Here is a 71,791-nt window from a genome sequence, read left to right as displayed (position 1 = left end):
AGTTACAGGTAATCCTTGGGCCTGGCCAAGCTCCGGCATCCATGCCTCCGTTCTGCTGTGCTTTCGCCCTGGCCTATTATCCTTGTTGAATATCTTGTCTTTCCACTTTATTCTTTTTCATTGCCCCATTGTCTGGGCTCATGGCGCTGTCCCAGGGCGCACAATGGCTCTATTCACCGGGACCGTTGGCTCGGCAAAAAGAAAAACAACGTAAAATGAAATAAAAGTGGATGAATAACCTTGAATAGAATCTTTAAAAGTGCCTGGGAACTGGCAGGATTACATTCGTTGCCTGCAGGTGAGAGCATGGATATCAAAAGGGGCAAAACAGGGAAGGAAGGAGATGCAACGCAATTTTGCAAAGGGCGCAACCGATTGCAAGTAACGTAATGGAGCAGCATGCGACCTGGATGCCTGCCCTGCGGTGGTTCCTGGCCAAGCTTTGCAAGGTTGCTCTTGCGATGTGCAATGGGAGATGCACTGCTGCCATCCCCTGGGCAAGCCACGGATTGGCCTTTTTTGGGCCACGGTTTGGATAATAGAAGCCTAGAGTTGAAACAGACCCACAAGGGCCATCCAGTACGTCACCCCTTCTGACATAAAGGAAGACACAATCAAAGCACTCCAGGCAGAGGTGAGGGACTCCGTTTTGGCATCATAGATAAACGGCAAAAAGCTTGGAGAAAGCCGTGTCTGATGTGGTCACTAGTCTCTAAAGCAGTGTTTCTCAACCTGGGGGTCGGGACCCCTGTGGGGGTCATGAGGGGGTGTGATTCAAAGCACTGGGTGACCACGGTGCATCGACATTAGATGGACACATTAGTCTGCTCCATCTTCAATGTGGCATGCTTTCGAATATTGAATGAACAAAATCTGGCTACCAGTATTAAAAAACTCAAACAGCAAAACAACAGAGAGTAAACAATCACGCACATCAAATCACCTCTCAAAGAAAGATTCCCCCAGGCACTTCCAAGCCATTAAATGCTAATCAAGGTGGTCAGTTGAAACATTCACACCTAGCTCCAGCAGACAAAAGTCATTGGTCCCACCCTGGTCTTTCCACAGATATATAAACCCATTTTCCTAGTTCCAACAGACTGCCCTATCTCTGAGGATGCTTGCCATAGATGCAGGCGAAATGTCAGGAGAAAATGCCTCTAGAACATGGCCATATAGCCCGAAAAAACCTACAACAACCCAAACCTCACAACCTCTGAGAATGCCTGCCATAGATATGGGCGAAACATCTGAACATGGTCATGCAGCTTGGGAAAACTCACAGCAACCCAAAAGGGATTGTGTTTGGAATTTTTCAATAGCATATATGAACAGAAACTCATTTTTGCTTTAAGAAAAGCTCCTTTTAAGCAGAGGATGGATGGCCTTCTGCTGGGAGTGTTTTGATTATATATATTATATTATATTTTTGATTATATTATGGCTGAGGGTTGGACTGGATGGCCCTTGGGGGTCTGTGGAAAGACCAGGGTGGAACAAGGAACACCTAGCTCCAGTAGACAAGAGTCCTTTGCCCCACCCAGTCATTCCACAGATATATAAACCCATTGTCCTAATTCCAACAGACCTCACTACCTCTGAGGATGCTTGCCATAGATGCAGGCAAAACGTCAGGAGAAAATGCCTCTAGAACATGGCCATATAGCCCGGAAAACCTACAACAACCTATTGAAACATGCTTCTGGCATCACCTCTTTTGCTTCTCTTTTCCAGGCCAAATTCTGCCTCTCATAAGGATTTATAGTTTCATCTAGACCAATGTTTCTCAACTTGGGGGTTGGGACCCCTGTGGGGGTTGTGAGGGGGTGTCAGAGGGGTCGCCAAAGACCACCAGAAAACACACTATTTTCTGTTGGTCATGGGGGTTCTGTGTGGGAAGTTTCTATTCTGTCGTTGGTGGGGTTCAGAATTTCTTTGATTGTAGATGAACTACAAATTCCAGCAACTACAACTCCCAAATGTCAAGGTTTATTTTCCCCAAGTTCCACCAGTGTTCACATTTCAGCACATTGAGTATTTGGGCCAAGTTTGGTCCAGATCCATCATTGTTTAAATCCACAGTGCTCTCTGGATGTAGGTGAACTACAACTCCAAAACTCAAGGTCAATGCCCACCAAACCCTCAGTCAGTGTTGAATTTCAGTGTCAATGTTGGCTTTTGTGGAGAGGTGGCTGCCAAAGTAGCATCCTTATACCCAGTTCATGAAAGGGATATAACCATTCCAAAAAATCTCCCCGTGGTCTGATGCATCAGAAAACACAAAACCTCCTGAAAGAACAAGCCAAGCCAACTTTTAATAGTTTAACAGAAAGAATTAAGTAAGGCAATGTTGCCCTCATATCATAACAAGAAAATGAGATACTGGCCTATGTACATCTCTGCGTTATTTAAGCAAGAACTCACATTTGTGTGTACAATACAGCTTTAGAAGGAAGGAGACAACTCGATTATTTAGAGATTTGACGGATGTCAACGAGCAAATAAATGGAAGGATGCTGCAATGGTAGATGCTAACACTATTATATTTGCTCCTTCCAGAATGTGGACAATATCTGTATCTAATGTATTATATATAAATATAACTGGAACTTTGGAATTAAACATCTTAGGACTGGACTAAATATAATATCTTCCTTTTTTTTACCCATTTCTTGTCTAGATTGATTTGCAGACCTGACGAAACTGGTTCAGATATAACATTTCTTGCTTCATAAGCCATGGTTTATTAAAAGCGTAAAATGGCTTAGGACCGATATGTAAACAATTCCCATGTTTCTTGCTCTTCCTTCCTCCTTTGGGCCCAAGGTTTGGTGTGGAAATCCTTTGGGATTGAAACCACAATTCGCTTTTGCAATCTGAAGTAAGAAGTCCAGTTTGGTTTGCCATCTTGGTACTTAAATACTAAGCAAAAATTGGGAAATCCATCTTAAACAAACCAGGTTTTCTATGCAAGGTGCAAGGGATAGAAGGAAACCCTATTTGTCTCCGTTTCCAATAATTAGACACAACAGGAAGAGATGTAGGAGTGGCCAGATGGATGTTGCTGCCCCACTTCCAAGGGCACTCTCTTGCCACTGCAAACTGGGCAAAATGTGACCTTTTTGACCCAGCATTAGCTAGTCTTGTCCAGGCCAATGGGAACTGCAGTCCAATGCCTTAAATGTGCCGAAGCCGTCATAAACAATGGCGAATGAAAGCAGGAATGTTGTACTTGAACTCAGGACATTTCTGTGTTGCATTGGGTGTTTGTGTTTCAATAGTTTCGTTGGAGAGGCGGCTCTTCTTGTAGCGGTCACCTCATTGCACGGTGTTCAATGACCGCACGCTGAAAATGACGGCTAAGATAATCAGAGCTAAACACATTAAGACGATGTATAAACTCTCTCCGAGGACAACTCTTAATTTCAAAATTAGCCATCCTTCTTCGCTGACGCGCCCTTTGATCTTCATGAAACACCAACAACAGAGGGTGATGAGGGTGACGATAAATATGCCTGCAGAAGACAGAGAGAAAGAAGGAAGGAAAGAAAGAAAGATGATGAGCAAAACAAGCCGGGGCGAAATCCCTTGTCGCTGGGTGCGTTCAAGCCATTTCCTGCCTATGCTACCCTATCCACACTGTCATATAATGCAGTTTGAAACTGCACAACAAAGAGTATTGGATCTACATTGTAGAATGAATGCAGTTTGGCACTACTTTAACTCAATGGTTATTTATTTATTTGTCGTGTCAGGGCAACCAGTCAAATTATATTACATTTCTAACAGAACAAAGCAAACAAACAAACAAAATACAAAATGTGTGAGTTTGGTAGTTGATTAAATGTCCTTTGACCAGTATCTGGCCACTTGGAGTGCCTCTGGTGTTGCCGCAAGAAGGTCCTCCATTGTGCATGTGGCATGGCACAGGTTGCATTGCAGCAGGTGGTCAGTGGTTTGCTCTTCTCCACATTCGCATATCGAGGATTCCACTTTGTGGCCCCACTTCTTGAGGTTGGCTCTGCATCTCGTGGTGCCAGAGCCCAGTCTGTTCAGCGCCTTCCAAGTCACCCAGTCCTCTGTGTGCCCAGGGGGGAGACTCCCATTTGGGGTCAGCCATTGGTTGAGGTTCTGGGTTTGAGCCTGCCACTTTTGGACTCTCGCTTGCTGGGTTGTTCCAGCGAGTGTCTCTGTAGATCTTAGAAAACTATTTCTAGATTTAAGTCGTTCATGTGCTGGCTGATACCCAAACAAGGGATGAGCTGGAGATGTCACTGACTTGGTCCTTTCACTATTGGCTGCTACTTCCCGGCGGATGTCAGGTGGTGCAATACCGGCTAAGCAGTGTAATTTCTCCAGTGGTGTAGGGCGCAGGCACCCCGTGATAATGCGGCATGTCTCATTAAGAGCCACATCCACTGTTTTAGTGTGGTGAGATGCGTTCCACCCTGGGCATGCATACTCAGCAGCAGAGTAGCACAGCGCAAGGGCAAATGTCTTCACTGTGTCTGGTTGTGATCCCCAGGTTGTGCCAGTCAGCTTTCGTATGATATTGTTTCTAGCACCCACTTTTGGCTCGATGTTCAGGCAGTGCTTCTTGTAGGTCAGAGCATGGTCCAGAGTGACTCCCAGGTATTTGGGTGTGCTGCAATGCTCCAGTGGGATTCCTTCCCAGGTGATCCTCAGGGCTCAGGATGCTTCTCTGTTCTTGAGATGAAAGGCACATGTCTGTGTTTTAGATGGGTTGGGGATCAGCTGGTTTTCCCTGTAATAGGCAGTAAGAGCACCTAGAGCTTTGGAAAGCTTCTGTTCTGTTCTAGAACAGAAACTCAATGGTGTAGTACAGTGTTTCTCAACCTGGGGGTCGGGACCCCTGAGGGGGGTCGCAAGGGGGTGTCAGAGGGGTCGCCAAAGACTATCAGAAAACAGTATTTTCTGTTGGTCATGGGGGTTCTGTGCAGGAAGTTCGGCTCAATTCTACCGTTAGCAGGGTTCAGAATGTTCTTTGATTGTAGGTGAACTATAAATCCCAGCAACTACAAATCCCAAATGACAAATCTATTTCCCCCAAATTCCACCAGTGTTCTCATTTGGGCATATTATTATTCGTGCCAAGTTTGGTCCAGATCTACCATTGTTTGACTCCACAGTGCTCTCTGGATGTAGGTGAACTACAACTCCAAAACTCAAGGTCAATGCCCACCAAACCCTTCCAGTATTTTCTCTTGGTCGTGGGAATTCTCTGTGCCAAGACTGGTTCAATTCCATTGTTGGTGGAGTTCAGAATGCTCTTTGATTGTAGCTGAACTATAAATCCCAGCAACTACAACTCCCAAATGACAAATCTATTTTCCCCAAATTCCACCAGTGTTCACATTTGGGCATATTATTATTCATGCCAAGTTTGGTCCAGATCTATCATTGTTTGACTCCACAGTGCTCTCTGGATGTGGGTGAACTACAACTCCCAAACTCAAGGTCAATGCCCACCAAACCCTTCCAGTATTTTCTCTTGGTCCTGGGAATTCTCTGTGCCAAGACTGGTTCAATTCCATTGTTGGTGGAGTTCAGAATGCTCTTTGATTGTAGCTGAACTATAAATCCCAGCAACTACAACTCCCAAATGACAAAATCGCTTCCTCCCCCCCTAACCCCACCAGTATTAAAATTTGGGCATATTAGATATCTGTGCCAAAAATGGTCCAGTGATTGAAAATACATCCTGCATATCGGATATTTATATGACGATTCATAACAGTAGCAAAACTGCAGTTATGAAGCAGCAAGTAAAATAATTTTATGGTTGGGGGTCAGCACAACATGAGGAACTGTATTAAGGGGTCACGGCATTCAGAAGGTTGAGAAACACTGGGGTAGAATCATGGAAGTTGTAGCTTGGTGAAACAATCTCCCTCTTTGGAAGAGAAAGTGAAAAACTTCATAAAACTACAATTTTTGTGATTCCATAGCACTGAGCCATAGCTGTTAAAGTAGTATCAAACTGCATTCGTTCTACAGTGTGTTGTTGTTGTTTATTCGTTCAGTCGCTTGGTGACCTCCTGGATCAGCCCACGCCAAAACTCCCTGTCACCCGTCACCACCCCCAGCTCGTTCAGAGTGAAGCCAGTCAATGTATTGTCGAAGTCTTTCATGTTTGGAATTACTGGGTTGTTGTAGGTTTTTTCGGGCTATATAGCCATGTTCTAGAGGCATTCTCTCCTGACGTTTTGCCTGCATCTATGGCAAGCATCCTCAGAGGTAGTGAGGTTTGTTGGAACTAGGAAAATGGGTTTATATATCTGAGGTTCAACCAGAGAAGTCAGCCATAGCAGAGCACCTGATGAACCAACCTGGACACAGCATATTATTTGAGAAGACAGAAATGCTGGACCACTCTCACAACCACCATGTCAGACTACACAGAGAAGCCATTGAAATCCACAAGCATGTGGACAATTTCAACAGAAAGGAGGAAACCATGAAAATGAACAAAATCTGGCTACCAGTATTAAAAAACTCTAAAATTACAACAGCAAAACAGCAGAGAGGAAACAATCAGGAACATCTAATCCCCTCTCAACAAAAGATTGCCCCAGGAACCAACAAGCCACACCAAACAACTGCCAGGCCATCAAATGCTAATCAAGGTGTTCAGTTGACACATTCACACCTAGCTCCAGCAGACAAGAGTCCTTTGTCCCACCCTGGTCATTCCACAGATATATAAACCCCTTTTCCTATTTCCAACAGACCTCACTACCTCTGAGGATGCTTGCCATAGATGCAGGCGAAACGTCAGGAGAAATGCCTCTAGAAAATGATCATATAGCCTGAAAAAACCTACAACAATCAAGCAAGTAACTTCAAGGATGCCATGCATCCCCCTTGCCCTTGGTCGACCCCTCTTCCTTTTTCCTTCCATTTTTCCCAGCATCATTGTCTTCTCCAAGGTCTCCTGTCTCCTCATGATGTGGCCAAAGGACTTCATCTTGGCCTCTACTATTCTTCCCTCCAATGAGCAGTCGGGCTTTCTTTCCTGGAGGATGGACTGGTTGGATCTTCTCGCAGTCCAAGGCTCTCTCAGAACTTTCCTCCAACACCACAGCTCAAAAGCATCGATCTTCCTTGGCTCAGCCTTCCCTAAGGTCCAGCTCTCACATCCGTAGGTGACTACAGGGAATACCATGGCTTTGACTAGGCGGATCTTTGTTGCAAGTCTGATGTCTCTACTCTTCACTATTTTATCGAGACTGGTCATTGTTCTCCTCTCAATCTTCTGATTTCCTGGCTGCAGTCTGCATCTGCAGTAATCTTTGAACCTAGAAATACAAAGCCTGTCACGGCCTCCACATTTTCTCCGTCTCTTTCCCAGTTATTAATCAGTCTGGTTGCCATAATCCTGTTTTTTGTTTTTTTTAATGTTTAGCTGCAACCCAGCCTTTGCGCTTTCTTCTTTCACCTTGGTTAGAAGGCTCCTCAGCTCCTCCTCAATTTTGGCCACCAAAGTGGTATCATCTGCATATCTGGTTGCTTCTGGAGCAACTTGGGGGACACAACTAGACACAGTGAAGACATCTGCTCTTGCTCTATGCTACTTTGCTGCTGAGTATGCATGCCCAGTGTGGAACACATCTCACCACACTAAAACAGTGGATGTGGCTCTTAATGAAACATACCGCATTATTACAGGGTGTCTGCGCCCTACACCACTGGAGAAATCACACTGCTTAGCCGGTATTGCACCGCCTGACATCTGCCGGGAAGTAGCAGCCAATAGTGAAAGGACCAAGGCAGAGACATCTCCAGCTCATCCCTTGTTTGGGTATCAGCCAGCACGTCAATGACTTAAATCAAGAAATAGTTTTCTAAGATCTACAGAGACACACACTGGAACACCTCAGCAAGCGAAAGTCCAAAAGTGGCAGGCTCAAACCCAGCACCTCAACCAATGGCTGATACCAAATGAGAGACTCCCCCCTGGGCACACAGAAAACGGGGCGACTTGGAAGGCGCTGAACAGACTGTGCTCTGGCACCACGAGATGCAGTGCCAACCTCCAGAAATGGGGTCACAAAGTGGAATCCATGACATGAGAGTGTGGAGGAGAGCAAACCACTGACCAACTGCTGCAATGCAGTCTGAGCCCTGCCACATGCACAATGGAGGACTTTCTTATAGTAACACCAGAGGCACTCCAAGGGGCCAGATACTGCTCAAAGGACATTTAATCAACTACCAAGCTTGCAAACTTTGTTTTTATATCTGTTTGTTTTGTTTTGTTAGAAATGTAATACAATGGTCTAGTTGCGCCTGACACGATAAATAAATAATCTGCATATCTAAGGTTGTTAGTGTTTCTTCCAGCAATTTTCACCCCAGCATTGCATTCCTCAAGCCCCACACGTTGCATAATGTGTTCTGCATAGAAGTTGAATAGGTTGGGGGAGAGTATACAATCCTGCCGTACACCTTTCCCAATCTTGAACCAGTCTGTTGTTCCGTTGTCAGTTCTGACTGTTGCTACTTGGTCCTTATACATATTCTTCAGGAGACAGACAAGGTGATTTGGTCTCCCCATCCCACCAAGAACTTGCCACAATTTATTCTGATCCACACAGTCAAATTCTACAGTGTAGATGCAACCAAAGTTGGAACTCTGAGTTTTGCAAGACCTGAGTACGATAGTTGATTACCAAGGCTCTTGGAAGTCTCTCTTGTTGTTTGTCAGCTGGATGACAAACAATAACTACAACAACTAAGTTTTGTAAACTTTGGTGTTCCCTTGCATCTGCTGATACCTGCCACTTGACAGCTAGGATCCACATTTCATCCATAAGTTGGCTTTTTGCTTCTGAAATGATGGTATTCACAACAACAACAACAACAACAACAACAACAACAACAGATTGTGATGGTGTACACTTAGTTTTCACACCAATGAAATTACTTGGTTGTTGTAGATTTTTTCAAGCTATATGGCCATGGTCTAGAGGCATTCTCTCCTGACGTTTCGCCTGTATCTATGGCAAGCATCCTCAGAGGTAGTGAGGTCTGTTGGAAGTAGGAAAATGAGTTTATATATCTGTGGAATGACCAGGGTGGGGCAAAGGACTCTTGTCTGCTGTATAATTACAAGCATGTGGACAATTTCAACAGAAAGGAGGAAACCATGAAAATGAACAAAATCTGGCTACCAATATTAAAATACTCTAAAATTACAACAGCACAACAACAGAGAGGAAACGAACAATGACATCTAATCACCTCTCAACAAAGGTTTGCTCCAGGCACTGTCAGGCCATTATATGCTAATCAAGGTGGTCCGTTGAAACATTCACACCTAGCTCCAGCAGACAAGAGTCCTTTGTCCCACCCTAGTCATTCCACAGATATATAAACCCTTTTTCCTAGTTCCAACAGACCTCACTACCTCTGAGGATGCTTGCCATAGATGCAGGCGAAACGTCAGGAGAGAATGCCTCTAGAACATGGCCATATAGCCCGAAAAAATCTACAACAACTCAGTGATTCCGGCCATGAAAGCCTTCGACAATACAATGAAATTACTGTTTGAACCTGCCCTGTGTAAGCTCCTGCCGCACAGAAAAGCAAAGAAGACATTTACCTGAAAAAATGTGGAGGAAGCAGGTGATGGACATTTGGTGCTCCCCGAAGCGCTTTATTTTCACAAAATCCATGAGGAACGCCATAAAGCCGAAAAACAGGCCCAGGATGCAGAGGGTGATCATCACAGGCACCACGCTGTCTTCCTCGTCATCCTCAAAGAAATACAGTTTTGCTGTTGAAATAGGGGGGAGAAAAGATAAAGAGTTATCAGGGGGCCACCACTGAGAAGGCCCTGTCCCTCGTCCCTGCCAATCACGCTTACGATGCAGGCGGGATCGAGACAATCTTAGGCTCCGAGATGGTTCATAAGGAGAGATGGTTCATAAGGAGAGAACCATTTAGGGCGTTATAGGCTAAAGCCAGAACTTTGAATTGTGCCCAGTAGCAAATTGGCAGCCAGTAGAGCTGACGCAACAGAGGAGTAGGATGTTCCCTGAGTGCCACCCCCGTTAGCAACCTGGCTGCCACTCGTTGGACCATTTGAAGCTCCCGAACAGTCTTCAAAGGCAACCCCACGTAGAGAGCGTTGCAGTAGTCTATACGGGATGTAACCAGAGCGTGGACCACCATGGCCAAGTCAGATTTCCCAGGGTACGGGTGCAATTAGTGCACAAGTTTTAACCATGCAAATGCTCCTCTGGTCATCGTCGAAACCTGGGAAGTCTATCAAAAAAGAGATGAGCTTAGTTTAGCACAGGTATGGGCAAACTTGGGTCATCCCGGTATTTTGGACTTCAACTCCCACAATTCCTAACAGCCTATTGGCTGTTAGGAATTGTGGGAGTTGGAGTCCAAAATACCGGGAGGACCCAAGTTTGCCCATGCCTAGTCTAGCGTGATGTAATTTTGAGAAACCCATGTTGAAGTTTTGCAAGCACGTCATCATATTTCATTGTCCAAGTCAGTGGTTCTCAACTTTCCTAATGCCACGACCCCTTAATGAAGTTCCTCATGTTGTGATGACCCTCAACCATAAAATTATTTTCGTTGATACTTCACAACTGTCGTTTTGCTATTGTTATGAATCATAACATAAATATCTGATATGCAGGATGTATTTGCATTCACTGGAACAAATTGGGCACAAATACCTGATACGCCCAAATTTGAATACTGGTGGGGTTGCGGGGAGAGAATAATTTTGTCATCTGGGAGTTGTAGTTGCTGAGATTTATAGTTCACCTACAAGCAAAGAGCATTCTGAACTCCATCAGCGATGGAATTGAACCAAACTTGGCACACAGAACTCCCATGACCAAAAAAAAAATACTGGAAGTGTTTGGTGGGCATTAACCTTGAGTTTGGGAGTTGTAGTTCACCTGTATTCAGAGAGCACTGTGAATCCAAACACCAATGGATTTGGACCAAACTTGGCACACAGAACCAACAGAAAATACTGGAAGGGTTTGGTGGGCATTGACCTTGAGTTTGGGAGTTGTAGTTCACCTACATCCAGCGAGCACTGTGAATCCAAACACCAATGGATTTGGACCAAACTTGGCACACAGAACCAACATAAAATACTGGAAGGGTTTTGGTTGCCATTGACGTTGAGTTTTGGAGTTGCAGTTCACCTACATCCAGAGAGCACTGTGGACCCAAACAATGATGGATCTGAACTGAACTTGACATGAATACTCAATATTCCCAAATGTGGACACTGGTGAAGAGGTTGGGGGGGGGGATTGATTTTGGTATTTGGGAGTTGTAGTTGCTGGGATTTATAGTTCACCTACAATCAATGAGCATTCTGAACTCCATCAACAATAGAATTGGGCCAAACATTTCACACAGAACTCTGATGACCCACAGAAAATAGTGGAAGGGTCTGGTGGAAATTGATCTTGAGTTGGGAGTTGCAGTTCACCTACATCCAGAGAGCATTGTGGACTCAAACAATGATGGATCTGAACTGAACTTGACATGAATACTCAATATTCCCAAATGTGGACACTGGTGGAGTTTGGGGAAAATAGACTTTGGTATTTGGGAGTTGTAGTTGCTGGGAATTATAGTTCACCTACAATCAAAGAGCACTCTGAACGCCACCAATGATAGAATTGGGCCAAACTTCCCACAAAGAACACCCATGACCAAAAGAAAATACTGTGTTTTCTGATGGTCTTTAGTGACCCCTCTGACACCCCCTTGCTACCCCCCAGGTGTCCTGACCCCCAGGTTTTGTCAACAGTGACAAATGCAAGATACTCCACTTTGGCAGGAAAAACGAAATGCAAAGATACAGAATGGGGGACAATGCCTGGTTCGAGAGCAGTACGTGTGAAAAAGATCTTGGAGTCCTCGTGGACAACAAGTTAAACATGAGCCAACAATGTGATGTGGCGGCAAAAAAAGCCAATGGAATTTTGGCCTGCATCAATAGGAGCATAGTGTCTAGATCTAGGGAAGTCATGCTACCCCTCTATTCTGTTTTGGTTAGACCACATCTGGAATATTGTGTCCAGTTCTGGGCACCACAATTCAAGAGAGATATTGACAAGCTGGAATGTGTCCAGAGGAGGGCGACTAAAATGATCAAGGGTCTGGAGAACAAGCCCTATGAGGAGCGGCTTAAGGAGCTGGGCATGTTTAGCCTGAAGAAGAGAAGGCTGAAAGGAGATATGATAGCCATGTATAAATATGTGAGAGGAAGCCACAGGGAGGAGGGAGCAAGCTTGTTTTCTGCTTCCCTGGAGACTAGGACACAGAACAATGGCTTCAAACTACAAGAAAGGAGATTCCATCTGAACATGAGGAAGAACTTCCTGACTGTGAGAGCCGTTCAGCAGTGGAACTCTCTGCCGCGGAGTGTGGTGGAGTCTCCTTCTTTGGAAGCTTTTAAGCAGAGGCTGGATGGCCATCTGTCAGGGGTGCTTTGAATGCAATATTCCTGCTTCTTGGCAGAATGGGGTTGGACTGGATGACCCATGAGGTCTCTTCCAACTCTTTGATTCTATGATTCTATGATTCTATGATTCTATGACTGTGAGAGCCGTTCAGCAGTGGAACCCTCTGCCCCGGAGTGTGGTGGATGCTCCTTCTTTGGAAGCTTTTAAACAGAGGCTGGATGGCCATCTGTCAGGGGTGATTTGAATGCAATATTCCTGCTTCTTGGCAGAATGGGGTTGGACTGGATGGCCCATGAGGTCTCTTCCAACACTTTGATTCTATGATTCTAGGTTGAGAAACACTGGTCCAAGTCATGAAAATAAAGGAATGCATCAGCTCAACTCCCGGTTCTTCTTGCAAATGTACGTACCTCCAGATGTTTGGTTGCTGCCTGGCATTGGATACACGACCAACTCGTAGGGCACGCCAAAAATGTTGGACACGAAAACCCGTGGCTTGTGGCCGTATTCCTGGAGCACTATCACCCACTTGAGCAAGGAGATGGCCACACACAGGCAGGCCATGCTCAAGCATTGCATCAGTGCGGCCAGCAAGCTGTAGACAGTGGATATGGAGAGCTCCTGCAGTTCCTCGTGGGCCGGTTCGCGTCGAGCTGTAAGCGGTGCATTTACCGCCTGTGAGGTTTGACGAGTTGCTGTTACTGGCGCTGTCAAACTAGTCTTCGGGGCCTGACATAAAAGGAAGGAAAACGAGTCAGCAGACAGGTTGCTGCGAAATATTTCTCTACCTGCAGGGCTGTGGTGGGCAAATGGAGTTGGCGAATTAAGGACATTAGTATTGTCGAAGGCTTTCATGGCCGGAATCACTGGGTTGTTATAGGTTATTTCGGGCTATATGGCCATGGTCTAGAGGCATTCTCTCCTGACGTTTCGCCTGCATCTATGGCAAGCATCCTCAGAGGTAGTGAGGTCTGTTGGAACTAGGAAAAAAGGGTTTATATATCTGTGGAATGACCAGGGTGGGACAAAGGACTCTTGTCTGCTGGAGCTAGGTGTGAATTTTTGAAGGCTTTCATGGCCGGAATCACTGGGTTGTTATAGGTTTTCTTCAGGCTATATGGCCATGGTCTAGAGGCATTCTCTCCTGACATTTTGCCTGCATCTATGGCAAGCATCCTCAGAGGTAGTGAGGTCTGTTGGAACTAGGAAAAAAGAGTTTATATATCTGTGGAATGACCAGGGTGGGACAAAGGGCTCTTGTCTGCTGGAGCTAGGTGTGAATTTTTGAAGGCTTTCATGGCCGGAATCACTGGGTTGTTATAGGTTTTTTCGGGCTATATGGCTATGGTCTAGAGGCATTCTCTCCTGACATTTTGCCTGCATCTATGGCAAGCATACTCAGAGGTAGTGAGGTCTGTTGGAACTGGGAAAAAAGGGTTTATATATCTGTGGAATGACCAGGGTGGGACAAAGGGCTCTTGTCTGCTGGAGCTAGGTGTGAATGTTTCAACTAACCACCTTGATTAGCATATAATGGCCTGACAGTGCCTAGAGCAAACTTTTGTTGAGAGGACAATGATATGCGGATCTAGCATTAATCAGCAGGACCTTAAGACCAAGGGGTCTGTCATGGAGTCTACCACTTCCTACCTTCTCCAGGGTCGCAAGAACTCTGTTGCGCTTCTCCCTGGGATGTTGGTGACCTGCAAATCTCCTCCCCCACACGACCTGAATGGTGCCCCCCTTCTCCAGGGCCCCCTCCCCCCCCCCCCCACATGGATGGAATCTGTGGCTAGTCAACTCACAGGAAAGGTAGGGCTGGAGTATGATCTCCCTAGGGTGTTAGGTGGGGATGCTTCCGATGTTGGGGAGGACAGAGGGTCATCAAGGGAACTGAAAGCCTGTGCGCTTTCAGAAGAAGACCTACAAGCCACTCTAAACACCTTCGCAGAAGCATACAAGAACCTCAGCCTGTCATTGAACATCGAGAAAATCAAAGTGAATGAAGTAGAGAGTGTTTGAGGACTGGGACATCCGTAGGGAGACCAAGGTGCTTGTTTATAAAGCGATTGTCCTCCCAACCCTGTTATATGCCTGCGAAACGTGGACTGTCTACAGACGTCACACTCAACTCCTAGAATGATTCCATCAGGACTGCCTCCAAAAAATCCTGCAGATCCCTTGGGAAGATGGGTGGACAAATGTCAGCGTATTGGAAGAAGCAAAGACCACCAGCATTGAAGTGATGCTCCTGTGCCATCAACTCCGCTGGACTGGCCACGTTGTCCTAAAGCAATTACTGTACTCCCAACTCAAGAAACGTAACATTGGTGGACAGGAAAAGAGATTTAAAGCTGGGCTTAAAGCCAACCTTAAAAACTCTGGCATAGACATTGAGAACTGGGAAGCCCTGGCCCTTGAGTGCTCCAGATGGAGGTCAGCTGTGACCAGCAGTGCTGCATAATCCGAAGAGGCACAAATGGAAGGCAAAAGGGAGGAATGTGCCAAGAGGAAGGCACGTCAAGCCAACCCTGACCGGGACCTCCTTCCACCTGGAAACTGATGTTCTCAATGCGGGAGAACATGTGGATCCACAGCCACCTACAAATCCACCACCATGACACCACACTTGGAGGACCATCATCCTCGGGCTACATGGGATCGCCTAAGCACAAATTTCATTTTGAGTTTGACTTGATGAAAGACGTGCCAGGCGCACACGTTAGCCATAGTTTCATTTAGCCACATGTTAGCCATAGCTGACTTTTGGGCTCAAGGTGACAGTGATGTGCTAGGCACACATGATATCCGTGGCTTCATCATAGGCCTAGCATGACAATGATGCTCTAGACCAGTGTTTCTCAACCTTCCTAATGCCACGACCCCTTAATACAGTTCTCTCATGTTGTGGTGACCCCCAACCATAACATTATTTTTGTTGCTACATCACAACTAATTTTGCTGCTGTTATGAATTGTCATGATATGCAAGATGTATTTTCATTCACTGGACCAAATTCGGCACAAATGCCTGATATGCCCAAATTTGAATTCTAGTGTGGTTGAAGGGGAGATTGATGCTGTCATTTGGGAGTTGTAGTTGCTGAGATTTATAGTTCACAAACAATCAAAGAGCATTCTGAACTCCACCAATGACTGAATTGAACCAGTCTTGGCACACGGAACTCCTATGAGTAAATACTGGAAGGGTTTGATAGGCATTGACCTTGAGTTTTGGAGTTGTAGTTCACCTACATCCAGAGAGCACTGTGGACTTAAACAATGATGGATCTGGACCAAACTTGGCACGAATACTCAACATGCCCATATGTGAATACTGGAGGAGGTTAGAGATAATAGACCTTGACATTTGGGAGTTTTAGTTGCTGGGATTTATAGTTCAGCTACAATCAAAGAGCTTTCTGAACTCCAACGGGAGAATTGGGCTAAACTTCATACACAGAACCTCTATGACCAATAGAAAATACTGTGTCTTCTGATGGGCTTTGGCGACCCCTCTGATACCACCTCGCGACCCCCCCCCCCCCAGGGGTCCCGACCCCCAGGTTGAGAAACACTGCTCTAGACACCCATGTCATGGCTTCATTTTGGCCTTGAAAACAATCTTGTTGTTTTGGAACGCATGGGGTAGAGCTGGGGCCAAGGAGAAGCCCCTGCCCAGAGCATGTTTAGCCATTGGAGGGGCTTCTCCTTGGCCCCAGCTCTGCCCCATGCGTTCCAGCCCTACTCCTCCTGCGAAGCCCTAACTGTAGTTCCACATCAGTTACACCTGCATTCTTCAGCCCCGTCCCTCCTCCCCACTTGCCTTGGGCAACTGTGAGCCACGCGACACAATTGTCTTTTCCGACATAACTGGTTACATGCCTTCCTCGTACGTCATGCAAGCAGTGCGCATGTATGAGGGGCAGCTGGGGCAGCCATAGCAGCCACAGAACCTCTGTTGATAATGGAAGCAGAATGGATAATGGAACTCACAGCATTCTGCATCCTTAGAATCATAGAATCCAAGAGTTGGAAGAGACCTCCTGGGCCATCCAGTCCAACCCCATTCTGCCAAGAAGCAGGAATATTGCATTCAAATCACCCCTGACAGATGGCCATCCAGCCTCTGTTTAAAAGCTTCCAAAGAAGGAGCCTCCACCACACTCCGGGGCAGAGAGTTCCACTGCTGAACGGCTCTCGCAGTCAGGAAGTTCTTCCTCATGTTGGCTATGCTGGGTAGAGCTGATGGGAGAGGCAGCCCAACCCTATCTGTAGGGCCAGTTGCTTCCTTCCTTCCTTACTTACTTAGGCGATTCCTCGTAGTCCAAGTAGGATTCTCATCCAAGACCTATGGTGGGTCCATAGGTGACTCTGAAGCCCTTTCTTGATCTGCATCTTCTCCCGCAGTGAGGAGATTGGTTTCCAGGTGGAAGGCGGTCCCGGTCGGGGTTGGCTTGATGCGCCTTCCTCTTGGCACGTTTTTCTCTTTCGCCCTCCATTCATGCCTCTTCAAATTCTACAGCACTGCTGGTCACAGCTGACCTCCAGCTGGAGTGCTCAAGGCCAGGGCTTCCCAGTTCTCAGTGTCTATGCTACTTAAGCAATCCCTCATACTCCAAGTAGGAATGTCATCCAAGACCTATGGTGGATCCATAGGTGACTGTGGAGCCCTATTTTTGACCTGCATCTTCTCCCACAGTGAGGAGATTGGTTTCCAGTTGGAAGGCGGTCCCGGTTGGGGTTGGCTTGATGCGCCTTCCTCTTGACACGTTTCTCTTTCACCCTCCATTTGTGCCTCTTCAAATTCTACAGCACTGCTGGTCACAGCTGACCTCCAGCTGGAGCGCTCAAGGGCAAGGGCCTTCCAGTCTATGCCACAGTTTTTAAGGTTGGTTTTGACCCCATCTTTAAATCTCTTTTCCTGTCCTCCAACATTCCATTTTCCGTTCTTGCTTTGGGAGATGGTGGTCGGGCATTCAGACAACGTGGCCGGTCCAGCGGAGTTGATGGCAGAAGACCATCACTTCAATGCTGGCGGTCTCTGCTTCTTCCAGCACACTGACATTTGTCCACCCATCTTCCCAAGGGATCTGGAGGATTTTTTGGAGGCAGCGCTGATGGAATCATTTTAGGAGTTGAATATGACGTCTGTAGACAGTCCATGTTTTGCAGGCATACAAACAGGGTTGGGAGGACAATAACTTTATCAACAAGCACCTTGGTCTCCCCACTTGTCTTTCCAAGAGATTGGAAGGATTTTTCAGAGGCAACGCTTATGGAATCGTTCCAGGAGTTGCATGTGACGTCTGTAGACAGTCCACGTTTCGCAGGCATAGAGCAGAGTTGGGAGGACAATAGCTTTATAAACAAGCACCTTGGTCTCCCTACGGATGTCCCGGTCCTCAAACGCTCTCTGTTTCATTTGGAAAAATGCTGCATTCGCAGAGCTCAGACGGTGTTGAATTTCAGTATTTATGTTGACTTTTGTGGAGAGGTGACTGCCAAGGTAGTGGAAATTTATTATTTATTTATTTACAGTATTTATATTCCGCCCTTCTCACCCCGCAGGGGACTCAAGGAGGATTACAATGTACACATATTGTAACACACATATATGGCAAACATTCAATGCCAATTTGACATACAATGTATACAGACATACACAGAGGCTGTTTAACCTTTTCTGGCCACCAGGGGAGCTGTCGCTTTCATCGTCCATCTGCAACACTGATGAAGTACTTCCGCATTCCTCGCATGCTTTTTGCTGGAGTGGTTTGCTGGGGTCTTTTTTATGGCCCCATAAATTAGTTAATTTAGCCTCCCCACACAAGGTGGTAGCTAATTTTCCTACTCGTCAGATGCAAATTTTCCTACTCGTCTTTCGGGTTGCAAAGGTCGACAAGAGGCTACATAATTGGTTGGAAGCCCACTCCAACCAGGGCTGGCTTCAAACTCATGACCTTTTGGTCAGAGTGGTCTTAAATCAGCTGACACTCAGCCAGCTGTGCCACAATCCCGGTCAACATTTTCTAATCTTACACCATTAAGCTGTATTTAAGGTGTTGGAGAGGGATTGACTGGTGACTGCTTGAAGAGCACTTTGGTTTTCTCGATGTTCAATGACAGGCCGAACTTCGTGTATGCTTCTGTGAAGGTGTTTAGAGTGGCTTGTAGGCCTTCTTTCAAATGCACATAGATGACATTGTCATCAGCATATTGGAGTTCTATAACAGATGTTGTTGTGACCTTGGTTTTGGCTTTCAGTCTGCTGAGGTTCAATAGCTAAATACCCAGTTGCATCCACCTCTGTATCCACTGCGTTTGGTTCCCAGGCTCTCCATGGATGCCAAAATCTGCGGATTTGCTCCTTTGCAAAATCCAAGCAAGTTGGTGGGCAGGGTGGAATAGCAGGTGAATGGTTTATACCAGTGTTTCTCAACCTGGGGGTCGGGAACCCTGTGGGGGTCACGAAGGGGTGTTGGAAGGGTCCCCAAAGACCATCAGAAAACATAGGATTTTCTGATGGTCATGGGGATTCCATGTGGGAAGTTTAAGCCAATTCTATCGTTGGTGGAGTTCAGAATGTTCTTTGATTGTAGGCGAACTATATATCCCAGCAACTACAATTCCCAAAAGTCAAGGTCTATTTTCCCCAGACTCCACCAGTGTTCACATTTGGGCATATTGAGTATTTGTGCCAAGTTTGGTCCAGATCCACCATTGTGTGAGTCCACAGTGCTCTCTGGATATATGTGAACTATAACTCCCAAACTCAAGGTCAATGCCCACCAAACCCTTCCAGTGTTTTCCGTTGGTCATGGCAGTACTGTGTGGCAAATTAGGTTCAAAATCATCACTGGTGGAGTTGAGAATGCTTTGACTATAGGTGAACTATAAATCCCAGCAACTACAACTCCCAAATTACAAAACAATCCTCCCCCAACCCCACTAGCATTTACATGTGGGTGCATTGGGTATTTGTGCCCAGTTTGGTCCAGTGAATGAAAATACATCTTGCTTATCTGATATTTATATTATGATTTGTAACAGTACAAAATGACTGTTATGAAGTAGCAACAAAAACAATGTTATGGTTGGGGGTCACCACAACATGAGGGACTGTATTAAGGGGTCACGGCATTAGGAAGGTTGAGAATCACTGGTTTATACATTGCTTGTGGTCTTCCTCTAGATCAGTGGTTTTCAAAGTGTGCTCCATGGAGCCCTTGGGGCTCCGCAAAGCATCCTAAGGGGCTCCGCAGTTCCCTCCTCCCCTCCAAGCTTTACTTCTTCTCCCCATCTCCTTTGCCACCAAAAGCCTTTTTCCCTTGGACCCTTTGCCACCAAAAGCCTTTTCTCCCCCAGTGCCCAGATTCTATCCCTCTCGCCTTGCTCGCTTCCCAAAACCTATTTCCCTCCCTCTGCTCAAAGGTGCATTGATTGTGTTTTTCCTCTGAGGGCTGACTTTTTCACCTGCTATTAAAATGGCCCAGTTTTTCTCTTTGTTCCAGTTTCTCCCTTTGGTTTACTTTAATCCAGTGGTTCTCAACCCTTGGGTCCTAGATGTTTTGACCTTCAACTCCCAGAAATCATAAGAGCTGGGATTTCTGGGAGTTGTAGGATTTATTTTTTGTGTCAGGAGTGACATGAGAAACTGCAAGTTGCTTCTGGTGTGAGGGAATTGGCTGTCTACAAGGACGCTGCCCAGGGGAGGCCCGGATGTTTTACCATCCTGTGGGAGGCTTCTCTCATGTCCTTGCATGAGGAGCCGGAGCTGACAGAGGAAGCTCATCGGTGCTCTCCCCAGATTCAAACCTGCAACCTGTCAGTCCTGCCGGCACAAGGGTTTAAGCCACTGCGCTCCTCTACAGCACTGAACCATGCCGATTAAAGCAGGATCAAACTACATTAATTCTCCAGTGCATCCTGTGGGTGGCTTCTCTCGTCACTGCATGGGAAGCTGGAGCTGCCAGATGGGAGCTCACCCTGCTCCCCGGATTTGAACTGGCAACCTTTCCGTCAGCAGTCCTGCCAGCACAAGGGTTTAACCCATAGCGCCACTGGGAGCTCCTATTTCATAGGATGGAAACATGGTGATACAACTGTGCTATGCCAAAAACGGTCCCTTGGATATTTTAGTGTTTCCGTTTGCTCACACAGAAGACAATTTTTAACCACGAAAGATTTCTGAAGTCTTGTAAACTAGCCGTCCCCTGCCACACATTGCTGTGGCCCATCTGGTGATCTGGAAAATGAAGTAACGAGAAAGTGTTGGTTTCTAATATATGTAATGTCTTTCTGCTTGTGGGTAAACAGTATTTCTTGCTGTTTCGTTGTCAGTGTTGATGTGGAGAGTGTCTGGTTTGCCAACTCTGGAACAGGCAACATATCATTGTCCTTCTTTAAGGGTCCCTTTCAAATCTATGATACTATATCTCTCTGTGTGTGAATCTTATCTATCTATATGTATGGCTGGGTGGCTCTTTGTCAGGAGGGCTTTGATTATGTTTTCTTGCCCTCGTGAAGGGAGTTGGACTGGGTGGCCTTAAGTATTTTCTGTTGGTCATGGGAGTCCTGTGTGCCACGTTTGGATCAATTCCATCATTGGTGGAGTTCGGAATGCTCTTTGATTGTAGGTGAATTACAAATCCCAGCAACTACAGTTCCCAAATGTCAAGGTCTATTTCCCCCCAAACTCCAACTGTGTGCATATTTGGGCATATGGAATATTCATTCCAAGTTTGGACTAGATCTTTCATTGTTTGAGTCCACAGTGTTCTCTGGATGTAGGTGAACTACAACTCCCAAACTCAAGGTCAATGCCCATCAATGCCCATGTTGGTCATGGGAGTCCTGTGTGCCACACTTGGTCCAATTCCAACATTGGTGGGGTTCAGAATGCTCTTTGATTGTAGGTGAACTATAAATCCCAGCAACTACAAGTCCCAAATGACAAAATCAATATTTTTTTCGAGTGATGGTTACTCCTTGGGTTAGTAGGTGTCTTGTGGCCAAAATTGGGGGGGATTCGCCTAGTGGTTTTTGAGTTATGTTAATACCACAAATGGACATTACTTTTTTTTTATATAGACTAGCTGTACCCACCACGCATTGCTGTAGCCAACCTTCCCCCCCTTCTCTTCTTTCCCTCCTTCCTTTGCTACCTTTTTCCTACCTACCTCCCTCCCCCCTCCCTCCCTTCCCTTTCCTTCTTTACTTCCTTCTCTACCTTTCCTTCCTCCCTTTTTCTTCCCCCTTCTCTCCTTTCTTCCTTCTCTACCTCTTTCCTTCCTTTGCTTTTTTTGCATCCATCCTTCCGTCTTTCCTTCCTTTCCTCCATCTTTCTCTCCTTCCTTCACTCCCTCTTTCCTTCTCTCCTTCCTTCCTTCTCTACCTTTCTTTCCTTCCCCCTTCTCCTGTTTTCTTTTCCTCCCTCTTTCTCTCCTTCCTTCCTTCTCTACCTTTCCTTCCTTCTTTCGCTCTTTGCTTCCATGCTTCCTTCTTTCATTCTTTCTTTCCCTCTCTTTCTCTCCTTCCTTTGCTCCCTCTTTCCTTCCTTCCCTTTTTCCTCCCTCTTTTTCTCCTTTTTTCCTTCTCTACCTCTTTCCTTCTTTCTTTCCTTCCCTCTTTCTCGCCTTCCTTCCTTCCTTCCTTCCTTCCTTCCTTCCTTCCTTCCTTCCTTCCTTCCTTCCTTCCTTCCTTCCCTCCCTCCCTCCCTCCCTCCCTCCCTCCCTCCCTCCCTCTTCCTTTTTTCTGTATTGTTATTTAGCTTTCTGTCATTTAGCTTTTTGGGGATTTTTAAGTCCTTTCCACTGTTTTTTTTTTTTGGGGGGGGTGGTTTATGAGGTTTTTTTGTGTCGTGTCAGGAGCAACTTGAGAAACTGCAAGTCGCTTCTGGTGTGAGAGAATTGGCCGTTTGCAAGGATGTTGCCCAAGGGACGCCCGGATGATTTGATGTTTTTATCATCCTTGTGGGAGGCTTCTCTCATGTCCCCGCATGAGGAGCTGGAGCTGATAGAGGGAGCTCATCCGCCTCTCCCCGGATTCGAACCTGCGACCTGTCGATCTTCTGTCCTGCTGGCACAGGGGTTTAACCCACTGCATCAATGGGGGCTCTGGTTTATGAGTGATGGTTACTCGTCGGTCTGTTAGGGGTATAGTGTCCAAATTTGGTGTTAATTCGTCCATTGGTTTTTGAGTTCTGTTAATCCCACAAACACTGTTTTTTTTGGGGGGGGGGGGGTGGCTGGTGGTTTATGAGTTGTTTTTTGTTGTTGTTGTGTCAGGAGCAACTTGAGAAACTGCAAGTCGCTTCTGGTGTGAGAGAATTGGCCGTTTGCAAGGATGTTGCCCAAGGGACGCCCGGATGATTTGATGTTTTTATCATCCTTGTGGGAGGCTTCTCTCATGTCCCCGCATGAGGAGCTGGAGCTGATAGAGGGAGCTCATCCGCCTCTCCCCGGATTCGAACCTGCGACCTGTCGATTTTCAGTCCTGCTGGCACAGGGGTTTAACCCACTGCGCCACCGGGGGCTCTGGTTTATGAGTGATGGTCACTCGTTGGTCTGTTAGGGGTATAGTGTCCAAATTTGGTGTTAATTCGTCCATTGGTTTTTGAGTTCTGTTAATCCCACAAACCAACGTAACATATTTATTTATATAGATAAATACAAAATTTAGGTGTGCAGAGAAAAACGCAGTCTTGCCTATTTTTCCCAGTGAGGCTTTTATTTCCTCCCGCCTTGCAGAGAGGCAATTCACGCCATCGATTTGGTCAGGAGTGCCCTGGGCTCCGGTTCCAGGTTGATGAGGGCATTGCTGTGCTGGGCCAGTTCCGTAATGGAGACGCGGCCCCTCCGGCGAATGAAGTCGGCCATGGCACTCATCTCCTCCGCCGTGATGTAGATGAACTTGCCTCGGTCGTCGATGACACCTGGAGACAAAGGCCAGGCCGGGATTAAAAACGCCGCGGCTTGCGCTTCACTCGTCTAATTGCCTAATTAGAACTTTCTCGTCAGCCTGGCTCCACGGTTTGGGCTGGAATGCCAGGCCTTCAACCTCTAATTGAATAATGGGCACCATTAGGGCTTTAAATGTGATTTTAAGTGCCCAACTAATTAATAGGCGGAAGAGGCTTATATTCCTACTTGGCAGGTTTGCCAGCATCACTCCATCATTGCCAGTTGAGGTTTGCCAGCTGGTAAAGTCTATAAGGAGAGGAAGAATGAAGGCTGTCCCCACCAAATATCAATGCTGGTGATTCATCACCTAAAATCTGCACTGCGTGACACTGATTTCGTCTCCTTTTATTCTTGTGTGCCTTCGAGTCGTTTCCAATTTATGGGTACCAGAGGGTGAACCTATCACAAAGTTCTCTGGCAAAATGGTTCTATGTGTGTGTGGTTTACAGAACAGAATCCTAGAGCTGGAAGGGACCACAAGGGCCATTATTCCTGGTGACATCTGACCAAAGCAGAATAGAGAGGGACCAATATTTCTCCCAATATAAGTGGCTAAAATCATTTGGTGAACTATATCCTTTTTTTCTCTCTCCGAAGCTCTAGGTGATCTTACTGCCTATTACAGGGAAAACAAGCGGATCCCTAATCCATCTAAAACACAGACATGTGCCTTTCACCTTAAGAACAGACAAGCATCCAAAATTCCAAAATTCAAGGTCAATGCCCACCAAACCCTTTCAGTATTTTCTGTTGGTCAGAGAAGCATCCCGAGCTCTGAAGATCACCTGGGAAGGAATCCCACTGGAGCATTGCAGGGCACCCAAATACCTCGGCATCACTCTTGACCGTGCTCTGACCTACAAGAAGCACTGTTTGAACATCAAGCAAAAAGTGGGCGCTAGAAACAATATCATACGAAAGCTGACTGGCACAACCTGGGGATCACAACCAGACACAGTGAAGACATCTGCCCTTGCACTATGCTACTTTGCTGCTGAGTATGCATGCCCAGTGTGGAACACATCTCACCACGCTAAAACAGTGGATGTGGCTCTTAATGAGACATGCCGCATTATCACGGGGTGTCTGCACCTTACACCACTGGAGAAATTACACTGTCTAGCCGGTATTGCACCACCTGACATCCGCTGGGAAGTAGCAGCTAACAGTGAAAGGACCAAGGCCGTGACATCTCCAGCTCATCACTTGTTTGGGTATCAGCCAGCACATCAACGACTTAAATCAAGAAATAGTTTTCTAAGATCTACAGAGAGACTCGATTGCTGGAACACCCCAGCAAGCGAGAGTCCAAAAGTGGCAGGCTCAAACCCAGAACCTCAACCAATGGCTGATACCAAATGAGAGACTCCCCCCTGGGCACACAGAAGACTGGGCGACTTGGAAGGTGCTGAACAGACTGCGCTCTGGCACCACGAGATGCAGAGCCAACCTCAAGAAATGGGGCTACCAAGTGGAATCCACAACATGCGAGTGCGGAGAAGAGCAAAGCACTGACCACCTGCTGCAATGCACCCTGAGCCCTGCCACATGCACAATGGAGGACCTTCTTGCAGCAACACCAGAGGCGCTCCAAGTGGCCAGATACTGGTCAAAGGACATTTAATCAACCACCAAGCTTGTAAATTATGTGTTTTGTCTGTTTGTTTGTTTTGTTAAAAATGTAATACAAATGTCTGGTTGCTGATGACACGATAAATAAATATATTTGTTTTACTTTTCCCAGGAGTAAGATTTGAGAAATCTATTTCTCTAGCACTTTCCTTCCCGCTTGCTTCATTGGCAGCCTTTCCCATCCTGCTGCCTCACCTTTGCTGGAAGCATTACACTCATGTAACGCATTAACTGTAGTCTAGCAAGTGTCATTTATGTCAACCAGGTTTTCTACCTGTACTCATTTCCACCCAAAACAGTGATATCTGCAACGCTGCTGAGCTGCAAAGCGAAACAACACCTGAATGAACCCCAAAATAACCCAGAGTTGATGTTTAGGAGCTTCAAGACATCTGTTTCGATTTAAAACAAGGCGATCCAGCCCCATCGTGTTTTTGCTGTTACCTGTGAGCGTCCCATCTGCCATCAGGTCTTGTACTCTATTAATTGCATCCTGTTGAGGAAAAACAAATCAAGTAGGCAACACACTTCACGCTTCCAGGTGCGCTGGCATGTTTGTAGACAAGCATGCTAGCATTTCGACAAAAGCCCACGGAGCGTCTATTTTGGGAGGCATTCAAGGTGCAGAAAAGCCAGCCAAGAAGAACCTGTGTTACACAGAGTCACAAAGGACTGGCCCATTTAGCTAAATGATTGTTTACAACAGTGGCTCTCAACCTGGGGTCCCCAGATGTTTTTGGCCTTCAACTCCCAGAAATCCTAACAGTTGGTAAACTGGCTGGGATTTCTGGGAGTTGTAGGCCAGAAACATCTGGGGACCCCAGGTTGAGAACCACTGGTCTACAACATGGGTTTGCACTGTATGGCTTGCACACTGCCTATTAGCTTCTGGGCACAATTCAAAGTGCTGGTCTCAACCGATAAAGCCCTAAACGGTTTCGTCCCAGTTCACCTGTCCGAACGTATCTCCCTCTACGTACCACCCAGGACCTTAAGATTATCTGGTGAGTCCCTGCTCTCGGTCCCACCACCATCGCAGTCACATTTGGTGGCGACAAGAGACAGGTCCTTCTCTGTGATGGCCCCTCAGCTGTGGAACTCCCTCCCTAATGAGGTTAGATCTGACCCATTCCTCCTGATCTTCCGGAAAAAAACTCAAATCCTGGCTGTGGGATCAGGCATTGCAGAATAGACTGATTTATTGGTGAAAATAAGGTTTTAGTGGACCGCAATAGACTGATTTGGATGACGATTTGAACCAGGAAACTGTTTTAATGTATATTTATAATTGTTTTTAATCTATGCTAATTGTATTTTACGTTATGTTATTATATTGTGTTGGTATTGAATAGTTGCCTGCTGGAAGCCATCCTGAGTCCCTATTTGGAGGTTGAGAAGGACAGGATATAAATGCTATAAATAAATATTCTAAATAAATAAATAAATGCCTCTGAAATCCCACTAGACTCCTAAAAGACCCAAATTTCCTCCTATTGGTTTTAAAATATTGCAAAGCAAGCAGAAAGCCCTCCAATTGATGAAAACATTGTCGTTATCCTCATTACAGAATGTAGAAGTCTACACAGATAGGAAAAAACTTAAAAAAAACCTCATATGTTATTTTATACTATGCAATATTGTATTATATATTATGTAATATTTATTTTATTTTATTTTATTTATTTCCTTAATTTGTATACTGCTTTTCTCAGCCCTTAGTCGACTCAAAGCGGTTAACAACAGCAAAAATTCAATGCTAAACATCATAAAAAGGGACAATTAAGGGACAATTAAAACAGTAGTATAATAAACAGTTAAGCATCAATATAACAAATCATTAGCGTCTCATCAGTAGAATCAAAATTCAATCTCATCATCTGTTATTTCGTGTTCCTATGTTCATTACACTGCCTAGTCAAATGCCTGCTCGAACAACCAGGTCTTCACTTTCCTCTGGAATACCAATAGGGAGGGGGCCAATCTAATATCTGTAGGAAGGGCGTTCCACAGCCGAGGGGCCACCACTGAGAAGGCCCTGTCTCTCGTCCCCGCCATATTTTAAATATATATAAATATATATAAATATATTTATATATTGTATTATATATTACAACACACACACACATTTTCTTATAACTATTATCCTGGAAGTGTTGTCAATCTTTGCAATGAATGCTTTGTAAATAAAGGTACATTTAGCGACATTTTCCCTATGAATGACATGTGACACAACCTGTACTATTATTATATTTATATTTATTTATATCCTGCTTTTATCTCTTGATCGAGACGCCAAGCGGCTCACAGCATTAAAAAAAAGAAGAATGGAATTTAAAATCCACAATATCATTTCTAGGAATGCCAAGAGCAGACATGGGCAAACTTGGGCCCTCCGGTGTTTTGGATTTCAACTCCCACAATTCCCAACAGCCTACCTATTGACTGTTAGGAACTGTGGGAGTTGAAATCCAAAACACCTGGAGGGCCCAATTCTGCCTATGCCTGGGTTAGATTGTATCATCTGGATTTTACAACTTTGGTGGCACATCTACATTGAAAAATTGACGCAGTTTGACAACACTGCCATAGCTCAATAGTGTAGACCAGTGGTTCTCAACCTGTGGATCCCCAGGTGTATTGGCCTACAACTCCCTGAAATCCTAGCCAGTTTACCAACTGTTGGGATTTCTGGGAGTTGAAGGCCAAAACATCTGGGGACCCACAGGTTGAGAATCAGTGCTGTAGAATCATGGAAGCTATAGTTTTACAAGGCCTTTAGCCTTTGACGGTGCCTGACAACTGATGCGTTTGTCCGCTTGCAAATACTACATACCTGTGTCCTTATGCCCAGGTAGGAAGCCAGGTCTTCCAACAGAACCACTTTGGCACTCTGCAGAGAAGAGACAAGCGTCATAACTAGCTATTCAAGAGAACACTTTCTGAAGCTTCGTTGTTTGACACTTGAATTGCGCCATTACATATTGGCTTGTACAGTAACTGAATTACTAGATTGGTAAGATGTATGATAGAGGTTACAGAACAATTAGGTTTTGCACTTGCCACATCAACTTTGCCTTTTTGCTAGAATCCCAACAAGAGTAAAGGGTAGTTTAGGAAGGGTTCGAGGCACAAAGCAATGACTTAATGGGAGGAACCAATTATTGCGCCCTATTAGCCACACATGGGGACAAATGTGACTGAAATTTGCAGGACTCCCTTGTGCACAACTACACCTGAGACCAAGGATCCTGGCATCTTAATTTGGGGTGCAGCTACACAGAATTAGTGCAGCTTGACACCATTTATACAAGCATGGCTTCATGCTATGGAATCATGGGAGTTGTAATTTTACAAGGCATTTTCTTAATCCTACTGTGTGACTTTATGGTATTCTTGCGCTAGAAGTCCTTCATTTCAATAATGTTATGTATAGTTTTGGTATGTGGTATGTGGAGTTCGGAAATGTATCTCCCAAAGGGTGTGGGTGCCATACTATACTGTACTTGTGATGCATAAAATATATGATGTATAGTTTGAATGGAATAGTAGGAAAAATGCATAGTTGGGGTCTATATAGTGTAGAAATACCATCCTAAGAATCAGGCCTTGAAAACTACAAGAAGAAGGTAAATAATTCATGGACTATAATTAAAAGTTGCTGAACTGCTGACATTGATGAGAACTGACAATGATTAACTGTTGAACTTTGGGGGAAAATAACGTGTTTACATTATCAGAGACAATGGCTCTTTAAGTTAAGGAAATGTTTACAACAGTGTTTCTCAACCTGATCACCTTGAGTAGCGTTTGATGTGCCTGGCAGTGCCTGGAGCAATCTTTTGTTGAGAGGTGATTAGATGTCCTTGTTTGTTTCCTCTCTGTTGTTTTGCTGTTTTAATTTTTGAGTTTTTTAATACTGGTAGCCAGATTTTGTTCATTTTCATGGTTTCCTCCTTTCTGTTGAAATTGTCCACATGCTTCTTGTGGATTTCAGTGGCTTCTCTGTGTAGTCTGACATGGTGGTTGTTGGAGTGGTCTAGCATTTCTGTGTTCTCAAATAATATGCTGGGTCCAGGTTGTCAAGAATGTTGTAATTTAAGCATACAGCCTGCTTTGGCTGTGTGTTCTTATAGGAACTAGGGTAAAAAAAAAATACTCAAAGGCAATTGACAAAGTCTAAGAAAGTTGAATAGCTTTTTAAAAACATGGGAATTAACTAAATTAGTTCCAACCGACACCTTCTCAAGGTGTCATTGACAGACATCAAATAATCTCTCAAATCAGGAAGCCAGTGCTTAATTATTTATGGGGTGTCCTACTGAGACTCGTTTCCAAGATGGATGCTTGGTACGTGCCGCTAGTATGACTTAACCGTCAGTACTTGATTTACAGCTCATTTTGGGTGTGTGTGTGTGCAAGTTTAGCAAGCAGAGAGGCCCATTTTCTGCCCCTGGAAGCTGCCAGGAGGATGGAAATCCACTTTGCAGTTTTAATTCTAAACATTGCAGGGTTGTGTTACAAATCACCTTTTAAGTAAAGACAGTGAACTTTCTCTATAAGATAAAGAAGTGTGACCAATAGGCCAATCAATCGTGTTACATACTGTAATTGTCGCCAGATATCGATATCTGGTGATACACCGGGACTGTGGCACAGCTGTCTGAGTGTCAGCTGCATTAAGATCACTTCTCACCGCAAGGTCATGAGTCTGAAGCCAGCCTGGGTCGGAGTGAGCTTCCGACTAATTGTGTAGCTTGTTGTCGACCTTTGCAACCCGAAAGACAGTTGCATCTGTCAAGTAGGGAAATTGGGTACCACCTATGTGTGGGGAGGCTAATTTAACTAATTTACGAGGCCATAAAAAGGACGCCAGCAAAGCAGGAAGGGTTTGGTGGGCATTGACCTAGAGTTTGGGAGTTATAGTTCATCTACATCCAGAGAACACTGTGGACTCAAACAATGATGGATCTGGACCAAACTTGGCATGAATACTCAATATGCCCAAATGTGAAGACTGGGGGAATTTGGAGAAAATAGACCTTGACATTTGGGAGTTGTAGCTGCTGGGATTTATACTTCACTTACCATCAAAGAGCATTCTGAACTCCACCAATGATAGAATTGGGCCAGACCTGACCAATAGAAAATACTGCATTTTCTGATGGTCTTTTGCGACCCCTTTGTCGCCCCCTGTGCGACCCCCTCCAGGAGTCACAGCCCCCAGGTTGAGAAACACTGATTTATAGCAAAGGAAGATGCTTTGAGTTCTAAGCAAAAACCTGGAGGACAAGAAACAAATATTCATTTCTTCAAAGGCAAAGAGTGTAATAAGAGAGACGAACATACCTTGATGTAGTCAAGAAGATCCGTAAGAAAGCTTCGGGACTGGGCAGAGCAAGAGAAACCATGATTAGTAGAAAGAAGATGTGTGTATAAAAAATTAACTTTTGAATTCTGATAAAGCAAATGACAAACTCCTGCTCTGTTAGTAAGCCAATAGAAAGGAGTAAGATATGTGCCACATTTTTGGAGCAATGTCCAACAGTTCACCCATTGGATTTTTTATTGAAGTGGCTTAGAAAGCTTTCCAAGCACTATATGGCACAAGATCAGTCTGTAATCTGACTCAAATCCTGGCTATGGGATCAGGCCTTTGGAGAATAGGCTTGACTTACTGACGTGTTGACTTATTTAGAACTGATGGACTGCCCTTGGATAATGATTTAAATTGGTGACCACTGACTATTTGTCGTCTGTTTTTATATTGTTTTTATATTGTGTTGTCAAAGGCTTTCATGGCCAGAATCACTGGGTTGTTGTAGGTTTTTTTGGGCTAGATCTAGACACTATGCTCCTATTGATGCAGGCCAAGATCCCATTGGCTTTTTTTGCCGCCACATCACATTGTTGGCTCATGTTTAACTTGTTGTCCACGAGGACTCCAAGATCTTTTTCACATGTACTGCTCTCGAGCCAGGCATTGTCCCCCATTTTGTATCTTTGCATTTCGTTTTTTCTGCCAAAGTGGAGTATCCGGCATTTGTCCCTGTTGATCTTCATTTTATTAGTTTTGGCCCATCTCTCTAATCTGTCAAGATCGTTTTGAATCCTGCTCCTGTCTTCTGGAGTATTGGCTCTCCCTCCCAATTTGGTCCCGTCTGCAAACCTGATGTTCTTGCCTTCTAGCCCTTCATCTAAGTCATTAATGAAGATGTTGAACAGGACCGGGCCCAGGACGGAACCCTGCGGCACTCCACTTGTCACTCTTTTCCAAGATGAAGAGGAGGGCAACTCAAATGATCAAGGGTCTGGAGAACAAGCCCTATGAGGAGCGGCTTAAGGAGCTGGGCATGTTTAGCTTGAAGAAGAGAAGGCTGAGAGGAGATATGATAGCCATGTATAAATATGTGAGAGGAAGCCACAGGGAGGAGGGAGCAAGCTTGTTTTCTGCTTCCTTGGAGACTAGGACAAGGAACAATGACTTCAAACTACAAGAGAGGAGATTCCACCTGAACATTAGGAAGAACTTCCTGACTGTGAGAGCCGTTCAGCAGTGGAACTCTCCGCCCAGAGTGTGGTGGAGGCTCCTTCTTTGGAAGCTTTTAAACAGAGGCTGGATGGCCATCTGTTGGGGGTGCTTTGAATGCAATATTCCTGCTTCTTGGCAGAATGGGGTTGGACTGGATGGCCCATGAGGTCTCTTCCAACTCTTTGATTCTATGATTTTACTATGAGAAAAGGACCATAATTTGACCGATACACATGCAATGAAAAGGTGGGAAGTAAATGCACTCTGATTTAGGCCAAGTAGACAGCATTTCTATCAAGCGACCTTGGAGGATTTCCAGGTCTTCGTGGCTGTGCTTCTCTCCTTTTACTGATGAAACCCACTCGCAGCCTGCCTTCCAGTACAGTTTGCTCGCCTCGCCCCAAGGGCAAAATTTAGCCTGCAATATTAATGAGCTGCAATGATCAACATAAAAGAGGACTTGGCTAAAGTTATGCCTTTTGTTCAATGATTCAGCAGAGCTGTCCACGGAATAACTAGGGCTCCGCAGAGCGTGGGCGCCGAACACGGAGAGTTTCTAATATTTTCTTAGACCCATATATTCCTCAAAGCAGAATTAAAGAAGTTGTGGTCAGTGGAAAAATTATGGTCAAAGATTTGGAAGGATACGTAAGCACATTTACACTGAAGAAGGTTAGCATAATCAGAGTTGGACAGTCTTTTCTTTAAATTACGGTTTTATGTAAATTCAAAAATGTACTCAAAAACATTTAAACTCCTGATGCCTCAATGTCATTTTATTGGTATCTATTTTGATTTTGAAATTGACCAGTAGCGGCTACATTTCCCACCCTCGGCTTATACCCGAGTCAATAAGTTTTACCAGGTTTTTTGGGGTAAAATGAGGTGCCTCGGCTTATATTTGAGTCGGCTTATACTCGAGTATATACGGTATTACAGGGTCACCCAATTGTGGAATTCCCTTCTTTTTGAGACCTGATTTGTGCCAATACCTGATTTGTGCCAAGTGAAAATACAGCTGTTCATCAAGGTCTCTGGGTCTCATGAATTCACTGCAAACACAAGTTAAGTATCTCTTATCCAAACTGTTGTTCCAGTCCCCCGATAGGTCAGCATAGTGAATCCTACCTCCTCTTCCGTCATGGCTTCATCCACCCCTTCCTCTTCCACCACAAAGCTCTCCTTGAGCTTCAGGTATTCCTCATACTCGCGCTGTTCCTCCTCTTCTTTCGCCTTCTTCTTTTCTTCTTCCTAAAAGAAGGAAGAACAAGGATAAGAACATCATTATTTAATTTCTGCAATACATTTCTACTAGGTTGAATATGCTGCAGGGAAAGCTATGCATGATCAACAGACGTAATAAAATGAACTTAGAAGGACCAAAGAATCGATTGATTAGATTTTTTTTGATTTTTTTTATTTATTTGTCGTGTCAGGCAACCAGTCAATTATATTACACTTCTAACAGAACAAAGCAGACAAACAGACAAAATACAACATTTGTGAGTTTGGTACTTGATTAAATGTCCTTTGACCAGTATCTGGCCACTTGGAGTGCTTCTGGTTAGCAAAGTTTGCAAAGTCAATCAGTGAGAATATCTGCATAGAAGTCACCTGGCCTTTGTTGCCTGGGGGCACCCTCTGTTTAAGAGATGTTAATGGAGCCCCCGGTGGCGCAGAGGGTTAAAGCGCTAAGCTGCTGAGCTTGTTGACCGAAAGTTTGCAGGTTCGATTCCGGGGAGTGGCGTGAGCTTCTGCTGTCAGCCCTAGCTGCTGTCAACCTAGCAGTTTGAAAACATGCAAATGTGAGTAGATCAATAGGTACCACTCTGGCGGGAAGGTAACCGCTCCATGCAGTCATGCTGGCCACAAGAACTTGGGAGGTATCTATGGACAATGCCGGCTCCTCGGCTCAGAAATTTATTTGTCGTGTCAGGGCAACCAGTCAATTGTATTACATTTCTAACAGAACAAAACAAACAAACAAACAAACAAACAAACAAACAAACAAACAGACAAAACACAGAATTTGCGAGCTTGGTAGTTGATTAAATGTCCTTTGACCAGAATATGGCCACTTGGGAGTGTCTCTAGTGTCACTGAGAGAAGGTCCTCCATTGTGCATGTGGCAGGGCTCAGGGTGCATTGCAGCAGGTGGTCTGTGGTTTGCTCTTCTCCACACTCGCATGTTGTGGACTCCACTTTGTGGCCCCATTTCTGAAGGTTGGCCCTGCATCTCGTGGTGCCAGAGCGCAGTCTGTTCAGCGCCTTCCAAGTCACCCAGTTTTCTGTGTGCCCAGGGGGGAGTCTCTCATTTGGTATCAGCCATTGATTGAGGTTCTGGGTTTGAGCCTGCCACTTTTGGACTCTCGCTTGCTGAGGTGTTCAGCGAGTGTCTCTGTAGATCTTAGAAAACTATTTCTAGATTTAAGTCGTTGACGTGCTGGCTGATACCCAAACAGGGGATGAGCTGGAGATGTCCCTGCCTTGGTCCTTTCACTATTGGCTGCTACTTCCCGGCGGATGTCAGGTGGTGCAATACTGGCTAAGCAGTGTAATTTCTCAAGTGGTGTAGGGTGCAGACACCCCGTGATAATGCGGCATGTCTCATTAAGAGCCACATCTACTGTTTTAGTGTGGTGAGATGTGTTCCACACTGGGCATGCGTACTCAGCAGCAGAGAAGCACAGCCAAGGGCAGATGTCTTCACTGTGTCTGGTTGTGATCCCCAGGTTGTGCCAGTCAGTTTTTGTATGATATTGTTTCTAGCACCCACTTTTTGCTTGATGTTCAGGCAGTGCTTGTAGGTCAGAGCATGGTCCAGAGTGACTCCCAGGTATTTGGGTGCGTTGCAATGCTTCATTGGGATTCCTTCCCAGGTCATCCTCAGAGCTCAGGATTTTAAAAAATGGTAAAAACAATACTATTGCTTTCTGTTTTCAGTAGCTGCCAGTCAGTATTTATTAACCAGTTGGGCTTTAACACAGCTGCTTAATCACCAGGAGCAATACATCTTACCAATTGAAAGATTGGCAGTTCGAAGCCTAGATCGGTGTGAGCACATGATCTTCAGCTCAGATTACTGTCTACCTAACCAGTTCGAAAACAGCTGTGAACTGTATTTGACTGCATAGGGGGCAGGGGTCCCCTTCATGGGTTTTTTAATCTCTCTTTTTTCTTTTCTTCCTTTTCTCTTTTTCTCTCTCTCTCTGGTTATTTGAATTTTATCAAAATATAAAACTAACCATGCGCTATTAGTAAAAATTAATAAAAATACAACGTGCATATTAGATATTTACATTGCAATTCATAACAGTAGCAAAATTATAGTTATGAAGCAGCAATGAAAGTAATTTTATGGTTGGGGGTCACAACAACATGAAGAACTGTATTAAGGGGTCGCTAGATTACAGCATTATTAAAAATATGGAAGAGAAAAACATTTCAGTTAATCTGGTACGAAGCTGAAAATCCCTTCTATTAGCTTCCACTCCCTCTTCTAGGTTGGAAACAGAAATATGTCTGAATTATGTTCTAGTAATAGCTGACCCTTTGTTAGAGGCTTTTGTGAAACTTAACAAAGACAGGGGGAACTAGACACACCTTTGTTTGCTTTGGCAACCAGGTGGGGTTTTTTCTGTTTTGTTTTGAACAAGAGACTAAGATTTCTTTCAGTATCCTAAGAAAATAACCCCAGCAGCAAAGCAGCAAAAATAAAGCTTGCTCTCTGCAAGGAAATAACAGCAAAAGAAAAATATGAATACAACAATAATAATGTAACTAAATGAAAGAAGCAGGTCAGCTTGGGTAGCTGTAAAATAAAATATAACACTATGCAACACAATGTTTGTTCTGGGTTAGAAGTGCCATGTCCTAATTGTTTGTATTATGAAAACATAGGAAAAGTTTGTTAAACTGCAAAAAAAAAAAAAAGGTTTTTGCAGGACATCCTGCAGTACATTCTGCTCTAGTTTTTCAATGAATACCTCATCAAGTCTCAACCAATTCAACCTAGTTTGTGGTAGACACAAAAACAAAGTTTCTGTAGCAGAACAACTACTATCAAAGGAAGTACCACATAATTAAGCAGATAATAACACTTTCAAACCAGGAGCAGAAAAGCTTAAAGAGCTCCACTGGCTGCCGTTTATTTTCCGGGCCCAATTCAAGGTGCAGGCCATCACTTATAAAGCCCTAAACGGTTTGGGACCCGCCTACCTTCGTGACCGTATCTCCCTCCATGAACCAGCCCAAACCCTCCCATCTTCAGGGGAAGCCTTCCTTTCGCCCCTGCCAGTTTCACAAGCTTGCCTTGTGGGCACAAGGGAGAGAGCCTTCTCCTCTGTGGCTCCCAGATTCTGGAACTCATTACCTGGAGAGATTAGGAAAGCCCCTACCCTAGAAACCTTCAAAAAGAACCTCAATCCTGACTCTTCCGCTGCGCCTTTGGTGAGTAGGTGCATAACCTCATGCTATCACTCAGCCGCAATATGTTTCTGTCATTGGAGTACACGTCCGTCCGTCCCCGCCCTTTGTGGAAAAGTTTGGTTCCAAAACCTCGTTTTTAATTGAGATCTCCTTGTAAATAACTTGCTCCTCCTTTTAACTCACCTAAGTTTTTAATCATTTTATTCTGCACCTGTGGCCCGCCCATTGTCACTGTGATTGTAATTTTATATTGCGAATGTATTTATATGTTTTTTATTATGATGTAATTATGATGTTGTTGTTTGTGTTTTTGGTTTTACTTTGTTGTAATATGTTGTTTGGGCTTGGCCTCATGTAAGCTGCCCTGAGTCCTTCGATCATCTGGAGAGGCCCTGCTCATGTTCCCACCTCCTTCACAGGCGCGATTGGTGGGGACGAGGGAGAGGGCCTTCTCGGTGCTGGCCCACCGACTCTGGAACTCACTTCCCAAGGACATTAGACATGCCCCAACGTTGGCAGTCTTTAGGAGGAGCCTGAAAACATGTTTGTTCCAGTGTGCCTTCCCAGAATAAGGAGAACTCTCAGCAATATGTCCTCACAATGCACTTTAATACTGACTTAGGATGGACTGTGCTCCCCCATTTCTCTCCGAAAAATCCTATTTTAGTTATATTTTACCTGGTTCACGTCAGCATATTTTCAATTTTAATCTATAACATTTGGCCCAGCCATTTTTAAAATTGTTTATGTCACTATTGATTATTTTTTGTTTATGTGACTTATATGATTTGTATTTTATTGATTGTTTATTGATGTTGTGTTTATTGATGTTTTGTTTGATGCACTTTGGGCTTGGCCTCATATAAGCTGCACCGAGTCCCTTGGGGAGATGGTAGCGGGGTACAAATAAAGATTATTATTATTATTATTATTATTATTATTATTATTATGGTGACGGGGTATAAATAAGTTTTATTATTATATTATTATTATATTGTTGTTGTTGTTACATAGTGCATTTTTTTCTATTTTTAATAATATTTTTTGTTTCTATCTTCAAACATTCCCGATTTGGTAGCAATTGCACCAATTAATCCTCACTTTTTCATCTGCTATTAAAATATCCCAGTTTGTCTCTTCTTCCTACTTTTCCCTCTTCATTTTCAGGTTACGGCAAAAAACACAAGATTTTCAGGTGTGGGAATATCCCGGTTTGGAGCCAAAAATCCGCATCTTCGGATGTCTATATGCCCTGGACTTAGAAATCATGGGATTTTTTAAATCTGGGTTTGTTCCCAGGTTTTAGTTGTTTGTTCCTGATTGGTTGGTTTCTGAAAAGAAGGTGACAGTTGAGTAGAATACGAAAACTTTATTTGTGTGCCAGAAACTTCAGGGCATATTTTCTCCAGCCAGGACAAAGTTGTGGCCCCCTAGTCAACATTGTACATCTTTTCACAATAAGAGCAATCACGAATAGACATGTATAACCCAGGAGCAACACCCTGTCTGCACAGATGGCCCTGCAGCTTATATAACCCAGAAATGGAACTTATACAATGATTCGCATCTTCACATGTTTGCATCTTAAGTTGGAATCCTCTCATTATAAGTTAACATCAGCTTGAAGGCAATCAATATTTAGAACATTGGATACATTTCTGGAAATATTTCCAGTTTTACTTTTTCCGCATCACCGCTATTAACTGCTCGAAGACTGTGACAACTGAATGCAAACACACAACTGGCCCCTTCCGCCAACCAAGAGAACGCTGTGCGTAGCTTCATTTCGTCTTATTGCATTCTGTTACAAGCTGCTTTGAGGACCGTTTGATCAAAAACCCCGGGCGCAGATCTTCAAAAAGAAATAAATAAAACAATTCTCTGATCTTAAATCAACAGTACTCCAGGGGAAGGACAGGAGCAGAAGCAGGTATATGCAAATGGATTGGAAGCAAAGGAGCTCTGGGTACTGGGTTGTTGTAGGTTTTTTTGGGCTGCATGGCCATGTCGTACAAGCATTCTCTCCTGACGTTTCACCTGCATCTATGAGAGGCATCCCCAGAGGTTGTGAGCTCTGGATATGTTGTTTGCAGGCAGTAAGAGCAGCAGACTTCTCTCAACCAGAAGTGACTTACGAGGGATGTTCATGAAAGATCTCCCTTGACCCACTTCCTGTGGACGGAGAGAAATGAAACTTGGCACAGTTATGAGTCCTTCTCTCCATAGGTGCCATCTAGGGACACACACTTCTCCCATCTTTTTAAGCAACTGTAAACACCTCACTTGTAGAATAAGGGGGATGCAGTCGAATTTCAAAGCCACCGGAGCATGCTTCTTCCATTTGGGCAACAGTTGACTTGTGAACTGGTGCACTGTCTTGCAGAAGGTGAGAAGTGGCATGCTCACCTTTGTGAGCATGCCACTTCTCTTGGTTTTGATGGCCTCCTGCAATTTCTGCAGCAGTGAAGCCTAGTATATCCCAGTGATTATGGTTCCCTTTGCTAGGAAATCCATCAATACTACTCCGTGCTGCTCCCAAAATACTGTGAGCATGACCTTGCCTGCTGAGAGTTGGGCACGTGCCTTCTTTGGAGGCGGTGAGTCCTGATGCTTCCATTGTATCAACTGCACTTTAGTCTCAGGATCACAGTGATAGGTCCAGCTTCCATCCTGTGTGATCTTTGGGGAAAAATTATCTGTTGTATTTTTGGTGGTAGATGCTGCTGGTTTTCCCCCCAGGTCTGTTGGATTTTTCGGTATCCTGACTATCTCCTGTAATCTTGGAATCGTGGAACCTTGAACCTTTGGACTGGCTTTTGACTACGGTATAGGCTCTTGATCCCTGGACTTTGTTTATTTGACCACTGGACTGAACCCTTTTGATTACCGAGGTTTTTTTGCTAACAGTTTTTGTTTATTCTGTGGCTGGGTGCTATCATTATGTTTTGGTCTATTAAAACAGCCAGCAAGTAAGTGCTATTTTAGTTAAACTCTTTGATAAAACTGGGAGTTTGGTTAATCTCTACCTAAATAAGGTAGAGCTCTGGCAACGTGACATGTGAGCAGCCAGGGGACCCGGCAAGTGGATACCTTATGCATGTGAAGATAGTTTTAGATTATTTTTTCCACAGACCCCACACTAATCTTTACATTTTGGGCTAGGTGGTAAATGGTTACGTGGTGATTTTCTGAAATGGCGACCATCCTTGCAGGATGGTATGTTCATCAATAGCAGGGTAGGGTCACCCTGGAATTGGAGCTGTTTGCACCAAAGTCTGACTACATTTGAATTGATGATGCCAGTCCTTGACTACATAATATGATGGGGAATCTTCACCATAAACCTCTTCCATCTCATCGAATGTCTCCTTTGGTGTGCAGCCTTTCAAGTAAAGGAACTTGAAGACTGCCCTGCCTTCCACTGGGCCCATTATCAAACTCACACCACTTCAGCACCTGTCAAATCCAAGACCGTTAACAGTTCTGAGTTGTAAATTGGCATATAACCTATAGAGACTTATATCATTACACATTTGTAGTTTCAGCGTCCTGTGATAAATAGAAGTGGGTCAGGGGACATCTTTAATGAATGCCCCTCGTATCTCTGCTGCGGACAAACAGGCAAGGAGATGCTTGTGAGACCGTACTATACAGTTAACAACGTCTTTCACAGCAAAACTTAATAATAATAATAATAATAATAATAATAATAATAAATGTTATACGCCGCCACCATCTCCCCAATGGGGACTCGGAGTGGCTTACATGGGGTCAAGCCCAGACAACATGTTACAGCAAAATAACACCAAAACATAGACAATAAACAACATCATCAAAAGTACATAGAAAAATATATATATATACACACAATAACAAAATAACATCCCAATAAACACATTCACGATAAAACCTTCTTTTTACAAAGTCTGCACTGAAACAGTGGAAAGACTGGGGAGACAGAAGTGGAAAGAGAGAGAAAGGGAGGAACAGGAATGAATGGATGGAGGGTGTGAATGCAAGAGAAAGGAAGTCCTGGGTGTCTCTACCAATCCCATCCATGACTGGCACAGAGCTCTATGGGAGTGCAGGCCAAGGAAGGCTCCCCTGTCCTTCTCCAGGCCACTCTGAAGCTCACCTGTCTTTCTTCCTCCTGCCGCAGCCGCTCGTCCTCTTTACGCCTCTCCTCTTCTCGCTTCTGCTCAAGTTTCTTTCGTTCCTCCCGTTCTGCTTCTTCAGCCTTCGATATTTCAGCAGGTGGGGAAAAAGCCAAATAATACTCCTCAGAAAATCATACAATTCAAAAACTACAATTCATCCCAGTACTTTTTAGAAACATTGCCATATCTAACCATACTGGAGATTCTTACTCAGAGTGTGGTGGACTCGCCATATTTGCAAAGGATGGATGGGCATTTTTTCTAAAGCAGTGGTTCTCAACTTGTGGGTCCCCAAGTGTTTTGGCCTACAACTCCCAGAAATCCCAGCTAGTTTACCAGCTGTTAGGATTTCTGGGAGTCGAAGGCCAAAACACCTGGGGACCCACAGGTTGGGAACCACTCTTCTAAAGGTTGTGTATTCCTGCAAGGCAGGTGTGGTTGGATTAGATGGCCCTTGGGATGACTCCCACCTCTTAAGGTTCTATTATTTTTATTGTACTGCATTGGGTCGACACTATTAAACGTATCCTTCCTTCAAGGAGCCCCCGGTGGGACAATAGGTTAGACCAGTGGTTCTCAACCCCAGATGTTTTTGGCCTACAACTCCCAGAAATCCCAGTTTACCAGCTGTTAGGATTTCTGGGAGCTGAAGGCCAAAAACATCTGAGGACTCCAGGTTGAGAACCACTGGGTTAGATGCTTGTGCCTGCAAATAGCCTCTGAGTGTCTGTCTATATGTGTTGTGTGTCTATGGCATTGAATGTTTGCCATGTATGTGTACATTGTAATCCGCCCTGAGTCCCCTGCGGGGTGAGAAAGGCGGAATATCAATACTGTAAATAAATAAATAAATAAATAAATAAGCAGGACTGCTGACCGACAGGTGAGCAGTTCGAATCCGGGGAGAGCAGATCAAGCTCCATCTGTCAGCTCCAGCTCCGGTTCCCTATGTGGGGACATGAGAGAAGCCTCCCACAAGGCTGGTAAAAGACATCAAACATCCGGGCATCACCTGGGCAACGTTCAATAAAAAAGGACTCTTCCTTCATTCAAGGTGTGGTGTGATTAATGATTAGAGGGTCCTGTTCCTGCTCTAGGGTGCAACAGATGTTCACATGCTACTAACTGGAGGAATTCTGTTCAAGGATGTTCCTTAAAAACAAGGCACAGGACTTTGTGTACAAATTAAAGGGTGTGTGGTGGGGGAAGATCACAGAATTAAAGAGCTGGAAGAGACCCCCAAGGGCCATCCAGTCCAACCCTCAGCCATGCAGGAAAAATATAATCAAAACACTCCCAGCAGAAGGCCATCCATCCTCTGCTTAAAAGGAGCTTTTCTTTAAAGCAAAAATGAGTTTCTGTTCATATATGCTATTGAAAAATCCCAAACACAATCCCTTTTGGGTTGCTGTGAGTTTTCCCAAGCTGTATGACCATGTTCAGATGTTTCACCCATATCTATGGCAGGCATTCTCAGAGGTTGTGAGGTTTGGGTTGTTGTAGGTTTTTTTCGGGCTATATGGCCATGTTCTAGAGGTATTTTCTCCTGACGTTTCGCCTGCATCTATGGCAAGCATCCTCAGAGGTAGCGAGGTCTGTTGGAACTAAGAAAATGGGTTTATATATCTGTGGAATGACCAGGGTGGGACAAAGGACTCTTGTCTGTTGGAGCTAGGTGTGAATGTTTCAACTGACCACCTTGATTAGCATTTGATGGCCTGGCAGTTGTTTGGTGTGGCTTGTTAGTGGCCAGGGTGGGACAAAGAACTCTTGTCTGTTGGAGCTAGGTGTGAATGTTTCAACTGACCACCTTGAATAGCATTTGATGGCCTGGCAGTTGTTTGGTGTGGCTTGTTAGTGGCCAGGGTGGGACAAAGAACTCTTGTCTGTTGGAGCTAGGTGTGAATGTTTCAACTGTCCACCTTGATTAGCATTTGATGGCCTGGCAGTTGTTTGGTGTGGCTTGTTAGTGCCTTTTGTTGAGATGTGATTAGATGTCCTTGTGGTTTGTTGGAGACTGGGCAAGTGAAGTTTATGTACCTGTAGAATGTCCAGGGTGGGAGAAAGAACTCTTGTCTGTTGGAGGCAAATGTGAATGTTGAAATTGGCCAGCTTGGCTAGCATTGAATGGCCTTGCAGCTTCAAAGCCTGGCTGCTTCCTGTATGGGGAATCCTTTGTTGAGAGGTGTTAGTTGGCCCTGATTGATTCTTGTCTGGAATTCCCCTAATTTTTTGAGTAAATCTTTATTTACTCTTCTGATTTTAGAGTTTTTAAAATACTGGTAGCCGGATTTTGTTTCCTTTTGCTAGTAGGAGTAGCCCATGCAGAGGCAAAACTGCCCCCTTGGACCCACCAAACTTGCCCCCCTCTTTGGCAATACTCACCTCTCGCTGAGCCTTCCTTGCTTGCTTCTCCTCTAACTTCCGCTGCTTTTTGGCTCCAACCTTCCCAGAAACCTGGAACTCAGCTGCTTCGGTGTCCTCATTCTCCTCTAGGTTGTGTTATTAAATGTTTAAAAAGAGAAAGAGAAAGAAGAGCAACAGCTCATTATCAAAGTGATCCCACCCCAGGGGGCCCGTCCAGCTGATTCCACCATTAATCTTTCAGGAAACTTCTGTTTTTTCCAGGAGGACTTTCGAGAGAGAGAGAGCGGCTAGGGTCCTGCGTTATTCATGGGAACAGTCCTGGCTGGTTTTCAGATGAAAGCCTAAGTGTAACCGTTATCAAAAACCATTACTTAGCACACTTTATATATTTTTTTTATCCCAAGTTACTATGACAACTGTTCATATTAGTCAGAGAAATGAATTTAAAATGTGTAAAAAATGGAGACTGGATGCAAAGTTGAAATCAAAAGACAATGAACTCCAGAAGGGAAAGGAATCATGAATCATTGAAGTAAAAGGCATAGCAAACTCCCCTGCAGCACTAGGAACCAATGCTCAAAGGCATGCTCAGGAGAGTTAAGGTGAATTCAAAAGGAACATACCAGTCCCTTTTCTGCAATATGTTGTCTCCACCATACATTTTGTTATTACAATTTACATAAGTGTTTGTATCTCTCCCGGTGGCACGGCAGATTCACTGGGCTGCTGAACTTGCTGACCAAAAGGTCGAAAGTTCGAATCCGGAGAGCGGGTGAGCTCCCACTGTTAGCCCCAGCTTCTGCCTACCTAGAAGTTCAAAAACATGCAAATGTGATTAGATCAATAGGGACCGCTTCTGCAGGAAGGTAATAGCGCTCCATGCAGTCATGCTGGCCAGCTGAACTTGCTAACTGAAAGGTCAACAGTTCAAATCCGAAGTGGGGTGAGCTCCCACTGTTAGCCCCAGCTTCTGCCTATCTAGAAGTTCAAAAACATGCAAATGTGATTAGATCAACAGATACTGCTTCTGCAGGAAAGTAATAGCACTCCATGCAGTCATGCTGGCCAGCTGAACTTGCTGACTGAAAGGTTGACAGTTCGAATCCAGAGAGCGGGGTGAGCTCCCACTGTTAGCCCCAGCTTCTGCCAATCTAGCAGTTCGAAAGCATGCCAATGTGAGTAGATTAATAAGCACCGCTTCTGCGGGAAGGTAATAGCGTTCCATGCAGTCATGCTGGCCACATGACCTTGGAGGTGTCTATTGACATCGCTGGTTCTTTGGCTTAGAAATGGAGATGAGCAGCAACCCTCAGAGTCGGACACGACTAGACTTAATGTCAGGAGAAAACTTTTACTTTTACTATCTCTTATAAGGGGTTGGTTGAATCTCCTGTTTGCCTGTAAGACCACACCTGGAATATTGTGTCCAATTCTGGGCACCACAATTGAACAGAGATATTGACAAACTGGAATGTGTCCAGAGGAGGGTGACTAAAATGATCAAGGGTCTGGAGAACAAGCCCTATGAGGAGCTTCTTAAAGAGCTGGGCATGTTTAGCCTGAAGAAGAGAAAGCTGATACTCTCACTCTAGAAGCGACCAGAAGCGACTTGCAGCATGCAAACAAGCAAGCAAAACAACCAACGGACCTTTTCAGGACCAACCATGACACTTGGAATAATACCTGAATACAATCACAAAGTGTTTCTGGACGTTTGACCATTTCAAACTGCCCCAGACAGGTGTCACTTGAGCGACAAGACTTGACTGGTCAACCAACCCTTGACTGAGTCCGGATATGTCTGCGGCTTGTTTCACCCACGCTGCACTCCTCTGCTGCACTGAAAGACTCAATGAAAGCAGTGCCATGCCTTTGAGATTACTTCAAGGGGGTTCGGTAATTTGACAGAAATTATAAGCAGCCTGGCCTGAAAACATCAAAAGCATTTTTTCTGATTTCATTCTTTTTGAAATGCCTTCACACTTCAAAGAGATACACCCTAAGTTGAAAAGTTCAGGGCTGTCAATTTATCATCTGCGCACCCACCAAATGTAATCATGAATTCAGCCGGTGCGCGGTTACGACAGAACAAAGAGGAAAAGTTCTACAATTTTTCAAAGTGGAAGAGCAGAGCGCCCCATCAAAAAGGAAAAAAAAGGAAAAAGGAAGGCATCCAGGGGTTGCTTGCTCATTACGCGCTGCCTGTTTCCCAGCAAAGAAACATCCTTGATTTTGGCAGGTAGAAAATTCCACCTGACAGGAGAGAGTATGCAGGTCAGGTAAGGGGCAGCGCTTAGCTTTAGGGCTGATCCAGAGAGTTTGAGGACCCAGGCGCCTTGTGGGGTCGCAGCAAATTGCGATGAAGTTGCAAATGCGGTGTAGAAAGCCCCAGGTTCACCTTCTCCCCAAAGCAAAGCAGGTAGCAAAGCTGGGTGGACCTCTGGGAAGGAAAAGATAGTTTGTATGGGCTAAGAAGTGGCCTGAATCATGATAATAGCCTATATATGTGTTGTGGTTCAGTCTGAGCCTGAGGTTTCTGAGCTTGAGTTTCCTCAGGATGAGGAGGATGATGGGTTACAGATTTCTGAACATGTTCCGGTTAGTGAGGCAGATGAACCAGACAGTGTTGATTGTGAAAAAGAGACGGCATTTCTGTTCCCCAGAGAAAGGAATGTGGCTTTAGATAAAGATAGTGAAACTTCACAGCTCCAGGTGGAGGCTCCTTCTGGGAGCTCAGGACCTCTTGGTTCCCAGGTTGACCAGGCCCAGCAGGGCCAGGATAATGAGCTATCCGGCCTTGAAGATAGTGGAGAACTGATTAGACAGGACCGTTTACAATTAAAGAGTTCGCAGAAGCGCACGCCTTGCCAACAAACGTGAAGCTGAGGTCAACGAAATGCTTTCATGTTGGGAGAACATATTTAATGATCTGGAACAAGGGCATTCTTTGTCAGTCCAATGTTGCTTATACCCTGTTAACTTCTGTGGAAATACCTTGGCTTTTGCGGAAAGCTTCTAGCTCTTTGGGACTTTGATTTTGATCCTGATTTTTGCAGACCTTGTCTTACTGCCATGGACTCTTGTTTAACCAATGCTAAAGGACTATGGTCCTCCAGATGTTTTGGACTTCAGCTCCCATAATTCCTAAAAGCTGGTAAACTGTCTGGGAGCTGAAGTCCACAGTTTGAGAACACTGCTCTAGTAAGTATACAGTAGAGTCTCGGTTATCCAACCTTTGCTCATCCAATGTTCTGCATTATCCAATGCAGTCTGCCTCCTACCCGGACCAACAACTGTTTCAATACATTGTGATGTTTTGGTGCTAAATTCATAAATATGGTAATTACTACATAACGTTAACATGTATTGAACTGCTCTTTCTGTCAATTTGTTGTAAAACATGATGTTTTGGGGCTTAATTTGTAAAACCATAACGTAATTTGACATTTAATAAGCTTTTCCTCAATCCCTCCTTATTATCCAACATTTTCACTTATCCAACATTCTGCCGGCCCGTTTAAGTGGGATAAGCTGTACATAATAGTATATTTTTATTCAATTTAATGGTTTTCACTAATGTCCCAAGACCTCTTGAACATGAGAAGGCAGGATGTGCACTCTGAAAATCACTGTTCTCAACCTATGGGTCCCCAGGTATTTTGGCCTACAACTCCCAGAAATCCCAGCCAGTTTACCAGCTGTTGGGATGTCTGGGAGTTGTAGGCCAAAACACCTGGGGACCCACAGGTTGAGAACAATTTTTCTAAATCAGGGGTCCTCAAACTAAGGCCCGAGGGCCAGACACGGCCCTCCAAGATCATTTACCTGGCCCTCGCTTGGGGTCACCCTAAGTCTGAAATGACTTGAAAGCACACAACAACAATCCTATCTCATCAGCCAAAAGCAGGTGCACACTTCCCATTGAAATACTAATAAGTTTATATTTGTTAATTTTTTCTACATTTTAAGAGTTTTTTGCACTACAAATAAGATATGTGCAGTGTGCATAGGAATTCATTCAAATATTTTTGAAATTATAATCTGGCCCTTCAACAGTTTGAGGGACTGTGACCTGGTCCCCTGTTTAAAAAGTTTGAGGACCCCTGCTCTAAATGAACCATCACACAAGATGAAACTTATCTCACTGGCAATGGTTACCTTCTGACGCGTCCTCTGCCTGCTGCCGCCTCTGAGCCAGCAACCTGTTTCCCATGTTCCTTCGGCGCCGGGGCATCCCCTCGCCCCGCTCTCCGGTGAAGGGCTGGGGCCTGGCTGCTGCTGCGGCCACCACTTGCTGCTGGCGGTCTTCATCATCTAAACAAAAGACAGATATTTTAGTCTGCTTCCAGCCTTGGGTTGCTTTTTTTAAACCTGTGATGCTACTAATAAAAATTTAAATGGTAAGGTCAAGTTTCCAGACTTATCTAAGAAAGTGTTGAAAAAAAATCTAATATGAAGTTCACATTACAACCAGCGGTCCACATTCACTGGGATTAGGGATACAGGTCTCCCCACAAAAGTGAAATACCAAGGTTTTTTAAATAATGCTATCTTTTGTTAGCAGAAAGAACATGTTTCCCATGCCCCTTCCACACACCTGTATAAAATCCCACATTATCTGCTTTGAACTGGATTATATGGCAGTGTGGACCCACATAACCCAGTTCAAAGCAGATATTATGGTTATTTATTTGTCGTGTCAGGGCAACCAGTCAATTGTATTACATTTCTAACAGAACAAAACAAACAAACACAAAATTTGCAAACTTGGTAGTTGATTAAATGTCCTTTGACCAGTATCTGGCTGCTTGGAGTGCCTCTGGTGTTGCCGCAAGGAGATACCCCATTGTGCATGTGGCAGGGCTCAGGGTGCATTGCTGCAGGTGGTCAGTGGTTTGCTCTTCTCCACACTTGCATGTCGTGGTCTCCACTTGGTGGCCCCATTTCTTGAGGTTGGCTCTGCATCTCGGGGTGCCAGAGCGCAGTCTGTTCAGCACCTTCCAAGTCGCCCCGTCTTCTGTCTGCCCAGGGGGGAGTCTCTCATTTGGTATCAGCCATTGATTGAAGTTCTGGGTTTGAGCCTGCCACTTTTGGACTCTCGCTTGCTGAGGTGTCCCAGCGAGTGTCTCTGTAGATCTTAGAAAATTATTTCTAGATTTAAGTTGTTGACGTGCTGGCTGATACCCAAACAGGGGATGAGCTGGAGATGTCTCTGCCTTGGTCCTTTCACTATTGGCTGCTACTTCCCGGCGGATGTCAGGTGGTGCAATACTGGTTAAGCAGTGTAATTTCTCCAGTGGTGTAGGGTGCAGACACCCCGTGATAATGTGGCATGTCTCATTATGGTTTATCTGCCTTCATATTATGGATTATATGGCTGTGTGGGCCCTAGGAATCTCTAGGTTGTCCAGCATGACTCTATGGTCAACTTCTGTGAGAAATTGAGCACTGAATCACTATGAACGACCTAGAGATCCCTGGAGAGGAATTTGATCTAGTTATATTTAGGGCCTCCGGCATGACACTATGTTCAATGTCTGGCAAAAGTTGACTATACAGTTGTATTGGAGGTCTAAGGGATTCCAAAAGAGAACCTATTTATAATCAAATCCAAAATTATAAGATCTGCAAACATCAAACTCACGATGGTCCCTACGTCCCACCTCATAATCTAAGATCATCCGGGGAGGCCCTGCTCTCCGGATGGTATTTCGTTTTATGGTGCCATGAAATACCTCCCCAATTAAGTGGTGCCTAATTTTTCTACTCACCACTCACAGGAGTTTTCAAACTGCTTAGGTGGACAGTGAGCTGGGCTGAAGGTTGGGTGCTCACCCAGACCCAGGCTTCGAACTGCTTACTGGTGTGATTTATTGCTGCTGGTGATTAATCAGCTGCGCTAAAGCCTGGCCCTATTTGAAATGTTCAGGACCAGAAGATTTTGAACTTGCATATCTATAAGGAAGTATTTTGAGAGGCGGGATCCAAGTCTCACATTAAATTCATTTATGTTTCATATGTGCCTTATACACATGGCCTGAAGGTAATTTTATATATTTAAAATTCTTTTTTTTTTTCATGTAGAAAAGTTTGTACACACTGAATCATCAGTAAACAAAGGTGTCGCTAGGTCAACCATATGGATATTTGGTTTTGAATTTTATGTATCTGGTTTTGTTATGCTTTTGTGTTATATTGTGTTTACTGTATTGATGGGCATGGCCTCATGTAAGCCGCACTGAGTCCCCCTGGGGGAGATGGAGTGGGGTATAAATAAAGTTTTATTATTATTACTAGCCGTCCCCTGCCACGCGTTGCTGTGGCCCAGTCCGGTGATCTGGGAAATAAAGTAATGGTTTCTAATATCCATAACTACTTTATGCTTGTGGGTAAACAGTGTTCCTTGTTGTTTCTATGTCAGTGTTGATGTGGAGATTGTCTGGTTTGCCTGCTCTGGAACATGCGACATATAATTGTCCTTCTTCAGGGGTCCCTTTCAAATCTATGATACTATATCTGTGTATGCGTGTGAATCAAATATATCTATCTATATCTATGGCTGGATGGCTCTTCGTCAGGAGGGCTTTGGTTACGTTTTCTTGCCCTGGTGAAGGGAGAAGGACTGGATGGCCTTAAGTATGGTGGTTCTGTGTGGGAAGTTTGCCCCAATTCTGTCGTTGGTGGGGTTCTGCATGCTCTTTGATTGTAGGTAAACTATAAATCCCAGAAACGTCAACGCCCAAATTTCAGGGTCTATTTCCTCAAACTCCACCAGTATTCACATTTTGGCAAATTGAGGATTCGGCCAAGTTTGGCCCAGATCCATCATTGTTTGAGTCCAAAGTGCTCTCTGGATGTAGGTGAACTACAACTCCCATACTCAGGGTCAATGCCCACCAAACCCTTCTAGTATTGTTTTTTTTGGTCATGGGAGTTCTGTTTCCCAATATTTGTTCAATTCCATCATTGGTGGAGTTCAGAATGCTGTTTGATTGTTGGTGAACTATAAATCCCAGCAACTGCAACTCCCAAAATAAGAAAATCAATTTTTTGAGTGAAGGACATACATTGGGTTGTTAGGTGTCTTGTGTCCAAATTTGGTGTCAATTCGTCCAGTGCTTTTTGAGTTAATACCACAAACAAACATTACATTTTTATTTATATGTTGTTGTTCATTCGTTCAGTCGTCTCCGACTCTTCGTGACCTCATGGACCAGCCCACACCAGAGCTCCCTGTCGGCCGTCACCACCCCCAGCTCCTTCAAGGTCAGTCCAGTAACTTCAAGGATGCCATCCATCCATCTTGCCCTTGGTCGGCCCCTCTTCCTTTTACCTTTTACTTATTTATATAGATTATTTATATAGATTATTATTATTATTATTATTATTATTATTATTATTATTATTATTCTATTTTAAAATTTTGGAGTACTGTATTTTAAAATCCCAGAGAAGGGCAGCTCAACCAGCATTACAAAACATGTAGAATCAGCTGTCAAAACGGCATGAAAAGGTTGCCCAAAAGAGTGACGTTCCATTCTGGATATGCCTTCAAGTTGCTTGTCAACTTATGGTGACTCCATAAATCTCACAGCTTCTTTGTAGACAAGACATAACCAGAGGTGGTTTTGCAGAAATATAGATGCACGCAAATGTCCCAAACATGCAATTCCATCAAATAAGCTATACTCCATAGACATACTTGGCAGGAGTTAGTTACTCCGTGTTTTTTTGTGTGTCTTATGTCAGGAATACCCTGGTAAGAGCTGTCAGTGCATATTACCACGTTCAGCCCCGAGTCACAAAGAAATGAACTACCTTTTGAGTTTGATTTTTTTTTGTTCTGGAGGTTTGATGTTACATCAAAAAAAGGAAGAGGAAAGAGAAGGCGCTGTTGGAGGGATAGATTGGCACGAGCTCTGTTTGTAATATGTTATAGTCTGAAGGCGGTGGTTCAAGAAAGAATTGCTTGCCATCCTGTGTCCTTTTTGAAAATAGAAAGCTATCAGTCATTCAAAACTATCTCACATGCTAACTAGAAACTCACACCACCGTTAAAGAAGAAACAGTGATGAATGTCAGTTTAGAATACTGAAATTATTTCCATTCTATTTTTAAATTGTTTGTACTGATTTTAGTGTAAGCCACCAGAGATTTGATTACATTGAGCAAAGCAAAAAAAAGTTTCATAAAATGAGAAAAAGCTGCTGCAGTGAAGACGAATTGCAATTTACACATTCTATTTGAAACAATAAAAGGCAAAATTAACAGGATCACCAGTGGTTGGTGAGTCGTGGTCATATAATAGTTTGAATGTTTGACTGTGACTCTGGAAGACAGTGTTCAAATCCCTGCTTGGCCATGGAAACCTACTGGGTGACTTCTGACAAGTCACAATCTCTCAGCCCCAAAAGGAATGGAATCACAAACCTCTGAACAAAGTCTGTCAAGAAAACCCAATGTTGGCTTAGGCTTGCCGTAAGTTTGGAAACAATGTGAAGGCACACAACAACAACACCTGTGGCTGGTGTATCTTTCTTTCTCCCTGTCTCCTTCTAACCTGATTTCAGATAAATTTGCATCCATAAATGATAACAATACTCATATAATAGAATCATAAAATTGGAAGAGGCTCCCAAAACCCATCAAGTTCAACTCCCTTCCATGCAGGAAGATATAATTCAAGCCCTTCCAACAGATGATCCCCAGTCTCTGCTTAAAAACCTCCAGAGGAGATTCCACAACAATTCGATATGATTGATGGAGATCCATCACACACATCGCTAGGATAGTATAGCTAACTTTAAAACCATATATATATATATATATATATATATATTCCTAAAGATACTGCTTGTCTAGATTCTCCCTTTGTATGAATTTTAGGCGAGCTGTCCATACAATATCAGTTTATCTAGCTTATCTCCAGATAGGCAACATTGCCAAAATACTGTATATACTTGAGTATAAGCCGAGTTTTTTAGCCAAAAAAGCCTCCCTCAGATTATACTCCAGTCAAGGTTATTTATTATTTTACTCTATTATAATTATTATTATTATTATTACTACTACTACTACTACTACTACTATTACAACTACTAGTTATTATTTTACTCTTTTTATTATTGTTATTATTGCCTTTATGATCTACTCTATTATTATTACATTTATTATTTTACTCTATCTAGTATTATTATATTTATTATTTTATTCTATTACTGTTATTAATACATTTGTTATTGTACTCTATTTATTTTACTGACACAAAAGCACAGTATGTCACAGCAAATGAGATCTCTATGCTGGATTTCGTATCACAAAATCACAAGTTGAACACTTCCCAAGCGTCTAGGACTGTGTGATGTATTTTCGAATGATGCGCGCAGATCCAAGTGAGGTGGCCTTTTGCAATTGACAGATCGTGATTTTGTTAATGTTTATTGTTTCCAAATGCTGGCTGAAATGTTTTGGCATGGCACCCAGTGCGCCAATGACCACTGGGACCATCTGTACTTTGCAGTTCGATTTTGAGTCCTGATAACGACTGAGTTTTCCCTGTTGTACTCTATTTATTATTATTATTACATTTATTATTTTACTCTATTATTATTAGAAGGATATGTAAGCATATTTACATTGAAGAAGATTACAATAACGATTTAATCAGAGTATGACAGTCTTATCTTAAATTACAGTTTCATGTAAATATTCAAAAACATTTAACCTACTGATGCCTCAATTAATGTAATTTTATTGGTATCTATTTTTATTTTGAAATTTGCCCGTAGTGACTGCATTTCCCACCCTCAGCTTATACTCGGGTCAATACGTTTTCCCAGTTTTTTATGGTTAAAATTAGGTTCCTCAGCTTGTATTTGGGTTAGTATATACAGCATATCACAGAATCACAAAGTTGAAAGAGACCCCCAAAGGCCATCCAGTCCAAACCCTTACCATGCAGGAAGATATAATTCAAGCCCTCCCAACAGATGGCCCTTCAGTCTCAGCTTAAAAACCTCCATAGGAGACTCCACCACAATTCCATATGATTGAAGGGCATCCATCACACACATTGCTAGGACAATGTAACTAACTTTAAAACTATCTATATAAAAAAATGTAATGTTCGTTTGTGGGATTAACATAATTTATTTATTTATTAATGCACTTGTATACCGCTAATATCTCAGCCTAAATCGGCGACTCATTGCGGTTTACAACATTTAAAAAACAATATTCAGTTAAAAGCATAAAACACATATACAGTACAAATTATTGGGCCACCAATAACAATCCTATGCATCTCATAACTGGAATCGTAATCCAAAATTCATCGTCCGTGTATAACCAATCCTTAGTCATCACAATTCGTTACAACGGATTAACCGAATGCTTGTTTAAACATCCATGTCTTCAATCTTTTCCGAAACACCAAAACTAACACATAACTCAAAAACCACTGGGCGAATTGACACCAAATTCGGACACAAGACACCTATCAGGCCAATGAGTGACCATCACTCGTAAAAACACTGAAAAACAGCAGAAGAGACTTAAAAAGCCAAAAACAAAAAAATACATTACAACGCATGCGCAAAACCACGCACACATACATATGCAAACACACGTATATACACATATACACAAATATATACACACAAAGCACATATACACAGACTGGGCCACAGCAACGCATGGCAGGGGACTGCTAGTATCTATCTAAAGATACTGCTTGCCTAGATTCTCCCTTCTTTGTGTAAAGCTGTCCCTACAATAATAGTTTATCTAGCTTATCTCCTGATAGGCAACATTGCCAAATACCTTTATTAGGGCCAAATAAAAGGAAGATAAGCTTGAATTTCACATAATTCTTTCGTAGGTTTAGTGGTAAACAAAAGAAGGGGTGGTGGTCATATAATCCCATTTTCCTTTTTTATAATGGCAAAATCTTATTCTTTGAGATTATTTTTTAAGAGGAGCATTACTAAATTTAGGTCACTGTAAATGCAAAACCCTTGGGAGGATTCTTGCCCAGAAAAGTAAGGAATAAAGGTTTGGGGAGTTTCTTCCAATGTTATAATTCTTAATGGACAAGGAGGAGATGCACAAGATGGTTTGAGAAACACTGCATTGTGCAATGGTGCTTAAAAGCAAGCACACTCTTTATTGTCCCACATCCTGGGAGGCTGGCAACTGAAATACTAGCGCAGTTCAGAGGTGTTCAGCTTGTGAAATGTCAAGACTGACGTGTAACAGAGGGATTGGAGATGAAGCAATAACAATATTAACAAAAATTGAAAATATTTTCTGTTCCTGGTTTGAAAGTGTTATTTCCTGTTTAATTGTGTGGTCCTTATTTTGAAAGTACTTTTTCTACTCCAGAAACTTTGTTTTTCAGGCTATAAAATATGTTGAATTAGTTGACACTCTATGAGATATTCATTGAAAAACTATAGCAAAATATGCTATGGCATATTTCCACAGATGTCCCTTCCACAGAAACAAAGTTTTTGCAGTTTAATCAACTTTTCTCATGGTATTATTATAGAAACAATTAGGAAATGACATTTATAACGCAGGAACAAAAAATCGTGTTGCATAGTTTAATCAACACTTGCTGTGTTTTTCAGCATTGTTTTGTCAAAGGCTTTCATGGCTGGAATCCCTGGGTTACTGTAAGTTTTTTTGGGCTGTATGGCCATGTTCCAGTAGCATTCTTTCCTGACATTTCGCATGTATCTGTGGCTGGCATCCTCAGAAGTGTGTTTGAGATGAGGCAAGTGGGGTGCATATGTACCTGTGGAATAAGGTCCAGGTTGGGAGAAAGAACCCTTGCTTGTTTGAAGCAAGTGTGAATCTTGCAATTAGCCAGCTTGATTAGCATTGAGTAGCCTTGTAGTTGCAAAGCCTAGCTGTTGCTGCCTGGGGGCATCCTCTGTGAGGTGTTAACTGGCAATTTAATTGTTTGCTGTCTGGAGTTCTCCTGTTATGAATATCTGAAGGTGAGTCATAAGGAAGACGAAGCAGGCTTGTTTTAACCCATCGGAGCAATGGGTTAAATTACAGGAAGGCGATTCCACCTGAACATTAGGAAGAACTTCCTGACTGTGAGAGCTGTTCAACAATGGAACTCTCTGCCTTGGAGTGTGTGGTGGAAGCTCATTTCTTGGAACCTTTTAAACAGAGGCTGGGTGGCCATCAGTCAAGGATACTTTGATAGTGGTTTTCCTGCATGGCAGGGATTGGACTAGATGGCCCATGTGATCTCCTGGTTGCCACTCTATGAGAGATTCATTGAAAACCTACAGCGAAAACAGAAGAATGGCTTGCCTCAGGGGAGCATGTTTGCTCCATCAATGTTGATCATTTACGCAAATGATCAGCCATTGCCAGATGGGACAAAGAGTTTAATCTATGCTGATGATTATACCATCACTGCTCAAGCAAGGAGCTTTGAAATGGTTGAAGAGAAACTCTTCGAAGCTTTAGGTCAGTGGTTCTCAACCTTACTAATGCCGCAACTCCTTAATACAGTTCCTCATGTTGTGGTGACCCCCAACCATAACATTATTTTCGTTGCTACTTCGTTGCTGTATGAATGTCATGTAAATATCTGAGATGCAGGATGTATTTTCATTCACTGGACCAATTTGAATACTGGTGAAGTTGGGGGTTGATTTTGTCATTTGAGAGTGGTGGTTGCTGGGATTTATAGTTCACCTACAATCAAAGAGCATTCTGAATTCCAGTGATGGAATTGAACCAAACTTGTGGCACACTTCCTTCCAAGGAAGGAGCCCCTACCACATTCCGGCAAAAGCAAAAACTGGGTGCTAGAAATAGTATTGTATGAAATGTGACTAGCACAACCTCGGCATCACAACCAGAGACAGTGAAGGTATCTGCCCTTGTGCTTTGCTACTCTGAATATGCATGCCCAGTGTGGAATACATCTCACCACGTTAAAACAGAAATTATACTGTTTAGCATAGGTATGGGCAAACTTTGGCCCTCCAGGTGTTTTGGACTTCAACTCCCACAATTCCTAACAGCCTACCAACATTAATAACCAAGGAACAAAACCATAGTGTGACATCAGGAAGAACAAAGAAGCAAGTGTTCAATGTATTCTCCATCCCATTTATGAGGGGCATGGGATCACAGAGTTGGAAGAGACCCCCAAAGGCCATCTAGTCCTACCTCCTTCTACCAGGCAGGAAGACACCACCAAAGCCCTCCCGACAGATGGCCACCCAACCTCGGCTACTAAGGCTGGGATGTATAGTTCAAGCTGGGAAAGCAATAGGTTTGAGAGCCCCCCCCCCCCAAGGCCATCTAGTCCTGTCCTTTCTACCAGGCAGGAAGACACCACCAAAGCCCTCCCGACAGATGGCCACCCAACCTCGGCTACAAAGGTTGGGATGCATAGTTCAAGCTGGGAAAGCAATAGGTTTGAGAGCTCCCCACCCCACCCCACAAAGGCCATCTAGTCCTGTCCCTTCTACCAGGCAGGAAGACACCACCAAAGCCTTCCCGACAAATGGCCACCCAACCTCGGCTACTAAGGCTGGGGTGTATAGTTCAATCTGGGAAAGGAACAGGTTTGAGAGCTTCCCCCCAAAAGGCCATCTAGTTCTGTCCCTTCTACCAGGCAGGAAGACACAATTAAAGCCCTCCCGACAGATGGCCAATCAACCTCGGCTACAAAGGATGGGATGTATAGTTCAAGCTGGGAAAGCAATAGGTTTGAGAGCTCCCCCCAAAAAGGTCATCTAGTCTTGCCCCTTCTACCAGGCAGGAAGACACCACCAAAGCCTTCCAGACAGATGGCCAGCCAACCTCGGCTACAAAGGCTGGGATGTATAGTTCAAGCTGGGAAAGCAACAGGGGGGAATTCTGGGATGTATAGTCCAAAGCCCTACCGGCGTGTGCCCGTCCCCTGACTCTGCTGACGAAGATAATCAGCGCCAACAAGAGCGCCGCCGCTGAGACATAAAGCACGGCGTCCATCTTTAAACACGTGACCTCTCCCCTTTCCTCTCACTAGCCACGCCCCCTCATTTGCAAAGTGGTTTTCTCTGACCAATCCAAAGCTTGGTTTGGAATCAGAGGCGGGGCTGAAAAGAAGCCACGCCCCCTTCTTTGAATCGGCCTCCAATCAGGTCACTTAGGACTACAGTAAGCGTCAACGTCGTAGTGCGTCGTAGCGTAGCAACGAAAGAGGACCCCTTATTTTGACACTCGCCCCGCCCCTTTTATAGCTGGCTAATCCAGTGCCTGTTTGGGGAAAGATCCCCAGGATTCCCAAGCATTGAGCAAAAAAAGTGGAATTGGGGCCAAAGTGTATTAATTCTGCATTTTAATAAGGATTCCTTTTCCAGTCATAGAATCATAGAGTTGGAAGAGACCTCATGGGCCATCCAGTCCAACCCCATTCTGCCAAGAAGCAGGAATATTGCATTCAAATCACTCCTGACAGATGGCCATCCAGCCTCTGTTTCAAAGCTTCCAAAGAAGGAGCCTCCACCACACTCCGGGGCAGAGAGTTCCACTGCTGAACAACTCTCACAGTCAGGAAGTTCTTCCTCATGTTCAGATGGAATCTCCTCTCTTGTAGTTTGAAGCCATTGTTCCATTGCGTCCTAGTCTCCAAGGAAGCAGAAAACAAGCTTGCTCCCTCCTCCCTGTGGCTTCCTCTCACATATTTATACATGGCTATCATCATATCTCCTCTCAGCCTTCTCTTCTTCAGGCTAAACATGCCCAGCTCCTTAAGCCGCTCCTCATAGGGCTTGTTCTCCAGACCCTTGATCATTTTAGTCGCCCTCCTCTGGACACATTCCATCTTGTCAATATCTCTCTTCAATTGTGTTGCCCAGAATTGGACACAATATTCCAGGTGTGGTCTAACCAAAGCGGAATAGAGCATGGGGAGCATGACTTCCTTAGATCTAGACACTAGGCTCCTATTGATGCAGGCCAAAATCCCATTGGCTTTTTTTGCCGCCACATCACATTGTTGGCTCATGTTTAACTTGTTGTCTACGAGGACTCCAAGATCTTTTTCACACGTACTGCTCTCGAGCAAGGCATCATCCCCCATTCTGTATCTTTGCATTTCGTTTTTCTTGCCAAAGTGGAGTCTCTTGCCTTTGTCCTTGTTGAACTTCATTTTGTTAGCTTTGGCCATTCATCTCTCTAGTCTGTCAAGATCATTTTGAGTCCTGCTCCTGTCCTCTGGTGTATTGGCTCTCCCTTCCAATTTGGTCCCGTCTGCAAACTTGATGATCATGCCTTCTAGCCCTTCATCTAAGTCATTAATAAAGATGTTGAACAGGACCGGGCCCAGGACGGAACCCTGCGGCACTCCGCTCGTCACTTCTTTCCAGGATGAAGAGGAAGCCTTGGGGAGAATCACCCTCTGGGTTCGTCCATTTAACCAATTACAGATCCACCTCACCGTAGTTTTGCCTAGCCCACATTGGACTAGTCATTCTTATTCAATGAGGTGGGATTTTCCATCTTCCCCACCAGATGTCACTACAGGCCTTTAAGAAGAAGAGAAAAGGACTGGAGACAGAAAAAGGACTTTTCCCAAACTTCACAAAAAAGGAGGCCAGTTTCAATGTGTTCCAGAAAATGTTTTATTCCAAATCAACAATATTTTCAAGTGGATCTTTACAGGTCAGAGAAGTAATACGCCTTTTAATAAACAAACTGGGAATACTGGGTTGCTGTGAATGTTTCGGGCTGTATGGCTATGTTCCAGTAGCATTCTCTCCTGGCGTTTCTCCTGCATTTGTCCTGGCTACTGGTATCTTCAGAGATTCTGTTGAAAATGAGACAAGTAATGTCCAGGGCGTGAGAAATATCTCTTGCCTGTTTGAAGCAAGTGTGAATGTTGCAATTAGCAAGCTTGGTTAACATTGAGTAGCCATGAAACTGCAAAAACAATCAGTGAGGGTATATACATAGAGGTGGTCTGGCTGTTGTTGCCTGGAGGCACCCTCTGTTTGGAAGACGTTAACAGGCATGAGGAACGAGAGACCAAATTGCCAATATCTTATTGTTGTTCATTCGTTCAGTCATCTCTGACTCTTCGTGACCTCATGGACCAGCCCACGCCAGAGCTCCCTGTCGGCCATCACCACCCCCAGCTCCTTCAAGGTCAGTCCAGTCACTTCAAGGATGCCATCCATCCCTCTTGTCCTTGGTCGGCCCCTCTTCCTTTTGCCTTCCACTTTCCCCAGCATCATTGTCTTCTCTAGGCTTTCCTGTCTCCTCATGATGTGGCCAAAGGACTTCAACTTGGTCTCTAGTCTCCTTCCCTCCAGTGAGCAGTCGGGCTTTATTTCCTGGAGGATGGACTGGTTGGATCTTCTCGCAGTCCAAGGCACTCTCAGCACTTTCCTCCAACACCACAGCTCAAAAACATCTCTCTTCCTTCTCTCAGCCTTCCCTAAGGTCCAGCTCTCACATCCGTAGGTGACTACAGGGAATACCATGGCTTTGACTAGGCAATGGATCTTGGTTGCCAGTCTGATGTCTCTACTCTTTACTATTTTATCGAGACTGGACATTGCTCTCCTCCCAAGAAGTAAGCGTCTTCTGATTTCCTGGCCACAGTCTGCATCTGCAGTCATCTTTGCACCTAGAAATACAAAGTCTGTCACGGCCTCCACGTTTTCTCCCTCTATTTCCCAGTTGTCAGTCATTCTTGTTGCCATAATCTTGGTTTTTTTGACGTTTAGCTGCAACCCGGCTTTTGCGCTTTCTTCTTTCACCTTGATTAAAAGGCTCCTCAGCTCCTCCTCGCTTTCGGCCATCAGAGTGGTGTCATCTGCATATCTGAGGTTGTTAATGTTTCTTCCAGCAATTTTCACCCCAGCTTTGCATTCATCAAGCCCTGCACATCCTCGCATGATGTGTTCTGCATACAAGTTAAAAAGGTTGGGTGAGAGGATGCAGCCTTGCCGTACGCCTTTCCCAATCTTGAACCAGTCTGTTGTTCCGTGGTCAGTTCTGACTGTTGCTACTTGGTCCTTGTACAGATTCCTCAGGAGAGAGGGAAGGGGGCTTGGGATGCCCATCCCACCAAGAACTTGCCACAATTTATTATGATCCACACAGTCAAAGGCTTTAGAATAGTCGATGAAGCAAAAATAGATGTTTTTCTGAACATCTGCCACGGGTTGCTGTGGCCCTGTCTGTTTATATGTGTTTTTGAGTGTGTATATGTTTGTATATATTTGGGGATATGTGTATATATGTGTGTTTGCATATATATGTGGTTTCGAGCATGCGTTGTAATGTATTTCTTATTTTTTGGCTTTTTAAGTCTCTTCTGCTGTGTTTTCAGTGTTTTTATCAGTGATGGTCACTCGTTGGCCAGATAGGTGTATTGTGTCCGAATTTGGTGTCCATTCATCCATTGGTTTTTAAATTATGTTAATCCCACAAACGAACATTACATTTTTATTTATATAGATTCTAAACCGGTATTGCACCTCCTGATATCTGCCGGGAAGTAGCAGCCAATAGTGAAAGCACCAAGGCAGTGACATCTCCAGCTCATCCCTTGTTTGGGTATCAGCCAGCACGTCAACGATTTAAATCAATAAATAATTTTCTAAGATCTACAGAGACACTTGTTGGAACACCTCAGCAAGCGAGAGTCCAAAAGTGGCAGGCTCAAGCCCAGAACCCCAATCAATGGCTGATACCAAATGAGAGACTCCCCCCTGGGCACACAGAGGACTGGGCGACTTGGAAGGAGCTGAACAGACTGCGCTCTGGCACCACGAGATGCAGAGCCAACCTCAAGAAATGGGGCCACAAAGTGGAATCCACGACATGCGAGTGCGGAGAAGAGCAAACTACCGACCACCTGCTGCAATGCACCCTGAGCCCTACCACATGCACAAGGGAGGACCTTCTTGCGGCAACACCAGAGGCACTCCAAGTGGCCAGATACTGGTCAAAGGACATTTAACTAACTACCAAGCTTGCAAACTTTGTGTTTTGTCTGTTTGTTTGTTTTGTTAAAAATGTAATACAAATGTCTGGTTGCTCCTGACACAATAAATAAATTTGCTGATACATCACACAGTCCTAGACACTTGGGAAGTGTCTGACCTGGGTTCAAATACAAAAGCCAACATAGCGATCTTGTTTGCTGTGTACTAATCTAATAATAATAGTTGAAGAATACAGATTTACCTTTGAGGAGGAAAAGATGGATTATAAATAATGCTAGAAACAGCAGAAATTGACAAACTATCGCATTTCATAAAAAGAAAAATCAATGAACACTTTAAAAAAAAGGAACCCTTTAATAACTTAAATAAAAAAGAAAGAGACCGTGATGTTATTTACGAGGCTTGAAGATTTAGTTAATAAAAATTGAAACATTAGGGAAGTAATGCTACCCCTCTATTCCGCTTTGGTTAGACCACACCTGGAATATTGTGTCCAATAATCCTGGGCACCACAATTCAAGAGAGATATTGACAAGCTGGAATGTGTCCAGAGGAGGGCGACTAAAATGATCAAGGGTCTGGAGAATAAGCCCTATGAGAAGCGGCTTAAGGAGCTGGGCATGTTTAGCCTGAAGAAGAGAAGGCTGAGAGGAGACATGATAGCCATGTATAAATATGTGAGAGGAAGCCACAGGGAGGAGGGAGCAAGCTTGTTTTCTGCTTCCTTGGAGACGAGGACGCAATGGAACAATGGCTTCAAACTACAAGAGAGGAGATTCCATCTGAACATGAGGAAGAACTTCCTGACTGTGAGAGCCGTTCAGCAGTGGAACTCTCTGCCCCAGAGTGTGGTGGAGGCTCCTTCTTTGGAAGCTTTTAAACAGAGGCTGGATGGCCATCTGTCAGGGGTGATTTGAATGCAATATTCCTGCTTCTTGGCAGAATGGGGTTGGACTGGATGGCCCAGGAGGTCTCTTCCAACTCTATGATTCTATGAAATATGTATATACACTGAAATATGTATATTAAAAGATAAGAATTCCTTTCCTCCCAAATGAAATCTTCCCTCAACTTGTAAATTTCTAGCATTTATTTATTTATTTACTTACTATATTTGTATACCGCCAATCTCAGCCCGCAGGTGACTCAAGGTGGTTTACAGAGCATTTCAGAGTCTGGGATATTAAAAATAATACTATGTCCTAATTGGTTATATGATCAAAATATGGAAAAATATGGAAAACGTTTATTAAATTGGAAAAAATGTTTCTGCAGGACATCCTGCTATAGCAGACCTGGGCAAACTTCAGCCCTCCAGGTGTTTTGGACTCCAACTCCCACAATTCCTAACAGCCTATCGGCTGTTAGGAATTGTGGGAGTTGAAGTCCAAAACATCTGGAGGGCCGAAGTTTGCCCAGGCCTTTGCTATAGCATATTTTGCTCTAGTTTTTCAATGACTATCTCATTGAGTCTCAATCAATCCGACACACTTTGTGGCACAAAAACAAAGTTTTTGGAGTAGATCAATTACCTTCAAAGTAAGCACTCCACAATTAAACAGGAAATAACACTTTCAGGAACAGGAAATCTTTCAGATTTCATTGCATAGTGTAATCCACACTTAGAACTTTTCTATCTGCCACATTTGTCTTCCGCTGATAGTTTTGTCATCTCCTTTCTTTGGATGTTTCCACCAAATTATTAGAAATCTGGAATCAATTGGGTCCTTTGGGAAAATGAGGCAAAATTAGACCTTGGAAGTGTTACCTTCTCGGATTGCTGCACCCATTATCCACTATTCTGCATGGTAGACGATCACTAGCTTTTGGCACACCTGCAAACCATTCGGTACAGCAAACAATCATTTTCTCTGCTAGGTATAATCTGTTTGCACCTACCTGCGCATGGCTCGAAATGGAGGGAAGGAAACCCTTTTGTTTGCCTATCTGTATTAGCCTTTTATGTAGGAACATATGCGCAAGTGACAGTTATTCTTCTGTAGGGAAACTGATGATATTACAATTGTGGGATTGATAAGGGGACGCATACAGTGAGCAAGGGAGAAGTGGGATGGAGAATGCTATCTACCGATAAGTGCACTATTAAGCTTTAATGGGGCCCGTTTGCTAAGCGCTCAGCTGCCTTGCTTTTTGAAAGAGGATTTTAATGCTGAGAGATCTGCCATTTGCTTCGAGTTAACAAAAACATGGCACACTATTAAATCCAGCAGTTGTATCAATTAGGGGACTTGGAGATCGGTAGAATAATAATAATAATAATAATTATTATTATTATTATTATTGTGTCAGGAGTGACTTGAGAAACTGCAAGTTGCTTCTTGTGTGAGAGAATTGGCCATCTGCAAGGACGTTGCCCAGGGGATACCTGGATGTTTTGATGTTTTACCATCCATGTGGAATGCTTCTCTCATGTCCCCACATGGAGAGCTGGAGCTGACAGAAGGAACTCACCTGTGCTCTCCCCAGATTCAAGCCTCTGATCTGTCGGTCTTCAGTCTTGTTGGCACAAGGGTTTTACCCCCCCCCCCCCCTCACCACCACCACCACAACCACACACACACACACACACAAAACATGCACACGGATGAACACCTTCTTTCTCTGGAGTCTGTACAATGGAAAAGTTGAGAAGGGGCGATGTAACTTTGACTGAAAACAGCTTTAAAGGCAAAAATGCCAAAATGGCAATATAAAAATGAGTTCCAAGAGTTTCGTCAAAATTGGTTACATCTACACTAGAGAATTAATGCAATTTGATACCACAATAACTGCAAATGCTCAGTGCTGTTTGCCCATGCCTGTTATAGCATTGTGCAAATAGTAGTTTTGCAAAGTCTCTTTTTTTGCCTTCTTTGCAAAAGAGTTGTACCACATTTTTGCCCCTTTCCTGCAGCTCACTCTTTTTTCCTCCTTTCCCAGGAATTCTGGACCATAAACCATCTCTTTGAGTAACACCATTCTAGGAAATGGGATGGACAATATAACCATGGACTATTTTAGGTCCTTTACTTAACCAGGAGATCGAGGAACCCTTTGAAACCAACCACCCCCAAAAGGTCTCCTGTCCTCCTTTGGTTCCCTGCGCTGGATTGCTTTCTTTTGACCCAGCTTTTCCAGACAAGCATTCCGAGCACTGAGAATTACCTGGGAAGGAATCCCACTGGAGCATTGCAGTGCACCCAAATACCTGGGAGTCAGTCTGGACCATGCTCAGACCTACAAGAAGCACTGCCTGAATATCAAGCAAAAAGTGGGCGCTAGAAACAATATCATGCAAAAGCTGACTGGCACAACGTGGGGATCACAACCAGACACAGTGAAGACATCTACCATTGCGCTTTGCTACTCTGCTGCTGAGTACGCATGCCCAGTGTGGAACACATCTCACCCCACTAAAACAGTAGATGCGGCTCTTAATGAGAAATGCCGCATTATCATGGGATGTCTGCACCCTACACCACTGGAAAAATTACACTGTTTAGCCGGTATTGCACCACCTGACATCCGCTGAGAAGTAGCAACCAATAGTGAAAGGACCAAGGCAGTGACATCTCCAGCTCACCCCCTGTTTTGGTATCAGCCAGCACGTCAATGGCTTAAATAAAGAAATAGTTTTCTAAGAGCTACAGAGACACTCGCTGGAACACCTCAGCAAGTGAGAGTCCAAAAGTGGCAGGCTCAAACCCGGAACCTCAATCAATGGCTGATACCAAATGAGAGACTCCCCCCTGGGCACACAGAAAACTGGGCGACTTGGAAGGTGCTGAACAGACTGCGCTCAGATGCAGAGCCAACCTTAAGAAATGGGGCTACAAAGTGGAATCCACAACATGCGAGGGTGAGAAGAAGAGCAAACTACAGATTACCCGCTGCAATGCAACCTGAGCCCTGCCACATGCACAATGGAGGACCTTCTTATAGTAACACCAGAGACACTCCAAGGGGCCAGCTACTGGTCAAAGGACATTTAATCAACTACCAAGCTTGCAAACTTTGTGCTTTGTTTGTTTGTTTGTTAGAAATTGCAATACAGCTGTTTGGTTTACTCCTGACACGATAAATAAATAAACCCAGCTTTTCGATTCTGGTTGTCTGGAATACCCTTTCTCTCCACAGTTCCCGTTAGTAGGACTACCTGTAACAAGCCAGATGGGAAGGCATTGACCTCCTTTCCATGAGAGCGGAGATGAAATATGAAAGCTGAAGGTGAGATATCCCAGAGTTGGTGAAGTGAACAAAACAAACAGAAGCAAAAAAAGTAAGCGAATATCCCCCAGCAGCAACTACATATGTCTGGATTCTAAACAAGTTTGAATCCTGTCTTCTTTACAGTCTTCTTATATCTTTGTCCATCAATTAACAAGCAGAATGTATATTCCAGAAAGCCAAGTCCAGAAATCCAAGTATTGGTATGTTGAGAAAATACAGTACAATCCATATCCATAGGGGATACGTTCCTGGACATCACACAGACCCTATAGACATGAAGGTCATCTGGTCCAATAGTGCCATATAGTCATTTCGGAGGACTTAGAAGATGTCTAGAGAGGACATATTTTGCTGGGCATGAATGAATGGACCCACAGATATCAATCCTGCTTGTTATATCGTATTGACTTTAAGAGGATAAACTTCTCAGCTTGTGGACTTCTCTAGTAGGAACCAAGTTCTTGCGGATAGCATTAAGCGTTTCCATCCAACAAGAGTTCACTGTGAGAGCCATCCTCCTAAGACGTGCTTTGCACCTTGGTGGACATTGGATATCTGAAGCACCAGCAGGCCTCCATCAGATACTCTCTGACTTTTCTGTAACCAAACACCACAACATACGAGCTAGCCGAGTAATAAATAGAAGACAGGATGCCGTAGAGCTCGTTGAGGATGCTGTTCTCAAAATCGCTCTTGATGTACCCAGACATGATGGCTATCCACACCAGGTCGTTGGAGATCCAGCAGACCACATAGATGCAGAGCAAGGACAGCAAGACCTTGGTGGCCTGGGCTGTGTGCTTGTTCCATCCATTGCTGGTGACCGAGGTGGTGGCCTCCACCTTCCTGCTGTGCTTATAGAGGAGGTCAATAATGAAGCCATTGAGGATGATGACCAACACAATTAAGGCGAGATCAAAGCTGATGGACAAGTAAGTGGTGACCTTCATAGCCAAACTCTCTGTGGACCCTAGGCAGGTCGAAGTACTCAACCAGATGATGGTTGAATTGTCTTTGTGATTTGTTTTCTCATACTGCAAATAAGGGATCTGTAGGAGGATGCTGGCTATCCAACAACCAGCAAGAGTGCCGTTGACGTATTGTCCCTGGTGCCGATAGATGAACTTTGACCACCGGTGATTGGGCCTTCGGATCTTGATGAGGTGGAGGAAGCTCAGGTTCTCTACAGACCAGATGCTGATCAGCCTCAATGTATGGTACGAATAGAGAAGGATCCTGCAGCCCAGCTCATCCAAAATGTTGGCTCTGGTATAAAAGAGCAAGCTGGGGATTGTCTTGTAGCAGCAGAGAAGGAAGTTCACCAGAGCCATGTTGATAATGATGCGGTCCAAAGGCTGCACAGCTTTGTTTCGGACGGCGTTGCTGATGAAGGCAAAGAGGACAATGAGATTGCCAATCATGCCGACGATGGACGATAGGCTAAGGACGATGGACGTGGTGAATATGAAGCTGTGGCCCATGGTGGCGCAAGTCTTCTCTTACGCATCTCCTAACTACGTTCTCCTCCTTTGATTGCTGCTGAAGTTGTTTTCCAAACGCAGGAGGATCATGAGCTTTTTTATATGCCACCTTTCCCTCTCAACACACTCACACCCCTTGAGTTACTCAGGCCCATAATTACTCTGTTATTTGTCTAAGCTTTGTTATCTCCCCTGCTGAAAAGGGTCAGGTGTAAAGCAGATTAGCCAATGACTCATCACTCCATGTGCTAAAACCTAGAGAAGCGGGGAAGGGAATTACAGAAGCCACCTTTCAATATATAAAATCTCTATATTTTTTTCCTTTTTGAATGTATACCTTTTCACCCTCATCACTAAGCCATTGAAAGATGATTTACAGCCTTTTATTTGTAAAAAATGAACCAAAATACTATTCTTAGTCCCAACTAGAGCAGAATCATGGCACTGCAAAATGAATGTAGTTTGATACCACTTCATCATCATCATCATCATCATCATCATCATCATCATCTTGGTTCTTGTGGGTTTTTTCGGGGTATAGGGCCATGTTCTAGAGGCATTTCTCGTGATGTTTCACCTGCATCTATGGCAAGCATCCTCAGAGGTAGTGAGGTCTGTTGGAAATAGGACAATGGGTTTATATATCTATGGAATGGCTGGGGTGGGGCAAAGAGCTCTTCTCTGCTAGAGCTAGGTGTGAATGTTTCAACTGACCACCTTCATTAGCATTTGAAGGCCTGCCTGAGCCTGGGAAAATCTTTTGTTGAGAGGTGTTAAGATGTGCCTGGTTGTTTCCCCTCTTTTGTTTTGCTGTTGTAATTTTAGAGTTTTTTGAAAATAGGGACCACCAAACGCAGCATTGCCCAAACACGAATCAAGGAACATGAAAGGCACCGCAGACTACTTCAACCAAAGAAGTCAGCCATAGCAGAGCACCTGATGAACCAGCCTGGACACAGCATATTATTTGAGAACACAGAAATGCTGGACCACACCAACAACCACCATGTCAGACTACACAGGGAAGCCATTGAAATCCACAAGAAGCATGTGGACAATTTCAACAGAAAGGAGGAAATCATGAAAATGAACAAAATCTGGCTACCAGTATTAAAAAAACTAAAATTACAACAGCAAAACAAAAGAGGGGAAACTACCAGGCACATCTTAACACCTCTCAACAAAAGATTTTCCCAGGCTCAGGCAGGCCTTCAAATGCTAATGAAGGTGGTCAGTGGAAACATTCACACCTAGCTCTAGCAGAGAGCTCTTTGCTCCACCCCAGCCATTCCACAGATATATAAACCCATTGTCCTATTTCCAACAGACCTCACTACCTCTGAGGATGCTTGCCATAGATGCAGGTGAAACGTCAGGAGAAATGCCTCTAGAACATGGCCCTATAGCCCGAAAAAACCCACAAGAACCTAATAATCATCTTTATTTATATACCGCGCCATCTCTCTGAGGGGACTCAGAGCGGTTCCCAGGCAACATTACAAAACATACAAAGTAAAACAACTGGCACCACAACTGATCACAAAAACCTGTGTCTTGTCTGGATTAACCTTCAGCTTGATAGCCCTCATCCAATCCATCACAGCTGCCAGGCGTTGGTCCAGGATCCAAGGGGCTTCCTTGGATTTCGGTTGAAAGGAGTAATAGAATTAAGTGTAATCTGTGTACAGATGGCACTGAACTCCAAAACTCTGGATGACCTCTCCCAGCAGTTTCATGTAGATATTAAAAAGCATGGGGGATAGAATGGAACTTTGCGGGACCCCACAGGCCAAAGACCAAGGATCTAAGCAGGTGTCCCTCAGCTTCACCAACTGGGTGTGAGCCTCCAGACCCATTCTGGAGAGCCGCCCCAGAAGGATATCATGGTTGATTGTGCCGAAAGTCACCGAAATGTCCAAGAGAACCAAAAAGGACACAGTCCTCCTCTTGAGCTCTCTGCGGAGGTCATCAATCAAAGCAACCAAAGCCATCTCCATCCCAAGACCAGGCCTAAAACTAGACTTATTATGTGATTTCAGCTCCACTAAACCTGTGGGTTTGGTGCCTGGAGTGCCAAGTTTCCAAATAACCCATGAACGGGTTGAAGACAAAATGCAGAGGCTTTATTCTCAAGGGTCAGAGAGGACTTCGGCAGAGATAGCTCTCCAAAAAACTGACATAGAGTTGGAACAGATCTCATGGGCCATCCAGTCCAACCCCCTACCAAGAAGCAGGAAAATCACGTTCAAAGCACCCCCAGTACCTCAATACAAACATGTAGAAATATTTATAGCAGTTTGATACCTGTTAAAGAATACCACACTAGCATATGTCCATTTACTGATTTGTCCAGGAGAGAGGCTTGCTCAAGAGGGAATGTGATGGGGCAAATGATAACAGGCTGAAATGGGTCTCGATAGCTCAGTTCTGATCAATACGATGAGTGTCAGTCCAGAGAAATGAAAAGGTGTTTAGGATGTTGGTCATTTCAATGGGAGTCCCAGGAAGGGGTTTGGTTTGGTGACAGGGATAAAGAAGCATTCCCAGGAAAAAAATCTAATCATATCAAGGGAAATAGGAGAAGACCCTTAGGCTCTTGCACAATTTCGTTGTGTGTCCCCTATGTCTTCCTGGTGTATTGTGAGGAAAGTATGAAAATTATGAGGTTACATTATAATTTATTTATTTCAGTTTCTTCTACCCCACCCTTCTCACCCCGAAGGGGACTCAGGGCGGCTTACAAAAGCAAAGGCACAATTCGATGCCCGCATCACATAACAGTCAAAAACAGAAATAGCATCAATTCACAGTTAGACAACAATTCCTACATTACAACTATAAAAACCAATAAAATCAATAAAACCAATACAAACCCAATTCAAACCTAGTTCCACTTTCAATTCCACATTGTCAGTCCTGGTCATACTCGCCTGATTATCTTATCTAGTTGTCAGATTGCCCAAAGGCCTAGTCCCACAACCACATCTTTACCTTCCTCCTGAAGGAGAGGAGGGATGATGATGCCCTAATTTCCCCCGGGAGTGAGTTCCACAGGTGAGGGGCCACCACTGAGAAAGCCCTGCTCCTTGTCCCCATCAGCCTCACTTGTGACAGTGGTGGGGTCGAGAGCAGGGCCTCCCCAGATGATCTCAAACTCCGGGGTGGGACGTAGAGGGAGATATATTCGGACAGATACACTGCACCGGAACCGTATAGGGTTTTGTAGGTTAAGACCAGCACCTTGAATTGTGCTCGGAACTGAACTGGCAGCCAGTGGAGCTGGCACAACAGGGGGGTGGTGTGCTCCCTGTATGTCGCTCTGGTGAGCAATCTGGCTGCCGCTCGCTGGATCAGTTGAAGTTTCCGAACAGTCTTCAAGGGCAACCCCACGTAGAGTGCGTTGCAGTAGTCTATTCAGGATGTAACAAGGGCATGGACCACTGTGGCCAGATCAGACTTCCCAAGGTACGGGTGCAACTGGTGCACAAGTTTTAATTGTGCAAAAGCTCTCCCAGCCACCGCCGAGACCTGGGGTTCCAGGCTCAGCGATGAGTCCAGGATCACTCCCAAGCTGCGAACCTGCGTCTTCAGGGGGAGTGTAACCCCATCCAGCACAGGCTGTAACCCTATACCCTGTTTGGCTTTACGGCTGACCAGTAGGGCCTCTGTCTTGTCTGGATTCAATTTCAATTTGTTAGCTCTCATCCAGTCTGACACAGCAGCTAAACACAGATTCAAGGTTATGAGTGATGCTGGGGCAACATTCCAGGGGAAATTCATGAAAGGCTGCTATAGGAGGCAATAGAGAAGGCAATGCAGGTTACTGTATGTTTCAATGGAACTGCAGATCATAATTTATAATTCTGGGGTCTAATTTTTATAAAACCCTAGCAGTTCAAGTGGAATCAATCTGCATTAATTCTACAGTATAGATGCCCCTTTTGTCTCAAAAATCCCTTTTCAATGGTACTGTATCCAACACTGTTTGCCTTCTTTAAAATGACGACAACAATGACATCATGGCATTAGGTCTTTAAGAAACATAATCAGGCTTTTCCTACTTGGGGACATGGTGTACAATTTCTAATACGTTCATGGTTTCGGTGGTGGTTGCAGTGAGTATCTGCACTATTGGCGTACTCAACATTACCATCATTTTTGGTCTTTTCCTAAGGACAGATGCAATGAGAACACACAGCTGGCTGCTGAAGACTCATACAGGGCATCTCTTGGAAACCGGGTAGCTTTTTTTGTTCTTGGTTGCTGGGAAATCTACAGAGCTGAGCAGTCTTTATTCAGAGGGGAGCTTCCAGTAAAGAGCTGGCGTCACGCAGCCATTGAGGCAAGGGCACAATACCCCAGTAATTTGTCATTAGCCAGTGACAGGTTTAATTCTTTGCACTGATAAATTTCCCTAATTACCTGTATTAAAAAAGACTTTTAAAACACGAGCAGGGATAATCAAGGAGAACTCTGTGAACTTCATCCACAAGCAGAATGCTGAACCCAGGAATATTCTTCTATGATTCATACATTACCTGAATATATCCATTTTGCTCTGCTTTGCATGCCCCCAAAGGCTCCTAGAATTTATAGGTTTGGAGCCCCCAGTGGCGCAGTGGGTTAAACCCCTGTGCCGGCAGGACTGAAGACCAACAGATGTAAGTCTTCAGTCCTGCCGGCACAGGGGTTTAACCCACTGCGCCACCGGGGGCTCCAAACCTATAAATCCCAAAACAGCTGATGTGGTTGGCTGTAAAGAAATGGAGCCACAGATACACAGGTGGCAAAATGGAAGCACAATTGGAAAACAATTCTCATGCGAACTCTCTGCAACCATTCCTTGGTTCTCATGTTTATGAAATTAAACAGGGTTTTAATTTATATGGTGGCTGAAGGGAAGAGTCGAGAGTCAAAAAGTAAAGGCAGCAGAAGGATGAGGCGAGACAATGACAAGAAATCTGCTTCTGTGCACATTTATATATCCGCACCAGCATTTATGAGGTCCAGCACATCTCAGAGATGCCATTTTGAAAAATTAAAAGTAAACTTCCAGCAGATGTGTCACATCCATCTTGCAGATTTCTATGAGGGTTGAATGAAAAGTAATGCCTCCACCTTCATAACTCCTCAACTGTGCTGGTACAGCTGTTCCAAGAGCTCCAGCTTTATTTTCCTTCTGTTATCTGTTTTGCAATCATAGGGCAGGGCTCCTGTCCATCATCGTTAAGTTTTGGTTCCGCCCCTTGCTCAGGGCAATTGGGAAGGGAAGAAAGCCATTTTTTAGTTAGTCTCAGCAAGGAAAGCTAATGTACAGGACCTGTGCAAGCTTCCCCTGTACAAAAGCTTCAACCCTTAAGACTTTCCAGGGGAGAACAGTCTTAAGAGCACCCAAGACTTTCCGGGGGAGAACAGTCTTAAGAGTTTCCAAAGATTTCCAGGAAAACAGCCCTAAAGACCAAAGGACTCCAGCTAGAGAATATCTAAGCCTTTACTGGTAGGTCCACTCGGGTTTTGAGACGCAGTTCAACCCGGTAGCGGAGCTCACAT

General features: G+C 44.2%; 3 protein-coding genes across 3 annotated transcripts; all 3 read right to left on the bottom strand.

Annotated features, from left to right (window-relative positions):
• Positions 1-2,348: 2,348 nt before the first annotated feature.
• On the bottom strand, positions 2,349-13,331 carry LOC132777281 (uncharacterized). The gene is made up of 3 exons (XM_060779632.2): positions 12,887-13,331; positions 9,626-9,799; positions 2,349-3,515 (listed from the first exon to the last, which is right to left on the bottom strand). Exons 1-3 carry the CDS (start codon positions 13,329-13,331, stop codon positions 3,319-3,321), a joined length of 816 nt encoding a protein of 271 aa, XP_060635615.2. The 3' UTR covers positions 2,349-3,318.
• Positions 13,332-23,185: 9,854 nt separating this feature from the next.
• DDRGK1 (DDRGK domain containing 1) lies at positions 23,186-56,598 on the bottom strand. The gene is made up of 9 exons (XM_060779443.2): positions 56,475-56,598; positions 46,711-46,866; positions 42,571-42,677; positions 40,164-40,265; positions 32,729-32,851; positions 30,418-30,456; positions 27,905-27,961; positions 25,516-25,564; positions 23,186-23,411 (listed from the first exon to the last, which is right to left on the bottom strand). Exons 1-9 carry the CDS (start codon positions 56,560-56,562, stop codon positions 23,236-23,238), a joined length of 897 nt encoding a protein of 298 aa, XP_060635426.2. The 5' UTR covers positions 56,563-56,598; the 3' UTR covers positions 23,186-23,235.
• Positions 56,599-65,278: 8,680 nt separating this feature from the next.
• LOC132777282 (olfactory receptor class A-like protein 1) lies at positions 65,279-66,241 on the bottom strand. Its single transcript, XM_060779633.2, has one exon. The coding sequence runs from the start codon at positions 66,239-66,241 to the stop codon at positions 65,279-65,281; it is 963 nt and encodes a 320-aa protein (XP_060635616.2).
• Positions 66,242-71,791: the final 5,550 nt, after the last annotated feature.

The sequence above is a fragment of the Anolis sagrei genome, chromosome 5 (genome assembly GCF_037176765.1).
Source record: "Anolis sagrei isolate rAnoSag1 chromosome 5, rAnoSag1.mat, whole genome shotgun sequence".
Taxonomy (NCBI): Eukaryota; Metazoa; Chordata; class Lepidosauria; order Squamata; family Dactyloidae; genus Anolis; species Anolis sagrei.
The sequence above is the reverse complement of the archived record's forward strand: the minus strand, read 5'-3'. Positions and strand labels throughout refer to the sequence as shown.

Bases quoted from the DNA above. Each gene is read 5' to 3' on its own strand.
- LOC132777281 (XM_060779632.2), bottom strand. From the start codon at position 13,331: ATGAAAGCCTTCGACAATACTAATGTCCTTAATTCGCCAACTCCATTT. The intron at 9,800-12,886 runs GTACGTACATTT...CTATTTCAACAG, and splicing joins CAGCAACCAAACATCTGGAG to CAAAACTGTATTTCTTTGAG. The intron at 3,516-9,625 runs GTAAATGTCTTC...TGTCTTCTGCAG, and splicing joins CTTCCTCCACATTTTTTCAG to GCATATTTATCGTCACCCTC.
- DDRGK1 (XM_060779443.2), bottom strand. From the start codon at position 56,562: ATGGACGCCGTGCTTTATGTCTCAGCGGCGGCGCTCTTGTTGGCGCTG. The intron at 46,867-56,474 runs GTAGGGCTTTGG...TCTTTTGTTTAG, and splicing joins CAGGGGACGGGCACACGCCG to ATGATGAAGACCGCCAGCAG. The intron at 25,565-27,904 runs GTATGTAGTATT...TTTCCTCAACAG, and splicing joins ACCTGGGCATAAGGACACAG to GATGCAATTAATAGAGTACA.
- LOC132777282 (XM_060779633.2), bottom strand. From the start codon at position 66,241: ATGGGCCACAGCTTCATATTCACCACGTCCATCGTCCTTAGCCTATCG.